General features: G+C 39.3%; 1 protein-coding gene across 1 annotated transcript; it reads right to left on the reverse strand.

Annotated features, from left to right (window-relative positions):
• Positions 1–4,258: 4,258 nt before the first annotated feature.
• IL17REL (interleukin 17 receptor E like) lies at positions 4,259–55,120 on the reverse strand. Its single transcript, XM_074572628.1, has 17 exons — positions 54,903–55,120; positions 32,797–32,824; positions 25,870–26,019; positions 25,024–25,133; positions 23,503–23,617; positions 21,872–21,916; positions 20,877–21,016; positions 20,642–20,713; positions 18,310–18,364; positions 14,922–15,085; positions 12,568–12,615; positions 11,860–11,917; positions 11,375–11,520; positions 8,921–8,980; positions 7,821–7,878; positions 5,316–5,370; positions 4,259–4,304 (listed from the first exon to the last, which is right to left on the reverse strand). Exons 1-17 carry the CDS (start codon positions 55,002–55,004, stop codon positions 4,277–4,279), a joined length of 1,434 nt encoding a protein of 477 aa, XP_074428729.1. The 5' UTR covers positions 55,005–55,120; the 3' UTR covers positions 4,259–4,276.
• Between the last annotated feature and the right edge of the window lie 13,963 nt (positions 55,121–69,083).

Below are 69,083 nucleotides of genomic sequence, written 5' to 3' on the forward strand. Positions count from 1 at the left end.
AGCCCAAAGCTTGGAAACCTCTGCAGTGGCTATTCAGCCACTGAGCATGTACTGGAAGCTGTGAAATATATGAGAAGAGCGGCTATTGGCTCAAAGGCAGTTTTTTTATTATATTGACTACAATATGAAAAGGTCCAAAACCTTACAGAACTCATGTGGAGACAGCAATGTGTAACATGATCCCATCCCAAGCTGATTTTGAAAATCGGACCTTTAGAAGTTAGATAGGAACTTACACAGCTTTAAAAGAAGATGGTTTAGGTTTCATTAGTCAGAATGTAATCAATGGAGGGAAATATATCTTACAAATTCCATCTGTTGAAAAATGCAGTCTAGACAAATTATCATCCGCTTTTCAGTAGATAAGCTGTCCTGTTTTTATTGTATCAGCTATATATTAAGGAGTCATTTAGTCCAATGTAAGACTGGTGAGATCTGTCTGGACACTAATGGTTCCTGGGAAATCTTCTAGAGTTCTTGTGAATCCAATACAGGAACTGACCCTTGCTCATTTAGTTAAAGTTTTTAAATAGTGGCACTCAGTGCCACATAAAAGGGCCTGTTCCTGCAAAATGTGAGCCAGTGATACCGACAACAGCTTGGAGCAGTAGAAAACCAGAAGAAGGATGGGAGTAATAGCTCCCACCACTACTACTGGACTTCTTCCAGTACTGCACTAAGCAGAGCAGCATTACAGGTTTGCACTAAAGGCCTTTCTGGATAACAGAGAGAAATTGTTTTCTTAATCCAAGAAAGATATTTCTGTGTACAATAAAAAGCTTACAGGGGATATGAGATATAAGATGAAGTCACCATTTTTTAAGGCCAGCTGTTACAGGATATGAGCAAGGGGAATTTTCTCACCACAACTTTTCACAGTAAATTGAAGCAAATACATTTTCTTCTGTTTGCTGAGCGCAGGCACGTGATCAGGTTGCAGTGCTACATTACAGTGCAGTCAATCTAAGGAACTAACAGGAGCAGCACTGTTTCCACTCCCCTATACCTGGGTGCTTCCCATCTGCTGGCTCACAAATGCCTGACTCGGTAGTTCAGGGAGTGAAATCAGCAGTAAACTAATACTACAGAAGTAGTTATTTCTCTTGCCACTTATTTCTCTGAAGAAGTTTATCAGAATTCCAGAAAAGAGATGGGTCAGCAACAAAGCCGGCAGAGCACTGGACTAGATCTGCCGTAGCTATTATTATGGCTTAGTGAATACACAGCTACTTGTTAGGATGTGGCAATTCAAGCATGCCACTCAACTATAACTTGTTATCCAGGAGATGTATCCACTACTGCAAATAGAGACATCCAAAATACTGCAGCACCATCAGTCTGGTTTCCCACGCCAGACCCACTGTGGGTACGGCAAGTGAAAATAAGTCCCTGAATAAGTGTAGGAAAACTGCTTTAATTTATTAATTTATTATTAACTTTAAATGTTAGTTTCAGTGTTAGTTTTGTGCAATACACTAGACACAGCTGAAAGTCTTTTGAATAGATTACTGCAAAGCATCTACCTTTTGCTACACCTCAGTGATATTCTGATAAATGCTAGTACCTTGGAAGAACGGGGACATTCGATGCTCTGTGATAACAGTAAGAATGTACGTATGAAATGAAAACCAAGTAACTGCGGGTTGCCTCAAAATAGGGTAGTTGGACTGGGCCCACAATAAGCAAGAAGGGAATTTCCTTCAACAAAAGAATGGAAGCTCTATAGAATTAGCCAAGTCTATAGGCATTCACATTGGGGATTTTTGCATTTGACTGTTATTACAGCACGTTTACTTGTGCATTTGTCAATATTGCAAAACTATTGCATAGTTTGGGTCAGAAAAAGAAAACATTTCAGTGGTCAGCAGAGTGAAATGAATGCTTTTAGAGTTGGGAAAGTCTCTCATACCTCCTTCTTTTGGGATTGACCTACCAATGTTTAAAATACCTTGTGAAAAAGAACAAAAACCCAACACTTTTTTTTGCAACTGTAATGCTGGTAGTGTTTGGTAGCTTAGTAATGCAGAACTTCTCTAGAAAAGACACCACCTGAGTGGAAATCCTTCCAGTGCATTACATGTGTAGGGTGGTCCAGTCACTACTGAGAGAGCGGGAAGAGCTGATCTCAGGTGGAGCAGTGATTTTGTAATCAGAAGAGACAATGAGTACTTGACACAGTGTATTAGAAACAGGACTCAAAGATCAGCTCGGGAGTGAACCAGAAAAGCAATTTACCAGCAATTTTCTCACTACACAAATGCAAACAGCCAGACCTGAGCCAAAGTATGGAAATACTATTAGGGATTATTTGCAAATTGCCATAAGCAGGAATGCCTCAATGGTAAGCATTTAGGCTAAGTTCTCTAGGCTCTCTCTAAAACCAATTTTTTCTATCCAAGCAGAATGGAATATGCTTGGGAAGTACCTGTCTCTCTGCAGTGGCCATCATGGGAGCCTAGACTATTACCTCTGAATGAACACTTCACTTTCAGACAGTTAATTTAAGTGACATCTGCTATGTTCACCCTTCAACCTTTCCTGTAATACAGCACCAAAGTGATCAGGGCCATGGCTGGTCACGTTCTCTTTCAGATTTCCATCGCTGCAGCCAACAAGAGAAGATACACTGCAAAAGATTTAGCATTTGTGCAGCTGAAACGGGATCTTACAATCAAAAGCATCCAGCTTCAGTACAGCTATTTTTGCTTCAGGACCTCATATGAATTTGTCATTGGAGGTGGTGTTTTGTCTTAGCTACACTTAGGTTTTTCAGATCCTGCCACACCTGTAAAATTTGAATTCATTTTCAGTCTGATGACCTATTCAAAAAGTTGATCTTAAGACTTCACTGCACTAAAAAGCACACGGTACAAATTAACCTTTCCTACAGAAAAGACTTTTCCACTCAAGGAAAGTGAAGAGAGTAATGTTATGATGCTTTCTCAGTTGAATGCCTGAATATCTTCTTTCCGGCTGCAGTCTGGAGGGCATTAAAGGAAAAGCAGATGTCTGAATAGATCAGTGCTTCTATTTCACAGCCAAAGCAAGTAACTAAATGCTTTAGGAAAGCTGCCTTGCCGCCTCTGCTTTTGGAGCTGTAGCACTGCTTGGAATAAGAATATATCTAATAGATGTGCAGTCTACACAATGAAGCTTTGATATCAAAGGAGAAACGCAGAATTTTTCCTCTTCAGGGCACCTCAAAAACCTTGTGTTTCAAGACAGCAGGTACGTCTCTTGCACCATATTTATCTCCTGTAAATTGCTCTTTCAAAGTCTTGAAACAAAAAAACACATTCAGATGGAAAATATTTTTTATTGATCAGATTCCTTTTCCAGACCCTCACTCCCCACCCATATTCCTGATCCACATGAGCAATTCCACATGGTTCCGGGATTTGCTATTAATCATCTTTTAGCTGACTTTATTTCCTTGTTACACAACAGGAAGTAAGGATGTTTGACGGGAGTATTCAGTGAAATAAAGGCCAAATGTTTGATAATCAGTACAGTGTGTAATACTATTCTCAACAATTGAGTATAAATACTGTTATAATGGAAAAAAAAACAAAAAAAAAAACAAAAAAACAAAAACAAAACAAAACTTCAGTTCTTTCCACTAAACTGTTTCCTTCTAGGCTGGATTTTCACGTAACAGTTTTAAATAGCTATCAAACCAAAGACATGTAGCTCCTCAGACAAATAGGAAAGTTATCTCCAAGTCAAATACAAATGCAAACACAGAAAGCAGTTGTTAGATATATTTAAGGAATATGGTCTGTCACGGTGAGATCACCAGAATGGCATCAGAAAATGAAGGAAATTACACAGAAGGATAATGCAACAAAGCTGAGAATACTTCTTCCATTCTTCATTTCTCAAAAACTTTTACTTATGGTTTAAAAATGAAGGTTACAAACAAGAAAATCTCAAATACTTGTTCTATAGGTACACAAGGTACTATGAAAGTTCTCATTTATAGTATACTGTATATAAAATATTAATTTAGGAGGAAAATATGAACCTGATTCTCTAAGTGATCTAAGACATTTTTTGTTTTGAAATACTGGGAAACAAGGAATCATAATCCAGTTTCTTTTGGACATGTTAGAATAGGCTTAACTTGCTAAATTCTTCACTCATGAGAATAATCTCACAGCAATTAGCAGAAACTACTAACATGAGAGACGACCAGTTAGACAAGATTTGCAAGTTACACCAAAATACAACTTGATGTTGAGAAGATACTAAGGACCTTGAAAATGTGTTGTTGAATTCAATGCAAGGAATGTGCACTCTTCATTCTGGGGGAAAAACAGAAGAGGAAAGATGATTGACTTTTTTTCTCTGAAGTGTGAGAGAGTCCATTACATTCATATACAGTTGGAGGTAAATAACAAATCTAACCATTTGTCTACAGCTTGTGGACTTGACTGTCACAGTCCAAACAGCACTCATGAAAGCAAATGAACAAAACCAAGATAATTCCTTCTGAACGCTACCTTCTGACAAGGGAAAAGACCATGACTGCCTCAAAGCAAAGATGGTTGCCCTTTCTCAACCAAATGATTTGCGTAAGTTCTGCAAGGCTGCATCATCTTCCCATCTTTGAACAAGGACTTGTGAGAGCATCTCTAGTCTCTCTGGAGTTCTGGGTTGCTCCCACTATTCTAGTTTGCCGCTGAAAGGGTATCCTTAAAGGAAGAGCGTTTTTAAGAGCTCAGGGTCTACCAAATCATACATCCACAGACTGCATTAATTACTCGTTTGTTTACAACCTAGGAATAGGTGTTTTGCAAAGGGCTGTAGGAATGAAAAGAAGCACTGGGACAGCTGAGCAGACACGTCTAATGAACAAGAGCACAGAGGGGACTGATCTGCCTGCAAATGTCAGGGCGAAAGCAGGGGGCAGGTGGTAACAATGTGAATGTCATGCTCAGCAAATCTGAGATTGTTGCAGGGCTCTTGAAGGTTGTCTTGTTACTTTACAAACTTCTCACTTCACAAACTTGTCACTTCCACTGGTCATTTGTCTCCCTTTGCCCTCTCCCTTTGGCAGCAAGGCAGCTACTTCTGATGCCAGACTGCATTGTGGTGCTATAGAGAGAGAGAAAGAGGAAAGGGAGCACAGGAGCAAGAGATGTCTTCAGTAGGGACAAGGAAAGGGGAGAGATAGGAACCTGATATTCCTGCTGGCTAGTACAAAATTCACTCAGACATTGCTTCTCTTCTTTAGAGAGGCCAATGATATGTTTTCAGGATTAAAAACTCTGTCAACTCTCAAAGATGTTTCAAACTATACATTGGATGGATACCTGTGTGTCATGGCCTTTGCTGGGTTTCCATCACCATACGTCTGACCACGAAAACCTGAAGAAATAAGTTCAGATATAGGTTGCCATTTTATTTTCATTATGGTTCACATATTTATTCTCAAATGAACTGAATTGGGTTATTGTTTCATTCAGAATAGATAAGTTTCTTTTCTAATAGGCGAAATAATGTCTCAAAATGTTTGGCTACATTAAATGGAACCCAGAGAAGTGAATTGACCAAAAAGAAAAATAAAATCTAAAAACAACACAAAGTTTTGTCTCTAAGTCAATGCTATTAAATGCAAAAAAAAAAGGACTTTCCCATTTCCATCCTCTGTAGAGCAAATAAGGCTAAGCCATTCTCATCCCAAAGCACAGCTACTGATAGAAAAATGAAATGCATTGCAGTATAATGCACTCTACATGCCAGAAAACTCTTCTTGCATCTGAAAGAGAGTAGCCTTTGTGATGGTTAGCTGCACTGATTTTTTTATAAGAGACACTGTCGTCACTGGAATCTTAGTTCTGAGTAACAAAATACATGTTAATAACATCGTAGCTCTTTTGTTGCTTGGTATCTTTAACAGTGATACTTAACAATGTAAATATCTATTTCAGAAAGATGTATGCACCAAATATTTTCAGTTTTCACTATGCCATTATAAGATAATTTCTCATTCACGTTGACATTTTGTATAATCTAAATTGTCACAAATTATGGAAAAAACTTAGGTTTGATATTCCTTTCACCTTTATGTGGATTGTTTTTCTTAACATCTTAGGTTCAAACACAGTAGCATCCCAGTGTAAGAATTGTCACCCTCAGTGACGTTGTCTTTAAGAAACTTTCATCATCTCATTTTGAAAAGCTAGTGTTTGAGTAAATATCTTTGTTATAGAAAATAAGCATTTAAGAATATGAAAGTCCTTAGTAGTAATGCTGTTACACTAAAGAAGATCTTTCACGTGACAAGCAGTGGATGGCTCCTGATGATTCATTAAGAACACAGGAATTACAGCAATGAGTTGAACCCACCTAGTTCAGTGTCCTGTCTCTGACACTGACCTGTACCATCTGCCTCAGTTGGAGGTTTCGGGAACCCCCTCTTGGGCAGCTGGCAGAGATGGAATTATCCACACATTAATGTGGACTGTATTATCCCAAAAACATAAAGCATGGCAGAATCCATGAAGCGTGAAGTTAATATCCTCTATACAACAAACACAGTGATCATGTGTTACAGTTTTTATATTCTTGATATGTGCAGTTTTGCAGATTTTTTTTCTGAATCTCCACAAATCCTTGATCAGAACAAAAACTTGTGACAAAAAGTTGCGCATTTAAATCAAATGCTGTGCCCAAAAAGTTCTTCGCTCAGTTTTCAGTGTTCCACCATTTTCATTTAATACACAGACCCATTCTCTCCTACTATAAGGCAGAGGGAAATTCCCAGACTGCTATCTCTAGAGCCTTTCATTATTTTACATGTTTTCATCATACCCTTCACATTTGTTACAAGGAAAATACGAATAAGGAAAATGCATCTAGACTACATGAATCACAACACTATGACTATTTAATTGATTCACCTTGAGTGGGCTTGTTACAAGTTTTTAAGTGAAGAAACCTGAACTAGGATTATGCAAGTGCTTGAACGGAGAACTACATTTAGACTACAAATTCAAGACCCCTCCTTTTTAATATCAGGCTTCCAAATCTGAAGCTATCGTTAACCTGCAGGTATTTTTAGACAACAGAGAAAATCTGTCATAGGAATCACTATGTGTACAATGAACTGGGAGGGGAGGTTGTTTGTTTGGGTGGGTTTGGGGAGGTGTTTTTGGCAATGCTCAGATTGAGTTTTCTCTCAGCTTGACTTCTTTCTGACCTTTTAGTTCTAAACTAGTCAATCCGCTCCTGCGCTCGTCACCATAAACCCCACAGCCACAGTTCACTCTGAACTCACTGACTTCTACAATGCCTTACTTTCAGGGCTTGGAGATTTCGGAATATTCTGACTCCACGAGCGTATCTGAGTACAATCATAATAATCAATCATAATAAAATCCTCACGGAACTTCTGCAGTGGAAGGAAGTACTACTGTCCCATTTGCAGCGGTGAATAGGGCTGTGCTGTAATCACTACAACAGCAGCACCATGTGCCTGCTCGCCAAGGATTGTTTTTAACGAGTTGCCTCATGTACTGACAGCAAGGTAAATATAGGTGTGGCATGCAGAACTTGGCACAGGATGGAAAATTCACCCAGGTAACAGAGGAAACAGCCAGCCACACAAGTTGCCCTTGCAGCAGCTAATTAAAAGCTAGTTGAGGTATGCAAGTCCATTGTCTATAAAGGACGCTGAGCATATCTAGCTCACATGCACGCATTTACATTGTCAGGTGAATCCCACCTCAGTTTCCCAATGAAAACACACTTTACCTGAGATGCTTTCTTCTGCACAGTCAAGACCTAATTCTTCTTTTGTTATCATTCATACTTACCACAGTGAATATCACAGATCTGCAACGGAACTGAATAATCTACATCTGTCCTCCAGCCCTTTAAAAAAAAAAAAAAATTGAGGGATTTTGTCCATTCAGCAGAACTGTTACTAAATGCTTGTGTTGACAAAATGGGTTTTTTTAGTCAGTTTACTAAAGGGACTGCATTTTTTAATCTGTTTTTAAATAAATGCATATGGAGACTGCTGGTCTAGTGCATATTAATGAGTTGCAAACACTTTTAGGTTTCTAAATGATAAAAATAACCAGATTTTTTTTTTTTTTGAGAGGGAGAAGTTTATTCTGATGGATAATATCTAATTTACAAAATAAATTATTTATGCAGGAAAACATCCATTTTACCACCAAATCTGATTTTTCACTAGGGAAAGAACAACTCTGATTACTCAGAAGGCTCTTGCCAGTCTCACTTTCATCTTGCTCCTTTCTTCCTAGCAGCAGAAAGTGAAGCTGACAAGAGCCTTCCAGGGCAGCTGCTGGAGCCTCCCAGCTCCCGCTGTCAGTCTCTCTTGTCCCAGTGTCTGCTGAGAACATTAACTCCAGAGAGGAATAAACCTATCAGCCTCATGCTCATTTTCTATTAATGTCTTAATAAAGTTCAGCTACGGAAACAGTGTGCAAAAAATGTCAGAAATAATTTGCTCAGCTCAGCTTTCAGGAGTGCTAATTCTAGCACACTGTGCACTTACTGTGCCGTTTGCCGTATGCCTAACCTTTTCCGGCTAAGGTTAGTTTGTGAAAAATTCATCTACGGTTTACTTGGATCTTTTGATACCTTGGAACTTTTTGTTACAAAGGAACATTTAAAGACAGGATTAACAATTTCCTGGTGATACTCCTTTATCTGCCACTGACAAAGGAGCAAGGTCATAGACGGCAACTTCCCTGTTAATTAATGTCATCTCAACAAGAGGTGGTGGCAGCACATCAAGCTATAAATAATGCTCTTTGCCAACTCTGTTTGCACAGTAATAAGATTTGGCAGGGAGGAGAAAGCGGTAAGAGTGCCTGCTGGTTTTCTTTTCTTTTTTATGATTTGTTTATTTTATACAGAGTACCTGGAAAAGCAAGACACATACCTGAATGCAAATTGTTGATCCACACATTTCCTGCGACATAGTGATTGATACAGAATCTCCCTAATGAAAGAAGTTGAAAACCATTATTTTCCACACCCTGGAACAATGAAAATGTATTGTGTCTCTCCAGCTGTTTCGTTTGTTTGCCAATAGTGTTACATGTTCTACTGTGTCAGAAAATTAATAACGTATATACTCATTATGGAAGGTTATTTATTTTCACAGATATCCCTAGATCTCAGCAACCACAAGCAGCTGGTGCAGTTTTGCCAAGCACAATTCGGGCAGCGCAGGAAGAGGGCTAATTTTCCTGCATTTTATGAAGCATCATAAGGCAGGACACCCTCCACGCCGTGGCTGCTCACACCACGTTAGAGCCAATGAGCATCTTCACTTCTTTTCCCTGGTGTATGTGACTTGAAGGAATGACCCCTTCATTACAGTTCTTCTGGATTTCCCATCACATTGTATGCTAAGAACAAGTGCAGCCTTAGGGTAAAATTGTCCTAAATGACTGTTCTGATACTTAATGTTTGATTGTTTATGGTTTGTCCTCAAAATACTGCTATTTACTCCACTAATAGCTATGAATCCTACACTGCTCTCTTTAGTGTGGCAAACTAAAATAATTTGGGGCAAATTAGGTGAATACATTCTTTTTCAGGCACAACTGAACAGGGGTTACTAGGTAGAGAATGAACATTGGTTTCTGGGAATACAGAGCTAAGTTTTGATGAGAAGTTTGTGTATATTGCTCATGGTGTTGAGACAGGAACTGTATGTAATTTATGTGGGCCCCCATTCTGTCACAGTAGCAGAGGACATAACAGCTTTGTACTGGAGGGAAGAAAATAGCTTTTTTAAATGCATCAGTGCCCTTCATGAAACACACACTTCAATACCTAGCTGTGATTTATTGGTGCTCCACCATTAATTACCCTTCTCACTTGGCAATTCACACAGGCAATTTAAAACCAGAAAGTCTGAACTCCACAGATTTCATGGGAAATAAGCCAGTTGAAGGGAAGCACCACTGTAAGTGTTCACTGAACATAGTGCTTGACAACTCTTCTACTGTACAGACCTCCATCTCTGCCGGTAATACAGCATTTCCCCGGATATCTTGCCCCATTTGACAGACTCTTGATAGTGCTGCCAATGCCCTCTGTGATCTGTGTTGATTAGGAGAGCTGTTTTTGCCCAGGCCTTTGCCCATGATTATTCAACTCTGGGATCTCCTGCAGGAGCAGTTATCATCTTCCACTTAAGCACGTCCTCAGCTTGAGCAGCAAAGCCAAGTTGGAAAACTCTGCTTTTAACAGCTGCTCTGTTACATTCAACACCAGAAATGCAAGAAAGACCTAAAATGATTCATTAGAAAATAAATTCAGCTTTCAATGGCCACCTCTTTGAGTTTAAGAAGTCCTTATTCATAGCTTCTTGCTTCTCAGCTCATGTCTGGTATGTGCACCCTGCACACTGAAAGCATCAGAGGCACTTGAAAAAGCTACAGTTGCAGGAGGTACGTGCACATAGTGGCAAAGAAAGAAGTACAGCTGGAATATATCCTAAGAAGAGGACAGGTGTAGGAGCTACAGCATGCATCTGCAGGATGCCTTTCAGCACCGTGGTCCTAGTAGCTCCTACGACCTATCCCACTAATATTCTCCTATTTGAAAAATAAAGCTATATGGCCACTCCTCTGCTCTTTGGCTCCACTTTCCACATGTATCTCTCAGTAGATCACAGGTCAGGCCAACAAGGTAACTCTGGCAGGCAGGGTAGAAGGGCAAGGGCAAGCTACAGTCCTGCACTGAAAATGTATGAGATACAGACTTAGTTGCAAGAGAGGAATGAGGCTGCCATTTCCTGACTAGCTGCTGCCTGAAACAGAAATCTCACCCTCCCTTAATCTTTTTCCTCTTTCCCATACTTTGCTGGAAGCAGTTGTATAGTCACACAGTCAGCTAGCTCAAAAAGCTAATTTGGCTGAAAACTTACCTTTTTGTGTGTGTTGAGTTTGTTTTGGCAGCTGTGAGATTTAGAGTGGCTCAAGATCATCATGGATTTATGCCGAAAGTCTTGCATTTCGTGATGTGAGATTTGCCAGGTCAGCTGTACCAGTGACCCATATATGAAACGCTAACATTTGCTATATACATAATAGAAATACTACACCACAAACACGATGTTAAAAGAATATTAAGGTTCCACTCAATAGTCACTTCCTTTGATGTGACTCATTTGTCTTCAGGATCCTTATTTATTTCTTTCTTCGGCATGAGATCAGAATTAGAACTACATGCTTTAAAAATGTTCTAGTAATTGTTCCAGTATGTACATGCATGGGTTTATTAATGCTTTCAAGCTGCAGAGCGATAAACGGAATAATAAATGAATGCAGTTAGATATGTTTAAAAGTCTTACAATGCTGAAAAAATAATGTATACAAACCAGAGAGACTGAATGGTGCATCCCAACAGATTCACATGAGGCCAGCTGCGTCCTGTTACACACAAGCACTGAGAACTGTGCCTTGGTTTGGGATGTGAAGAAAACTTGTATTTGTTCTGCAACTGCAGCAGTTCTCATTTTCCAAGCTGATATTAACGGAAAAGACTTACTTTTAGATTTACAAGGACCATATATCATATTCTAAATTTTTTATATTTAAAATAAATGCCCTTTTAATTAGTTAAGTGCCATCAAACGATATGCAAGTAATTATTTCGATTCCCACAAGCTACTTTTTATACTGATAAACACTTGATCTACAGGGGATACACAGAAGTAGCAGGCTGACAAATCTGTTTGCCATAATTTACAAGCTATGGTGATGTGAACACATCTCACTTGCTTACTGGAGAAGACTAATATCTAGTGACTGACTTAAATATTTTTCACAATTTAATACTATGTAATTAAAAAAATATATTTACCTGGAAATTCTCCATGAGCAAATGGACACTTAACCCAAGAGCCTTGCTTGGTTGTAAACTGAAAGTAGAGAAATCTGTTAGGAAAACTGATTTTTCAATTTTAATCTGCGGCTACAGATTCAACTAGAGATGATCAGTGCATTACAGAAAGTTGCAGAAGGTGAATTCATAGCTTTCCTGGTCTATGGTATCTTCCAACCCTTGATTTAAATTAGGTCCCTCAATTCTTCAGATATTTATGCACATGCTTATTTTACAGAAACAGCTAGTTCCACTGACTTAAAAGTAATCTAAAAGAAAACAATAATATGCCTATATTAACCTATGTGGCATTCTTTTCTCAACTAGAATAATAAAAAATACTCTAGTAAATGTAGCATATCGATTATTTTTATTATGAAATATTTAATATGGAAAACAGCATACATTAAGTTTAGTGCATGCTTCGGAGTCTGCATTGACTTAAAACATTTTTTTCCCTGCTTTTCTTACACAGAGAAAGCAGAGGGCACAATCTGACCGGTGTACTATCTATAATTGCTGCGGCACTTCCAAAGAACCTCCTTATAATCTAATCTTCCGTTGATTCTTACTTCCCATTCATCGGAGTTACGAAACAAAACATTGATCCTAAAGAACATTAGCAACAACTTTAGAGCTGACAGAAAGAGGAGAGTTAACAGGTGTTTTACAAAGAAATACCTTTACCTTCATGCAAAGTCTTGGGTGAGTGTCCACACGAGAATATTTAACCTGCTTGAAAAGAGAGCACTCCGCATTAGCTAGTTTCACAAAGTCAATTACCCAAAATTTGCATGGTTTGATTACTGAGAAAGGAACTGGTTTGTTTACTTTATAAACATCTCAGGAAGTTAATAATATAAAATAGTAAGGATAGGACAATTGCTACTTTGGATTACTGAATAATTTGCTTCCTTTTATCTGTAACATGTAGCATTATTTATAGTCAGTCTGACCCATTAGAGCTAAATTAATTGATTCTATGGTGGTTCATGTGCAAAATTCTGATTACACAGTCGTCTTGTTTCAGTCCTTTATTTACTATTCATCAGTGACTCAGCAGAACATTTAAACACACACCCAAAAGCATTGTTCCACCTTCAGTTCAGAAATTTTTCAACTTTCCGTATCCCTATTCCAGAAAAGACTTAAACGTAGACTGAATTTTAGATGTCCACTTAAGTCACCTACAAAATGTTGCTTTCCGGATTAACAACTGTTTACCCGCCAAGGGCTTCGCCATAAAAACAATTACTACTCGTGTAAGTGATCTTACTTAAATGAACACCATTGTTCAAGTGACTGAGCACAATGGACCCTACGCACAGCACACGGCATCGTGACCAAAGTAACACCTCTCTCCTGTAACTTTTTTAAGAATAACATAATGGATGTCCTCAGGTATGTCTACCATAGGGTCACAGAAGATAATTCTGTAAGAATCCACTCATATATGTATACAGCATTGCCATCGACAGAGAAAGCCCCACCCTAATTAGAGAGGAGAGTTATGTAGCTTTCGGGCCCAAGTCCGTACATGTGCATGGTATTAGAGTATGCGGCGTTGTGTGGACCTGGCACTATGTGAGGAGTCTCTGCAGTAGTCTCCTGCACACTATAGAGACGTTCTTCAGGGTTACAGTACCAGAAATGGACCAAATTCTGAATCAACCATTTTAGGATGAATTAGAAAAAAAGGGGAAATTCATTGTGTCCATGAATATTAATAATACAGGAAAACATTCATTGTCTGTAATTAACTAATCTTGGATTGTGTTCTGGGTAACAGATATAACCATTACCAGCCAAAACTCTTTTTACGCTTCTTTTTTTTTTTTCTCGTTTTTTTTCTTTTCTTTTGATTTCCTGCAAGCAATGAGTTGTGCTTGTCAGATAATGAATCCCACAAGGACCATTCACATGTATAGAATAAAATATATTTGGTTTGCCAGATCAAAGCTTTGTTGAAACTCATAAAATGGTGAAACTGAACAATCACTAAACACTTGGACAGGAGTTCCTAGTCAGAAAAGCATTCAACAGTCTTGTGTCAGCCCCCCCAAATCATGCCATCAGAATAATACTCATAAAGTTTCAAAAATTAAGAATTTGTATTTGCTTTTATTTGCCTTTTCAGTTGTTACCTCAAGTTTACTGGCTTCTCTCCATAATCCGAAAAGCCCGAAATCTATTTTTCAAGACAAAAGCCAGAATACTAACCAACGTCATAAATCCAGTGCATTCGGCATTATGAGGCTTCAGATAGAAGTATTAAGCAGCTCAAGATATACACAATGAAAACCCTTTTCAACTTTAGAACATAAGTGCTGGAAGAAATGTGCAACCCAGTATTTCAACACCCACAATTTCAAGACATTGGACCAGGTTGAGGAAGGCACTTCAAAGAGATCTTTAACAGAGTACAAAACAACTGTGCCCTACCAACGTACTCTTATGTCTCCAGTAAGGTTTAGAGAGATTTAGTTTCATCTCACTTACATTTTAGATGTCTAAAGGTTAAATATCCAAATCCGATCTATTCATAATAGACTCTTGTGGTAGTCAGTGAAAAAAGAGTCACTGTCGTGGTTTGGGCTGGACTGGCCTCCAGCCTTTCTTATTTGCCTATCTTCAGATGAGAAGAGTTGTCCTCTCAATATGTCCATTTCACTCACTTAATTTAAAGGGAACCTGACACAAATAGCGTAGACTTGAACACCTACATTTCAGACGGCAAAATCAGGGCCAATGAATCATGCCTTTACTATAAATGAAAAGCAGACCTTATTTACCCCAAAGAATTTAGCAAACATTACTAGCTTCACAGTCATCTCCATTTTTTATTTCTTAATAGTGAGTCAGTGAGGTTGTTGAATAAATCATGTGGTTAGTGTACAAGAACAGACTGTGATTATGAATAGTTTTAAGTAGCAGAGAAGAAGAGAGGAATTTGTAACTTATTCCAAAGTCTAACTCTTCACATTATGCCTTTGGTCACGGCCTTCAATCTCACAGTTTGAATAAATCTGTGTAGCTCTTACTTTCTCAGAAGAATTTTTGGAAGAGTTTTGTATATCTTCACAGTGGTCATTAGACTTCATTAACCTGCACAGGTTAACCGTGACAAGCACAGGACAGGCTGGCTCCCAAGCTAGGGTTTGTGTCGCTGGGTTATAAACAATATTATCCCATAGCGCCTTCGTATCTGTGCACAAAGAGAGGAAGCATCATTCAAGATGTCTAAAAATGAATCAAAGTTGTTCATAAATCTGGTACTGATACATGTGCTTAAAACCAAAAGCATTGCTTTTCCATTTCCTTGTCATTTCCACCAGTCAGAATTGCAGTGTTTCACATTGTAACAGTGCAAAATTTGAATTCATCCCACCAAAGTGGGATGAATTTACCATTTACCAGAGAGCTTAGTTATTCAACCTCAGAGCTTAGTTTTACCAGTCTCCCACTATGGTGATAGATAAGCATCACCTGGAAATGACACCAGGAATGAGATAGGAATCACCAGGCTCTTAAGTAGGCTGCAGAAGCTCCTGGAAGTGCCTTCTTTGCCCATCAGTCTCAGGGGGAGTGTTAACACAAGCAAATTCCTAACCGAGGACCTTCACTTAACCGTGTATGGTAAATTAGAATGAATCCATACATTAGTGACTAGAGGTCATGGTATTGGAGACTCAGACTCTGCGTGTCTTGTGTAGGACTTGCGTGCACACAACTTATGTGTAAGAAGATAAATTCAAGCCTTTAGCTGAATATCAAGAACTCAATAGTAAACAAAGCTGTGCAAGTAATTCACAATAAATATTTTTTCTACAGCATCTATGTAAATCTTCTTTCTATGTATACTGGGCACACCGTGATTTCACAGCTAGTCAACATATATTTGGGGATATCTTAAATAGGTACTATTATAAAATTAAAACTCTCATATTTATTTGATTGGTCAAATTAGTCACTTTGTACTGACTTTCTTTTCCGTTTAGTTGCACATGGATGAGAGAATTTCCAGCATGACATTCAAGTTTCCAGCATGAAATTCAAACTGATATTTCAGTTCATACTTCAAGAAGTAATTTGGAAAGTTTTACATTTGCCTAATAGAAGTAGGAGAAAAATATATTTCTGCAACTATTTGTGAAGCAAAAATATGGCCAGTTGGACATTCAAGAGGAGTGAACAAACAATATCCATGACTAGCAAATGTAGCAAAGTGAAGAAGCACAGTCTATATCAAAGAGTGGAAACACCAGGTGTTCAAATGTCACTCCCATCAAGCATAATAACAACTCCTATTGGTATTGCTTCTCTCAGAAATGTCCTGAAATAAAGCCTTCTGATATTTTCTAACAGAAACCTTCCAGACCATTTAATTGTGCCAAGCCTCCTGCTGTCTCAACTTTGTGTCCCAATGTGTATACATCAAAATACTGAAACTTTCTACAAAGTGGAATTTTTTATTCTGTTTAAAAAAACTGCTGGAAATTTTGATTCTTTTTTAAAAATGCTGTTTTTAATAAATGGACATGTACTATAAAGCTAATGTTTAGAGAATATTTAACCTGAGTGTAAAGTCCTGAGTCCCAACAGTTCTGACAGTTTTCACAGCTACGTTTTGAATGTTATGTAAAGATGTAGGTACACTGTAAATGTAATCCTAACTATTAAGAGAATAGCACTACAATTAAGACTTCTCAGGTTTGTTTCCAGGCCTGCTCATTAACTTATTACCTGAGTTTCCTTCTGTTTTACTCCTTTGTAGCACCTACTTATTTACATCATCATAAGATGGTTATTCATCTTCAGTCTCATGTAATCACATTGTTTAGTAACCGATAGACATTCTTTTTTTTCTTTTTTTCTTCTCTTAGTTACATTTACCCAAAACAGTTACTACATAGGGGAGCTTCTTTCTGATACAAAACTGTTAATTGCCTCCCACCACACAACTAAATCTATAATCCAAACTTTATTACATCAATGATAAATGAGGTAAAAAAAAGAACCAATCTATCTCCTTTAGGTATTTAAGCAAACAGAGCTTTCAGTTGGGAAAAAGAAAGATTTAAAAAGAAAACAGTGTGTCTCAAAAGCTGGAACTTCTTATATACTTAAATAGCTGGGTGCTAAAGCCTGAAAAATTGGTTGAGATTCCTGCAAGGAGGATAGCTGAGTAAATGCAAAGTATGGCTGTAAAACAGTATTTCCCATATTCCCTTCCTTATCAAAGCTGTACGATGAGCTTTCAATTGTAATTGACCATTGGAACTTCCTAAATGGACAAAAATAAGCTTCAAGAGTTCCAGTGTGCCAACGCACGTACTGCCTTTCCTCCGACTACCCAAAGCTTTGCAACCTGTGCTTCAGCTGTCCCCATAGTCCTGATTCAATGGCATTGGAGAGGAGGATGACCGCAGCAGGAGGGGAAGGAGAAGCAGAATACAGAAGGAAGGAAGGAAGGAATCATGGGATTCATGACCCCAGTTTCCTGCACTTGCAAAGCATCACCATTCCAAGCACAGCAAATAGGTAGAGATAGCAGAAAATTTGGAAGAAAACAATCTGTGCCCCATGAGACCCAGCCTCAGGCTGAACAGCTACTAAGAATGGAGGTTAGAACTTCATATTGGCCAACAGGCTTTACTTTGATGACCTTAAAGCCAGATCTGACTACATGAAATAGTCATAGCTACAGACAGAGTTTGGATGCACTGTTATGGGTAGGTGCTTTTATTGTCCCTCATGGTTTTTTTCTTAAATCAAATATGAAAATCCCTTAGTGGGTTTCTTAGCATGGCCTAGGGAAAAAATATCATTGTACTTATGTTGGACTTAACACAATAAAACACTTTTTCAGGCTTTTCTTTTTTTATCTGCCTGGTAAAACTTTCACTGAAGACCTATATAATATGACAATATCTTTTTCACCTGTCATCTCAGACCAAACTCTGACTACAAACACAAACACTTTGTGCGAACAATTTCCCATGGCGTGAATAATTTTCCATTAATTATGGGAATTCCCATATGCAGTTAACTCTTTTTTTTCAACTCCTTGTTGCCTCCTTTAAGTTGGGTGTCAGACACCTTCTTCAAATCTCTTCTTGAAGCCTTCTGCTCATATCAGCATTTGAAAGCTGATCTCAGTGGCTTTTGTTCCCTCTGGCCAGTTTGCGTGTGACTTAAGAAAATGTGGGAAATGAAGAAAGTTACTTAGTGTTTATATTGGCATAAACTTGGTGAATAATTTGGTCTGAAAGTAATTTATTCCATCTACCCACAGTATAACAAACCAATATGACGATCTCCTTGAAGTTTTGCAATATATGGTTTTCACCTTAGATGAATTTCAAATTGTGACATACTACTGGAGATGCTGAAAATCACTCATATAAAGAGTAATCACACAATACTCACCATTTTCAAAGGGGCAAAGTTGTATCCTCCTCGCATCTGGTACTGCCAGCCAACCCTACAACCCAAAAAGTGGCCATTAGCACAAGATTCTCATATACACCAATTTTTAACATTTTAGATAGAATGTGACAGAAAACCTTTCCAACAAAGATAAAGATACTATGTTTATTAGAAAGCTTTGGAAGTAGTCTTTTTAAAGGACATTTTGCACTAGATATCTATTTTATTGTTCCTCATTAGGGGGACTGGAGTTGATGAACTAAAGTGATCCCTTCTAGCACTATATTCCTACTTCTGAGTCATATATTTAGCCAAATTTCATTTAGAAAGTCTTGCACATCAATTTTCATTAAGTTTCTTACAGTGTCATTACTTTCTAGGGGTATCAAAAGACATTCAAGAATCATAATACCAGATCTGCTGGCCTTTGTTATGGTAAAGGATGTATCCTTAAAATCTGAAGACTAACACTTAACCCCATCTCCAAGTATATGCGCATGGCTGTTACTGTACCCTAATTATTTAGATTCATGCTGCTTACAGTTCCCATCTGTTCGCTCAGCAATCGTACTGTGGAATTCTCTGTGTATATGCTGAGGGGAATAATATCTTTCCAGTGACCTCATACCTTTCAGAGTGGAACGAAAAAGAAATCCCTAGGCTTGGAAAAGACCTTGTGGTTCAACTCACATATTAAGATATGTGACTTTAGGTACCTACAATGTACACATCTGAGTGTGACTAAAGTGCCCAAATTACTATTACAGCAGCCGTATGAAGGTCTAGCCAATGCACCCAGTGGAGTCCACAGTGCTATCCAGCACATCCCAAAATGGCCATCTACGTTTGGTCACTTGAGTAACTGACTGCATTAACTAGATCTCCACTGACTATAAGAATCTGAACATCTAATTCAAATGCAGGTATCTACATTTGGACATTTAAATTTAGGTATCTAAATCTGCAAGGTAAATCATACCCAAAAATTCACTGAGAAACTAGGTCATGTAGTATCTATATATCTCACCAAGATAATTTTAAATTGGTTCAGTGACTTTTTATTCCTTTTTATGAAAGATATTCAAAAATTGCACTTCTCAGATTATCAGAAAAAAAATCTGTAGCTATCATGAATATACTCATGCAATTAAGTTTATCCCCCTTCATTCTTGTGGCAAGAATGGCCTTAGCTTAAAAAATCTGTTCTTTTTCCTTATAAGTTACCCTTCTGGTGTGTATTTAGACAGCAAGCATATTTTCTCTTTGCATGTGTTTTACCAGGATAATGAAAACCTGTTCCTTGAATCTCCTACGTAAGACTGTCTTTCCATTTCTCAGCCATTCTAGATTTTATATGTACATCTTCCATTTGAATTCATTGTTCTTGAATATGGATACAAGAATTACCTACAGTATTTCAAAGAAGGCCTTGCCCATACTTTGCTATTAACTTGGAATAACCTAACCCACTAGACCTTTGCTCACGTTTACATCATGTAAGTATGTTAATTTAATCATTCTCCGATGAGCTATTACACCCAGATGTTTTTCCCTCCACCGTTATTTCTGAATTAGGACTCACATCTTAGAGCAAGAATTCTTTTTATTAGAGGAAGTGCACAAACTTGCACTTCATACATTGCACTTCACGCTCCTTTAGTTATTTCACATGTGAAGATTTCTAGTCTCTTCCACCTATGCTGACCCTCTTCCATTTTGATTACACCTCTCAACTGTATTATCAGCAAACCTCATTTGGCTGATGATTTGGCACAAGCCACTCCGCCACCTGTACTGGCACAAACCACGACACACGTTCCCACCTTTTGTCGCCATATCATTTATAAAAGCATTTATATAAGAACTGCTCTAAGTGTGGTCCTTAAATAACCTTCCTACTAGCACAGCCCCATGCAACAGGAGTAGTCAAGTTAGCCCTCCAGCTAGGTATTATCTAGCATACAAATCTTGTTCTCACCCCCAGCTTCCTCAATTCCTCTTTTAGTTTCTCATGCACTACTATATCAAATTTTATGCTGCAATTCAGTCAGATTAAATTTTCTGTCTTTTCATTGCTTACAAAAAAATCAGTCAAATTAATCTTACACAATACTTCCCATAAATTAATGTAAATTGTATCCCATTTTCTTATCTCCATGTTTTAATTAGTGTTTCCTAAAATATCTCTTCTACATTTACAGAATCATAAAGTCAGACAAGACTTAGTCAAAAACTTAGGTCTAGAGATTTTTCCTCCTTTCTTAGCACAAATCCCAGATAAAAATTCTTTAATCGGTAACACAAGTATATATAAAATTACAGACTGTATTACCTCAATGCAAAGACAAGGGAGTAGCTGAGAATATTTCAGAGAAACTGATTTTAAAGATTCCTTCCCTTTGATCTGAAACGAAAAAGATGGTCATGAATCCAAGACAATAAATGACTTTTAATAAAGCTCAATAAAGATATAGAAGGGCTTTTCCTATAACTGAGACCCCAGTGAGCATTTTCACCAACAAGTGACCTCCCACCAGTTTAACAAACTGCTTGGAGCTTTAACTCACCACAGCAAACGCTCCTACATCTTCACAGGTAAACCACTTGTGGCACAGGCGAACATAATAATCTTGATCTCGAAGAAAATTGGATACGTTCACTGATATAATTTTCCTTGCCCTGTCTACATTATAATCAAACTTTCCAGCTGAAAAAGAAAATTCAAACATGGAATTATCACATCTGTTTCTCTATTACTTTATTGTTTCTGATTTTGTTATTTCTTTATAAAAGGTACAGAATTTATTTCATAACTTGATGGAGATTAAATTCAACATCTATAGATTCTTACCTAGACTGTTTGAATTAGTTATTTTTATATCATGATATTCCTAAAGGTATTCTTATTTTATGAGACATAATAATTTTCATGAGAACAAATTTCAATATTACTCCATTTTAAACTGGCAATACTGAGAGGCCAGGACACCTACTGTTTGTACCTCAACCTTAGTACTTGAAATCTTATGTAGTTCATGTACAAATACTTAAAATATACACACTAATACTACTACAAAAAGTTGCAATTTCATTACACAAAGAACACGTGCAACTATGTTAGACAAACACAGTATGTGGGGGGATGTTTTATTTTTTATATTCATTATTTTGTATTCACTTTATTCATTTTTTATAGTCATTATTTTGGTACACCAAAATCAGGACAGCAGTTTGGCAAATTACTTTCAATCCATTTATGAGGTCTGCCTATAGACAAAATATAAAACCAGCAAACCAAAGTGCATGAAAATGACAGAAACCAATTTGCAGAAGTTTAAGTATTAAATAGGTTGTCAATATCTTTATCTGCTATCTAGCATTTCCGAGTCAATACAAAGAAACACATTTTCCAAGACATTATTTGTCAATTACATGGTAATTATAAGTAGTGGTAGTTGTAAATCATCTTTTTGTTCCCTGCTTATTCAGCTATGAAAACATATCATTGTACAGGTCACCAGAAGTATCTCACAGTTTTAAATTACACAGAAGATCATCTCACCCGAACAAGCTGGAATATATTTTCCCACATCACTGTTTCTGCAATCTGCAAAATAGAAGACAGAGTTTTCTTCAATGCTGCTTTATTTATATAACTGTGTAACAAAACTGCCAAATTATCTAACAGCTTCCCAACAGGAAACCTACACCTTATACCCCTTTTTAAAGGTAGATTCACATCTACTTCTACATAAGCAGCAAAAAAGAAAAGTACCCTTACCACACACAGAGATTCTATCACAACTTGCCTTAAAGAGCTATCCCACCAGTACGGGGTTTCTACTGGAAAACCTCATCAGTAGTTTAAGGTGGCAATCTAGGACATAACATTGCCTTTCTTTATCTCATACCTAACAATAATTTAAGTAATAGAAATAATAATAAAAATAATAATAATTTAAGTTATTCTTTCCTTGAAAGCTACTCTTGTTGTTTACCAGGCTTATTCCTCTGTCATAAACAACTGTGTATTTTTGCTATTCTGACTCGACTCTAGTCTTACAAAGAAACATCCTATTTAGCTCCCAGGGAACTTACCAGAACTAGAGGCCAGGCGACGCTTTCAGAACTAATATCTAATATTTGTATCTTCAAAACTTAAATCTTGATTTAAGAACAATAAATCAGCTCATAACGTGCTGCCTACTGTTTTCACCTGTCCTTGCTTAACTCAGAGCAGCACTTTGTTCTCATTTCCCCATACAGTTCTTTTCCCCCGAGAAATATTTCCTATTTTCATGTGTGCACTCACCCTTGTAAAATATCTTAAAACTGGGCTTTATAAAACCTTATTTTCCCCCTTCTTTATTCACAAAGTACATATTTACTTCAATAGTGCATTGGGACTTATCAAGAAAATGAAAGGCTTTTTAAATACAAAAAAGCTTTACTTCTATGGAAGCGTGGAACAGCCACAACATGTCTGATACTGTACGATGGGCAAGAGCCGCCCACCCAGAGGCTCTGGAGATGGGAAGGCAGGGCAAGCCCAGGCACCGGACCGAACCAGGGGTCTCCTTTCATGCTTTGCACCAGCATTTGGTGCATTTGTCTCCACCAGCCACTCTGTATCTTGGCTGATATCTGTTTTCATATGCATGTGGTAGGCACTTTACCCTGAAAACATGGAAAAACACCACCTTATCTTAATCCAGTTACATGAAAACAGGCTATGGAACAGCTAGCTAATTAAAGTAAAAAGAAATTTCTTTACACTTTCTTATTAAGCTTTCCTCAGTCTCTGAAACCACCTATGGCCTAACTATGAAGAGAGGCAGAAGCTCCGTCTTATGCACAGAGAGACACAGGACTGAACCTACAGGCAGAGAAAGAGCACATGCCAATCACAAGTAGGCCAATTAGGACAAATGCACAGTGTAGTTCAGTTTTCCTTTTAGATACAAACTCTGGTCTCTGTTTTTCATAGCAAGTCAGACATTTATATGCACAAAATAAATCATCGAAATGCAGAATGAGCCTGGTCCTGGCATGCATGATCTACCATCAGTTAGATCAGCGTATCCCAGAACATGATCTGGCTTTGCATTTGGGGTTTTGTGGTTTGGTTTGGGTTGGTTTCTTTCTTTGAAAAGATGTTTCTTGAAAAACATCTGGTTTAAGATGTTTTCCTACCTTCAACATAGTATTCCTGACTCAGCTTGACTTCACAGTAATTTGGTACTGTTTTCATGGTCACATAGATGTGTTGTGCTACATTGACTTCAATGCAATTGAATTGTACCTGTACCTGTTCAAAACATTTATAAAATCAAGTTTGTGCATGACTTCCAGAATACATGAAAACCACTGGTTATCAGAGTTAAGCAAGCAATATTCTCCGTTCAGATTTATTTATATTTACAAGGAGCATTAAGCAGTCTCATATATTGTAGCATTAAGAATGTAAAAGAAGCAGATACCACTTAAAGGTATTTCAGAGTATCATTACTTCTAATCCAGGATGTTGCTATCTTCTTCACTTCCAGAAATCCAAATATCTACAAGCTATGAAATAATCCTAAAAGCAAAGAAATACAGGTACCCAATGCTTATTGAACTTCAAAAGCAAAAAGGTCTTTCATACTACCAAAAGTCCCCCTTTGTAGGCATTTTTAAAAGCACAGACGCTTGCACAATAGGAAAAAAATGTCCGTTTAAACATTTAATGGCGACTTCAGCAAATTTATTCATTCCAGTAACAGTTTGTGAGACAGAAAGTAATTTAGGAGACAAAACTTGACATCCAGTTATATCAGGTCATTCCCTCAGTGATAGCAGTAAGTATTCAATTAAACTGAAACAAAGACAATTTCATTAAATATGTTTGTTGAGTCTCGCCTATAAACTTACCTTACTCTAAAAGCTACCAGCTGTTCCTTGCTGGCCCTGCACTGCCTGTAGGGACGTTTGATCGTCAAGTGATACAGAGCGTAAACTGCAATAGCAGTCTGGGAGAAGAACTTTGTTTCACATGTGCAATCAATATAACATTTACAAAGCACATGAAGTAAGACATTTTGTGTGGGATTAATAACAGTTGTCCACCAGTAACTGAAAGCAAAAATTCATCTCTTTTAAACAGTTCGTCAAGGATGGTTCTTTTCTTTTTTTCCCCAGTTGCAAATTTCAATAACAGACTTCTGGGTTTAGTTTAGTAAAAAATTGTACTCTGCTGTTGCAATAATTACCATGAATTTAGGACAGATGTGCACAAGTGCTTAGGCACTCGGCTGTCACCTATATGTGTAAATTCCATTGATGTGGTTGGACTTAAATAAATCATATGTATGCATTTAAAATCCCTGTGGCAGTCTGCTTCCTAGCAATTGGAGTTACGAAAGCTTCCCCACAATTTGGTGCGCGCGAAAAGAAAGCTAGCAAGATTGATATAAAAATTAGGCTTTGCAGAGGCAGCTTCTCTTGCAAAAAGGTAAGTGGAAGAAGTATAAAAATGGTAGAGAATTTAATTTATAGGTTGGGTTACAAAAGGACATTTTGTTATGGGGTTTCATTAGACAATGCTGAAGCATACGTTTCATTGCAGTTTTCCACAAAGTCAGTAGAAGAAGAAAATAAGAGAGACACAAAATATATTTTTTTCCAAAGGCTCATAAACATTTAAATGAAAAACAACCCAAAAAAAAAGGAGTCTACCTTCTTTCCATTAAGCATCTTGCTTTTTTTCCTAGCAAATCTCACATTTGTGCACTGAGATTGCTGTGTGTCCAGTGAAAGAGAACATATTTCCAGCCCACGGATATTTTCTGAAATGAGTTAGGAGAAGATTTCAAAAATATAATTTGAGCATCTTTAAGAAAAACAAAAAAAGAAATTAAAATATACCATATCATAAGCTTTCCTCCTAAGTGAAAGGAACATGTATTTTCCCTCTGCTAAAAAAGGGGCATTATATATAATACACACATGGAGGTAGGAGCAAGGATTTAATACAGATAGCTATAAATTAAAGCTTTAATTATGCAAATTCTTACGCAAATTTTAAAAATAAACTCTGAATGAAGCACAGCAGGAAATACCTAAATGGTAACACACTAAGCACATGAATGGCAAGGTGCTAGTAAAAATAGATTATAGCGCAGAATTGTAACTTCAGACACAGAAACTGTTTCTCCTTCTGTTGGGACAGTCACTCATGTCTGAGTGACCAGTGCAGACAGAATTTGTGTGAGAGTGTGTGTGTGCACCTGTGACAGACCAAGAAAGGCAAGGGCAGCTTGGGGCACGGGTAGAGAACAAGTGTATTACGTTGGAAGTAAAAATTCAGTTGTCTTGAATTCATTATCTTCGTTCTCATTCCCTTGAGAAAGGCCAGGGCTTTATCCTGGCTTGTAGTAAATGATTTCACAAAAAAAAAATCTTTCTGATATAACTGCATGAAAACAGCTTGGACACAAATATTGCAATATGCCACAAAATTTGGCTGGACACCTATAAGCAAAAAGTAGACAGAAATGATACAGTAGCAAATCTGCTTCCTACCATCCAGACTCAGAGTTCCTTTAATGTTTAAATGAAGAGAGCATGGGCTTCCTTGGACACATTTCATCACTGTTGAGATCTTCATGCTTTTCAGTACCATAGAAGACAAAGATGCAGGAGCGTCATGGCAGAAGCTGTTAAAAAGGCCACCTGCAAAGACAAATACAAATATAGAGAAATGTCATTGTGCACATGATATCTGGGGGAGAGAAAGCACCAAAGCTGAAGCTCTAGCTCTACTGAAACCTGTAGGAAAGTCACCAATGACTTCAGCAAAGCCAGTACTTTACCTAAGACTTTTACATGGCCAAGAGATGTAGTTGGCTTCACTAACAACGCAGGGAGGTTGGAAGGAACTGCATTACAGATGGGGTTTGGGAATAAATTTCCTGGCTCAGGGGTTGGTACTGGGACCGGTGCTGTTTAACATCTTTGTCAGCAACGTGGACAGTGGGATCGAGTGCACTCTCAGCAAGCTTGCTGATGACACCAAGCTGTGTGGTGCAGTTGACACGCTGGAGGGAAGGGATACCATCCAGAGGGACCTGGACAGGCTTGAGAGGTGGGCCTGTGAGAACCTCATGAAGTTCAACAAGGCCAAGCGCAAGGTCCTGAACCTGGGTCGAGGCAATCCCAAGCACAAATACAGGTTGGGTGGAGAATGGATTGAGAGCAGCCCTGAGGAGAAGGACTTCAGGGTGTTGGTTGATGAGAAGCTCAACATGAGCAGGCAATGCGCACTTGCAGCCCAGAAAGCCAACCACATCCTGGGCTGCATCAAAAGAAGCGTGGCCAGCAGGTCAAGGGAGGTGACTCTCTCCCTCTACTCTGCTCTGGTGAGACCCCACCTGGAGTACTGTGTCCAGCTCTATAAGAAGAACATCAACCTGTTGGAGCGAGTCCAGAGGAGGGCCACAAAGATGATCAGAGGGCTGGAGCACCTCTCCTGTGAAGACAGGCTGAGAGAGTTGGGGTTGTTCAGCCTGAAGAAGAGAAGGCTCCAGGGAGATCTTAGAGCAGCCTTCCAGTACCTAAAGGGGGCTTACAGGGAAGACGGGGAGGGACTCTTTATCATGGAGTGTAGTGATAGGATGAGGGGTAACACTTTTAAATTGAAAGAGGAGAGATTTAGATTGGATATCAGGAAGAAATTCTTTACGGTGAGGGTAGTAAAGCACTGGAACAGGTTGCCCTGGGAAGTTGTGGATGCCCCATTCCTGGAGGTGTTCAAGGCCAGGCTGGATGGGGCTTTGAGCAGCCTGGTCTAGTGGGAGGTGTCCCTGCCCATGGCAGGGGGGTTGGACTAGACGATCTTTAAGGTCCTTTCCAACCCAAACCACTCTATGATTCTATGATTTTGTGTTAATCCGCAAGAGGAAGGACTCACATGTCTCTAACGGTTAAGGCTAGCAGAGCACTCCTAGACTAACAGTGGTTTTAAATAATCAGATCTTCTAGATCGTGGCTAGACTAATATTTTATTCAAACGTTTTTCCAAAACACTACCTGTATATTGTGACCACTCTCATAGGTAGTAGTTTAATTTTAGGATTGGCTGATGATCTCGACTGCTGTTAAAATATCATTTTTCACACAAGAGGGCACCATTGCATTCCTAGTCATGGAAAAATCCCTCACACCTGTAGGACTTCTCCTTTAGACCAGAACAGCAAGAGCAGAATAGATAATATCCAGGCCTTCTTCAAGGTATAAATCGTAGTAGGCACAGAACACCATTACTATGTCTCATCTTATTTTTCTATGCAAATTTAGTCATCCTAAAGCCTTAGGACATCAGTTTGCAAAGCCATCTTCTGTAGGCTAATGTAAAAGAAAAAAAACCAGTCTTAAGTCCCCAAATCTCATCAGTTGGCCAGATTTCATCTCTTTCCACTTCTCAAAGTGTCCTGCACAGAAATCAGTTATTTATTTATGAATTTATGTTGGTACAGTGGATTTAATCCCCAGTGCATATTCCTTGGGCTTTTCTACCTCACATACATTGCTTGTAGACCCAAAAATTACGAGTTCAAGAAACTATCAGAACAAATAACCAGGAAATAGGGTTTTGCCCCTTGGCTTTGTGGTGTACAACAAAGCACACTTCATTTTAGCTGTACCTACATCACAGTAATTTTTTTTTAAAACATTTCTTACCTTTCTAACTTCGGTACATAGCATGAAAGTTAAAAGACACTGAAGTAAAAAAAAATATTTCACTGCACATTCTCCCCCCACCCACCCACCACCACCCCCAGGGACAGGCTGGAAGAACAAAAAAACATTTGACTCTTACTAGTCATACTGCTGAACATACTCCTAGAAGGAGTTCAAGTAGTACGGTGAAGAGCACAGCGTGAAACAGCAGGGCCACAATACTGTGCTTGCCATAAAATATGGGATAACACTCTTAACTCAAATCATCAGAAAAAGGTGCATCCTTCAATGCCTAGCCAAGAACTGCTGTCAAGTGTGGATGCCCACTGACTCGCATGGAAGACACATCCACAGTTTTCACAGAGTAAAGGTAGGATGTGGGGAAGGAGGAAGGGCAAATGTTACCCTTACTTACCCCTCCAATGAAGGAAAGTCTCTAAATTTAAAGACTGGAAGTGTATTAACCTGTACAGGACCTCTTTTTATATTATGAGATGCTCACTTTCACAGTGTCCAGTTGCAGCTGAAGCCCATTGTCAGGGATCGCATACTGATAAATGCAGGATATGAAGACAGGCTGACACAAATGTGGTACCTTGGCTTGAATCTGCCAGGTCCTAAGTTGCCTTCACACTTCGTATCAGGAGAAATAAGTCCTCTATGATGCATATCAAAAGTCAGAAAAGAAAAATGCTTCACACCTGAATCTCCACTCCACTACCCTGATTTTGTGTCATTAAGCATCTTTTGGAGGCAACAGGACATGCTGATATGAACTAAGTGGAAAAGTATGGAAAAACAAGGACACTTTACCTCAACTGCCAGTAGAGTCAACTCTCAATTATCCAAGGCAATATTGGCTATGAGAGAAGACAATTTGTGCAAACCAAAGAAAAAACACAGATCATACAAACTATAAAAATTAGGCTTTAAGCACAGTGGAGTACATTGACTTTTGAAGAATTTATAAACATCTTTCCACAGAGATGAGGCAGCCTTAAGTAATACAGTGCACAGCAGCCAGATGTGACCACTAAATTCCGTGCTCCAAGAATGGGTGGTGTAATAATCCTGAAGGTATCTCAGGATGGAAAGCTATTGTACAACACACAATCAATACACCCACAGCTAAATGGGAGGTTATTATATTGCAGAACTACCTGATAATTATTACTAATAATGTGATATGTAATGATTAGTTTTAGCTCTGTCTCTTTGCTCAAAAAGCTATTTTTTGGACTGCATCGTATGACATGCAGTTGCAGATACCAAATGGTATCCAGGAGCAACTATTCCTGCTTAATTCATTGGTTATTGGTGCAAATGTCTTGATCCAGGCCTAATCTTGCCTATTCCTCTGCCTGTGTAGAAATGATTCGAAGGAAGAGCAATGTGTCTGTATATATATATCTATATATATACATTGTCAAAGCTGACAGTTCTTCACAAAGTATTCTCTTTGGGTGAATTTGAGCATATTACTTGACCCTACTTATTTTTAGGAGAGATTGTCACGACTTAATTGAATTTGGTCCTTTGTTATTACTGCCAAAGGTATGGTATTATCAGATGTCACAGGCCTGGGACTATCTCAGGAGAATCCTAAGTCATACCTTGGTTCCCTACTGACATTGGATCATTATCAGGCAGATGCACAAACACAGTTTTAGGGACCACTGTCTGTCTGTAAGCAGGGACACTGTCTTCCTTGATCAGAGTTTCTACCTTCAAACTGAGAACAAACAAATAATACATTGGATAAAATGAAATGACTCTTCCACTTTCTACTTTTTTCCATTATTTTTATGATACATTTTGAGAATTGCAAAAGATGCTGTAAAACTTATTAATAATAATTTAAATGGATATCATGCATGAGGATATTAGTTTTGGATCGCAATAAATATACGATACAAGCAAGAGCTGACAGAAAATAATTTTCATTCCGTAAATCATCACAGTATGAGACTCATTTCTGACTAATTATTCAGTAAACTCTTACCTTATCATCTTTTAATCCCCACCTTACATAGTTTCCTCTGGAACACACACACCTCTCTGCTTTTCTCATGAGCAGTTCAATCTACACCCCAGAGGACATAAAGGTACATCTTGCTACACAAAACATTTGCCGAGTAAATCTTGCCTAAATAAATCTTGCCTAAATTTTATGTTTATGAATTATAACTGTAATTAGCCCTACATGAGAGAGGGATTGTTGCTGTAATAAAAGATTCCTTAATTATGGACACATATCAGCCCGGGCATAAAGAAACCAAGGCTTATTATTCAGCATGTAGACATTTTCCTTGTACTTTTGCCATCAGCTCAACCACAGCAGATTTTTTTTATCTGATGATGCAGCAATCAACCCGAACTGTCACGACAGCGAAACACACCTTATGTACACTCAAGAGTACATACACTTATGTATGCCACAGCTGAGCAATGGATACGCAATAGAAATTGTTAGGTGGATAATTTGAAGCCTCAGGCAAGAAGATTAAATTGGAGAACAGCAAAAAGAATTGCAGAGAAAACCCACGAATAACAGGCCCAGGCCAACACCCCATAGAAAATCCTAACTGGTTTTTTTGGCTGATATTTCTTCCCTACAAGAATTGTAAGAATCTGAACTACTTAGGATACTGACAGTGCTAGATCTGCGAGTATATCTAAAGCACACTAAAACTGGTTCACTGGAGCATCATTCCATGAGTATAAATTACAGTAGCATTTCAAACCTATTTGCATATGATTTACCACAGTATCTGCTGCATCTGTGCATTACGATGATTCAATGACATTCATAAACTAGATATCCTCTCCTAAGATAAGCACATGGTGCACTTCAGTTAATAAACACCAAAATTCGCTACTTAAAAGTACTTACCCCAATTATGAAATTGATTAAATTTCAGGATGACAGCCTCTCTTTCACAATAGATTTCAATGCACAGTAAATTAGAAGGGTTTCACAGTTGTATGTTTAGAAAGTATTTCAAACTTTCAAGGAGAATGCACAACACAGTGATACATTGTGCCAAACAAATTTTCTGAGAATGTAAGACTTTTTTAAGTCATTGATATATTAACATCAATGTCTGAATGTATTAGAGTGAATTTCAAATACTACAGTATCCCTTAGGTACTACTAAGAGCAGGAGAGAGAAGGCAGAGTCAAAGCTATGTTGCCAAATACAACTGAGATGATGAATTCCTGCAAATTCTAGGAAATAAAGTCATCTTTTTGTTGCACCTAAAAGCAATGACTACTGCAAAGGTGCTCTATTATACAGTTAAGGTCTTCTAAGGTAATTTTACCTCAAGTAATAAATAATAAAAAGAATGACTATAGAAAAGGAAGTATGGAAATGAGCATACACCCACTGTTGCACAAGTGAACTAGGATGAAGACTAAAAAAATGTTTTTTCATCATCCCTATAAGGCTGAGTCATCCTACACGTTACTTGTATTAAAGATAGCTGATAAGTCATTCTCAGGCAAAAACTGAAAACCTACAACCAGCTCTGCTTTATGTATATCATCTTGCAAGATAAGGATCTTTAGTTTACAAATTCTTCAGTGCCCAAAGTCTATATCCAGCTAAGAGTTAAACATCTAGTTTAAGCTTATGTGCATCATCTAAGTACCTCTGGCCGTCAGCAGAGAGGGAGAACCCCTCTCGCCTCCCTCCCAGCACATAATTCACCTTGTCCTAAGATGGGTGGAATGAATCACCACCTCGTGGTACCTGTAGTGAGTCTCCACTATCTAGATCTGCATTTGTGTAATACCCACCACAGACTTTAACTCGTAATCAACAGCATTGCAGGTGTCCTTCCCTTTGAGGCCAGGGTTGAAGGATTTGGCTTCCCCAGCCTGTGCTGCCCAAGGGCATGAAGGCATGCTTCAGCTAGGCAGAGAAAAGGACAGCACCCCTGTTTCTCTCCTCTTCTACAATTCCTTCCACATAGTTTGTGTAACTAGCAGCTCAGCTGCCTAATCCTAAAAAGATTCATTCACAATCCTTGGACCAGCCACCAATGGTTCACTCTGCTCACCAGTAGAAGTGTAGACACTTTTTCAGGTGGGACTTTTAACTGTATCCCTTCCACAGCCGTGTTCTTTCTCTCCCCCTCAACACGTGTGCCATAAATACCACACTTTCAGAGTTAGACTCATGACAGCTGAAGTTTGGCTTTCGCCCCACGCCATAGCATCAGCATCTCACACGCTTGCGGCTCAGGGCTGCAGCTTCTCCCTCTCTGTGGATGCTCTGCCACACGGACCCAGAAAAGGCACCGTGGAGACAAGCAGCGCTCAGAGCTGGGCCTCCAGCTAGGACTGTCCTCTCCGAGGGGACTGCTGGCAAGGCAGCTGCCTCATACTTCCCTGCCAAGTGACCATGGGCAATGGAGGAGTGATTGATGGAGGCTTCAGAGTTCAGGTAATTCAAGATCCTGTATTATTACTGTAGGCAATAATAATAAGTAGAAGCAATAAAAACACGTGAAATGACTAAGCAAATTCTCCCAATGATCATTTATGGTAAGGAAAATTATAAGGCAATAACGCACAATCATTTCAAATCTATTATTTATCAGAGCCTACCAGTTTCCAATGTTTTGTACAAGGAAACTGGTGGTAAATACCCTGTTAGATGACAGTGATCTGATGTCACCAGGAAAGTGAATTTATTTTCCTCAATAAATTATCTTTATCTTCCAAAAATAAATGGAGTAAAAGCGTGAATGATGTATACTCACTGGAAGGTTTGCTTTTACAATGAATCCCCTGCAAACAGAAAAAAAAATATTATAAAAGCTGAGGTAACAATAAAAATAAATATTGCTTAATCATTGCACACAAATATAAACATACCTTAAACAAGTAAACATATTCACAGTTCACAACAGAAATCATTCTCAAGACAAAAAAAAAAGATTTTCAAATACAATGAAAATGTATTTTCATATGCACCACTGCATATGACAGCCTGATACATACGGGGACACAAGATCAGCCTTACCCTTATTTTCACATATTTCTACTGAGGTGTAATTTTTGTAACAAGTACAACAGTTCCATCACATACGGACATCTTTTTATCACATACTCCCATTCACACTGGCCAATAGCTTATGTATTGTTTTTTCAAACTTTACAATGGACTGCTTCATACCAGGGCAAAGAAACCAAGCAATTTTTTTAATGGGAGATACCTAGAACACTGTTGAATATTATATGATTTTTAGAAGGTCACGCTAGGCCAATGGAAGGAATTATTACAGTAACTGCAAATGAAGTTTAGAAATAAGACTTGCCTTTTTATTACTGAGAACTATCTGGCTCAGAATCCTGAAAATGAAATTACTCAGGCACAGTACTTACCATGTCCAAGTCAGAAAGTGTTTTCGTAAGAGGCAAAGTGAACCTGACACTGAGATTTTAAGAAGTTTCCAGCTATCTTTCAGACAGAGTACATCCATTTTCCCAGTAAAATAAACACTTAACCATACACTAAAATTCTGTAGAGGATTAAAATAACAAATCTTATTTTGAATACTATGCATGACATTCTAAAGAAAGGCTATTACTTAGCCAGCAAATACTGTTTTCTGATGTTCTAGCATTCAAGTTTCTGACATAGCACTTATAGCAGTAGTCCTTTGCATACAGCATATATGTTCCCCTCTGCTTGCCTTTAAAATCAGTGTCTCATTCACAAAGACACTTTTGTCACACCCACAAAAGAAGCAGGCACCATCTGCTGCTCTCAAATGGACTGGCAACTCTCAGTCCTTTTAAAACACTTTAGAATCTTGTCAATAAGCCAACAAGCTGCGAGTTTCAGAGCCAGCAAAAGCTTCTCAGAGGATGTTTGGAAGTTTTCAAGTTGTAGACAAACACAGAGTCTGCAGCCTGGATTAAGCATTAGCACATCATAAAATAACTATTGCTTGGTCTTCCATGAGGCTTTCATCCACAGGTAATTCTGTCCTCCTCATAAACACAGCTGTAGAGCAAAATCGTATTATTGCTGCAGGTGAGAAATGGCAGCTGTGGCAGCTGCCTGAAGTATCTAAGAAGTGTGGTTTTGGCCTGACATTGCTGCTTTTAAGTTTTTAGCTAGATAAGCTTGTTTTTAAAGAAGGCCTTTAGGAAACCAGTCACCAGTACCTAACCTGTATTAGTTCTCATTCCTTTGACCTTTTGGCACATTTTTAATCATCACTTCTGGAGGTAAGTTGTCATCTTTTACAATTGGCAGTTTGTCACTATGACTTATGAAAGTACAGATGAATAAAAGGTGGTATTTTAAACCACTTTTTATAAAAAACATAGAGATGGTCATACTTTCACAGACTGAGGATTATAACAATTGCTTGTGACATTGTTACAGATATTACTTTGGATGCTTCTTCACAATGCTACATTGACACTCAATGAAGGAAATAAAAAAAACCCCAAACTTCTTTACATAACTGTTCTACAACTGGGGTACTTCTATTTCAATGGTTTCATAAATTCCTCAAATCCCCCTGAAAGACTGAAAAATGTAACTGATGTGACCTCATTTCTGTTGCCCTATGTTCACAGAAATATTTCTCATTTATGAATGATTTCTGCCCCCACACACAAAACAGCCTTCACTGGTAGTTAGCTGATTCTCCCAATGCAGATTCATCAATACAAAGAGGACTATAGCTTTCTGAATAATTCAGTGCAACACTAAACCAATAAAAGTGGAACCTGCCAACTCGTATAAAATTCCACTGGAATTTTAACTGCTGTTTCAAAGCCCTAATTTTGAATTATTTCGAATCAAACCCTGCAGGAGTATGCAGAAGGACAATTTGAATTCAGCCTCTGTACTTGAGGTTCTCCATGGCCTTAGGGAGTGGAATAGACAAATATACAAAATGCCTGCAAAAAATTGAGTGAGTGAGTCAGGGAACTAGCTTTCTTGGTGAGAAAACCTAACTGTTGGATCAACTAATTGCTGAGCTACTGCTTACTGGAAGAAATTAATCTCTCATGAGGTTGATAATTTAGCAAATTACTTTCGTATTTTTCATTTCCCATTCTGCAGCCAGACTATTGAAAATATTTTGGTTAGGTGGCTTGAGAGAGTTCTCAATTGCCAGTCAAAATTTCTTAGAACACCATCATCAAACAAAGCGTTCTTTCTGGTTACAATCATGGTGCAAAAATACATTAGAAAAAAAAACAAGGTCCCATTGAAGTAAACAACAAAAATCTCACAAAAGTCAGAGGATTCAGCCTTTTATTTAAAGAAGGCCAGTACTTTGGAGTCCCTGTTATGAAACCTGAAAAATGCAAATCTTATGTAAATAAAGTATCTTAAGTTACAAACGTGAAAAAACCCACACACTTCTGTGGGTCTGGAGGACAATGCAGAAATCCTCATATACCTTCTAGTCTGCCCTAATCAAATCTTGGTTTTCACTATTGCTCAGATGAATCCTACCATTTGAGCACTTTCCACTACCATCTTGTGTTTATTTTCTCATCTTCTCCATGTGAAAAAAAAAGAAACATATCTGTCAGTGATTTTTATTCTGGTAGGGAGATGTTTTGCTGTTCTTGGGCACTTGGTTTTGTTCTGGGTGAGGAGTTGTTGGGAAGGTTTACATAAATAATCAAACATCTGCACAAGCACTTGCCATTTACAGCGAGCATTTGGTCACAGCTCAATTCCTTTTTTGTAATAAGTGGGTTTTTTTATTGTACAATACCAAGGGGGGTGGTGGTGGTATTTTCTTTTATAATCATTTTGCAAAATAGTCAAAAGAGACCATTTGTCTCAAAGAAGAACTCAAATAAATTAACCAAGTTCCTCTCCCACTTTCTATATCTTTTGTTTTCAGGAATTTTCAGTGATGAATGCAATAGAAAAACATAACACACTAAAACCAGAATGGAAATTTTCTTCCCCTTTCACAAATGCTGTGGGTGTCTTATGCAAAAATAAGATCCTGAACATGATAGTACATTTTATTCCTATACAGAGAGCATCTTTGATTCATATCTGCTTTGGCAAAGAGCCTAAGCAAAATATACTTACACAATGCACAAACAGTTAGGGATTTTCCTATTTCTCTAGGGTTTTCCCCATTTGTGGTATTACTCAACCGTAGCTAGAGGTTATCTGAACAGACACCACCAATGTGCAGCATTCTGAATAGAAGGTGTGGTGCCAACTTTTTAGCTAGCACAGCAACTTCTTCTCATTCTAAGCCAACTCTAATATCACATTGTTTTGTTTAAAGACTGTAGAGAAGAAAGTGAGATCAGCAGAGGAAGATTTGCATTTGGGGGCACAGAAAGTATTTTCATGAATTGAAATTGCCAAGGAAAAGAAACAAAGATTAGACCTGCTTCCCATTTCCTCTCATATCTCTAGGCACTGAATCAAGTGCAGAAGTGTGGAAATTCTTCCCTGAATGTTCTGTCATGCAGGGAAGAGCTTGAGGCAAATTTGGATTCATAGTCTACCTGTTAGCTCTGTTGTATCTCGTCCATAAAAGAGTCATTGGCAGCTCTTCCACAATTCCATATGCCTGAAAATGCCTTAAAATGTATTCTTTAATTGGGACTAGGTTGTCAGACACTTAACATTCATTCATTAACATGCCCACAGTAAAATCAGTGAACATACAGTGAACAGTTTTTCCACCTTTTGAAAGATCCTTAGTGGCAAAGCTACTACCTACATTCCTACTTTAGGTTCAATCGTCAGAGAGGGCAGAGAAAAAGGAACATGACTACCTTGTGACGTTTCCCTCTATTCCAGCAATTTCTGTTCGTTGGCCATGCAAGCATGGGACTCTACATAGTCTTGCAACACAGGTTAAGTGTTGTCCTAATGTGGTGTGGTCTTGCAATAACTCATGGGTAAATTGTAGCCAAAAGGCTGATAAAGATGACTAATATAATCATAATCATGTTCTTTTTGATTTCCAGAGAGGGGATGCGCTGCACAAATCTCCTAGATTTGTGGGAGATGCTCCCACAAAGCATCTGCCGGATCACTTGTTCTAGTCCACTGATAACCACAGGTGCCGCATCATCTAATCCCTTTCAAAAACTAATGAAGCTTCATTTTAAAATCAGTCAGGCTTTTATGTGCACTGCTCCAATAGCCAAGGCTATTCCAGAAGGCCTGTTCTATGACAGCACCAATTTTTTTAATTTCTAATGTAAACATAATAATCAAAGAAGCATAGAATCATAGAATGGTTTGGGTTGGAAGGGACCTTAAAGATCACCTAGTTCCAATCCCCCTGCCATGGGCAGGGACACCTCCCACTAGACCAGGCTGCTCAAAGGCCCATCCAGCCTGGCCTTGAACACTTCCAGGGATGGGGCATCCACAATTTCTCTGGACAACCTGTTCCAGGGTCTCGCCACCCTCATAGTGAAAAATTTCTTCTTAATATCTAATCTAAATCTGCCCTCTTCCAGTTGGAAGCCCTTAAGCCTCATCCTATCACTGCATGCCCTTGTAAAAAGTCCATCTCCAACTTTCTTCTAGGCCCCCTTCAGATACTGAAAGGCCTTCTCTTCTCCAGGCTGAACAATCCCAACTCTCTCAGTGTCTTCACAGGAGAGGTCCTCCAGCACTCTGGTCATCTTTGTGGCCCTCCTCTGGACTCACTCCAACAGGTCCATGTGCTTCTGTGCTGAGGACTTCAAAGCTGGATGCAGTACTCCAAGTAGGGTCTCAGGAGACCAGAGTAGAGGGGCAGAATCACCTCCTCAGCCTGCTGGCCATGCTTCTTTTGATGCAGCCCCAGACACGGTTGGCTTTCTAGGCTGCAAGCACACATTGGTGGCTCATGTTGAGCTTCTCATCACCAACACACCCAAGTCCTTCTCCTCAGGGCTGCTCTCAATCCAATGGTTAGCTTGTATTGACTTCTGATTGTGCCCGTTATCTTTTCACTTAAATAGATGCTTTCCACCCTGGAATTTACTTTACATTTATCTACAGCCAATCATATACCTTTTCTCAGCCTTTTTGTGGAACTATAAAAGCCAGGATCTGTTATTCCTCTCTAATAAACCAGGCTTTCCTTCTTACCATCACCCTTCTCAGCAGCTACTTCTATTTTAATGCATTTTTCCAAATGGAGTGACCAGAACCATGCACAGTTCTGAAGAGAACTGTGAATAAACCCACTAGGGTTTATTTGGTGCCTTGTAAAGTGCTAATATTCTTTGTCTCAATGGGGAGCACCACAACCATGTCAAATCAGTAGTTATCCTCCAACACAGAGAGGGAGCTACTTACGCCCTTCTATGCGGGCAATCTACAAGCAGCCTTCTTTTCTCTATCTGCTCAGCCCATTCAATTCATGGAGGTAAGAGCCTACAGATGCTGGCCGTAAGAGTCCTAAATGATTCCTCATGGCCTCTAGTGAAAAACCTGACAATGCTAATGTGATCTCAATCATCTCCATACAGAAAAGGGTCTTTGAGCAGTGGACAGCCATGGTCAAAGTGCTATGGATCTGTACAATTTAAGAATTTTGGATGGAAACAGAGAGGATTCAGAGATGTATTATAAGCTCCTCAGACTACCAACAAATGACAGTAATTTCTTTCTAGAGACATTCAGTGCCAGAAAACATCTAGGGAGAACTTCACAAATGGTAACAACTGAATATGCTTTAGCTTTTTCCAGAGCTATTTTCATAGGCAAGGGAGATAATGGCTTTGCAATTTACATGTCCTTGAGGTTGGTGGGGATTGGAACCTCACAGGACTTTTCTCATTCTAGTCATATAAAGATCACCCCTGTATTTATCTTACCAAATATAAGAAAAGAGAATTCTTCACAATAAGAGAAAGCACAGAGATAATATAATTCTTATCCCACCAAAAAAAAAAGTCATAACTATATCAAGGTCAAGTATTTATACAAAAAAGCATAAAAGTGGGTAAAAAGGAAAAGTAATAGGCCTACAGACCATGCATGGCAATTGAATAAAATTGTGGCTATATTTACTGAGAATCAGAGGAATTATAATCAGTAATACACATAATATGAAAATTTAGAACTTTTAAAAATTCATAGCTAGTTCCGCTGATACAGTGTCCCTAAAAGACCTTTTCTCAAAAGGAGCATCTGTATTTGTTTTGACGTCATGTGTAATTACTTTCATTGCCAAGGTAAAACTATCTTACTGATGATCCTTTTTAATTTTTGGCAAACCACAAGTTGTTCTTCAACTTTTACTGACAATGTGGTAATCAGGTACATGTAAACAGTGTGCAATGGCATCAGCTAAGCAATCACAGAAGGAAACATTTAGACTGTTCTCCGCGCAGAAAAGAAATAGGCACCCGTACTCATGGCAAAGCATTGTTTTGGACTACTTTGAACTACTGCTTCTACAAGACCGCCTGGATGTTGCTGGATTTTTTCACAGAATGCTAAAACCAAAACATCTGAGTCGTGCCTATGCATTATCGAGCTCAGAGTTTCCTGCAGCATTTGCCATTTCACATGTATATGCAAATGTATGGACCATGTCCTCCAGAACCTCCTCTTTGCTGCAAGGCCAACACTTCCATTACAGTCTAGCGGTACTTCAGTAATGCAGGAACACGTGACTAACACAAGACCCTCAGGCCCCTTAGATTTTTGTCTTTCTGTTTACTTGCTACTGTTCAGGTATAACAGAGATTTCTGTCTTCAAGTCAGTATATAGTTCCTCCTGCACTGTATTCAGTCACAGAATCATGGAATACCAGGTTGGAAGAGACCTCAAGGATCATCTAGTCCAACCTGTCTTGGCAAAAGCACACTCTAAATAAGAAGGCCCAGCACCCTGTCCGGCTGAATCTTAAAAGTGTCCAATGTTGGGGAATCCACCACTTCCCTGGGGAGATTATTCCAATGGCTGATTGTTGCCATTGTGAAAAATATTTCTCTTGTGTCCTAATGGAATCTCACCAGGAGTAACTTGTATCCATTACCCTTGGTCTTTTCCATGTGACTCCTTGTAAAAAGGGAGTCTCCACCTTGTTTACAGCCACCCTTTAAATACTGGAACATGGTCATAAGGTCTCCCCTAAGCCTTCTTTTCTCAAGGTTGAACTAACCCAACTCTCTCAGTCTTTCCTCATTTGGCAGGTTTTTCAGTCCTTTGATCATCTTTGTGGCCCTTCTCTGGACCCTCTCCAGCCTGTTCCCATCTTTTTTGTACAGCGGTAACCAAAACTGAACACAGAATTCCAGGTGTGGCCTGACAAGCACTGAGCAGAGTGGGATAATGACTTCTTTATCTCTGATGTAACCCAGCATCCAGTTGGGTTTCTTTGCTGCTGCAACACACTGTTCACTCATACTGAGCTTGTTGTCCACCAGGACCCCCAGGACCCTTTCCACAGAGCTGCTCCCCAGACAGGTAGATCCCAGCCTGTGCTGAACTCCTGGATTATGTTTTCCCAGGTGCAAGACTTGTCCTTGTTGAACTTCATGAGGTTCTTGTTAGCCCACTCTTCCAGCCTATCCAGGTCTTCCTGCAGGGTGGCTCTCCCTTCTGAAGTGTCCACTTCCCCACTCGGGTTGGTGTCATCAGCAAACTTCATCAGGATACACTTGCTCCCATCATCCAGATCACTCAGGAAGATATTAAACGGTGTTGGGCCCAATATCGATACCCGGGGGACCCCGCTTGTGACTGGTTGCCAGTTTGAAAAGGAGATATTTCAAGGTGCAGCCTGTCAGTCAGTTCCCACCCACTGCACAGCCCACTTGTCTAGACTGTAGCGCGTCAGTTTCTCTAGGAGGAGGCTGTGGGAAACCATGTCAAAAGCCTCAGAGAAATCCAAGTAGACAATGTCCCCTGCTTGCCCCATATCAACTGAGCAGGTTACTTTGTCATAGAAGGTGATCAGGTTTATCAAGCATGATTTGCCCTTGATGAATCTGTCCTGGCATTTCCCAATCACATACTTCATTTAACTTGTGATAGCCCCCAGGAGGATTTGTTCCATAACTTTCCCAGGAACTGAAGCAAGACTGATATGCCTAAAATTTCCTGGATCCTCCTTTAAGCCCTTCTTGTAGATGGGGGTGACATTAGTCTTCTTCTGGGACAACCCCCTATCTCCACGACTTCTCAAAGATTATGGAGAGTGGCGTCACAATGACATCAGCCAACTCCCTTAACAGCCTTGGGTGGATAATGTCACGGGCCATCTGTTTGTAGGGGCCAAGCTCCCCTAATAGTTCACATACCAACTCTGCCTTCACTGGTGGTGTCTCAAAATCCATCAACCTGGATTTTTGTTCCCAAGACCTGGGGCCCAACAGTGTTGGTAAAAACAGAGGTGAAGGAAGTGTTGAGAACCTCTGCCTTTTCAGTGTTGTTGGTGACTAACTCACCTCTCCTGTTTAAGTGCAGGCCAGTATTTTCCTTCTGTTTCTGCCTGTTGTTGTTTGCATACCAGAAGAACCTTTGCTTGTCATTTTTGATATCTCTGACCAATTTCAATTTGAGCTGAGCTTTTGCTTTTCTAACTGCATCTCTGCACACCCTGCCAGTACCCTTGTTCTCAATGGGTATTCTTCCACTTTTCCACCTCTGGTACGCTTCTCTCTTGGTTTTGAGCAGACTCAGAAGCTCACAGTTAAGCCAAAGGGGTCTCTTGCTCTGCTTACTTCCTTTACCTTTAAAGGGGATGAACCGTGTTTGGGCTTCCAGGAGAGCGATGTTGAAAAACTCCCACACTCGCTAGCTTCTTTATCCTCCATGAAAGCTTCCCACGGAATCTCTCCCAGCTGAGCCCTGAGCAAGCTGAAGTTTGCTCTTCTAAGAGCAGATGCAGAGGAATCCTGTTGCTGTATTTTAACTGGACTGTCCTGTATTTCACCTGGACTGCACGTGGCATATAACGTCTTCTGACCATTACTGTGGCTGCATGGCTGTACCCCGTTTACAGAGCAGAACAAGTGAAAGAGTGGGCAGCACAGTAATTATATTTCTGGGAACTTGTTGCAGTGACGTGCATTTATCCTATAAGTGAATGTCCAGTCAAAACAATATCACTTTGAGGTCTCACAACTGGGAAGAATATTCCCCTCTTTTTTTTTTTTTTTTTTTTTGAGTGATTTGTATGTAAAAATAATGCTGATACAAAAAGGGCCTACATAGAAACCACTTGCTTTTAAATTTATTGGACCAAAGGGAGCTATGACAGTCTGAAATAAAAGCTGCCTATTCTATTGTATGCTTCAACTCCAGGACTAGAAGCAGAATTTGCTTGAAGCAACAGTATGCTCTAGCTTCTTTTATTTTAGAAATTAAAACAAAAAAAAAATAAAATAAAACAAAAAAATTGTCAATCATTTTGATGTCATGTTTCCTAAAATATTAATACAAGTTGTTAACAAAACAGAATTGCATACAATAGACAAAGTAAAATTAAAAGGCACTTTGAATGCCATACCCTCAGCTGGTATAAATCAGCACCATCACATACATAGAGTGTCAAAAATTTCAGAGCGCTCAGCTACTTGAAAGGACAACTAATCTACCAAATCAGCACTTCTAGTCTAACAATGAGACAGGGACATTCTAATGCAGCATTAACGGTTATTGCAATGAATGACTGGAGATCTTATACGTGGGATGATAAGATGGAATCAAAGACTTTTAGGGTGGAAGGGATCTCTGGAGGTAGCCAAGTCCAGCCTCCTGCAAGAAGCAGTACTGTCATCAACACCAGATCGAGTCATCTATTACTTTGGCCGTTTTTTGCAAACTGGAGGACATAGATTCCACAAGCTCTCCAGACAACCATGGATATCCAATGCTTTGAGGTTAGGATGGTATAATGATCTCAGCAGCACAGAAGAGGCTACAAGAAAAACTTAGTCAAGATCCCTCAGCAGCACTGACAGAACTGAGACTTGCAGCCTCAGAGGTGACTGTAATCAGTGAGCCATGAGAGTACCACAGAAAAGGAAAAAGTAAAAAAAAAAAAAAAAAGCAAGAATTGAAGTGAAGATTATGAGAAGAGACCCTCCAAGACAGAATTTCTCTTCCTGCTGCTCCTGAAGGCAGTGGTTATTTCTTTTGGAAATACTTATTTTTCTTTTGGCTTCAAGACATGTTTCTATTCCAGTTATTATCTTCTCAAACATCCTAACACCATTGCTTAGCAAAAGCGGGAATATATTGCAGGCCTGGCTTCCACTGCTCTGGGATACACAGTGAAGCCCTCACCATTTTGCTCTGGGCAACTACTCATTTTGCTTATGTTTACAATCAGTCCCAGAAGCAGAACAGTGCTCTGCTGTACACTGTGACCTTTATAAATGATAAAATCATAGAATCATTTAGATTCAAAAGGACCTTTAAGATCATTGAGTCCAACTGTTAACCTGACACTGCCAAGTCCACCACTAAACCATGTCCCTAAGTGCCACATCTACCCGTCTTTTAAATACCTCCTGCAATGGTGGAGCAGGGGAAGAGTGTGAGGAATCCTCCTCCTGAGGAGGAAGGAGTGGCAAAGACAACGTGTGACGAACTGACCACAACCCCCATTCCCCGTGCCCTTGTGCCACTGTGGGGGAAGAAGTAGAGAATTCAAGAGTAAAGTTAAGCCCAGGAAGAGGGAGAGGTGGGGGGACAGTGTTTTAAAATTTAGTTTGTATTTCTCATTATCCTACTCTGATTTGATTGCTCATAAATTAAATCAATTTTCCCCAAGTTGAGTCTGTTTTGCCCATGATGGCAACTGCTGAGGGATCTCTCTATCTTGATCCACGAGACTTTTGTTACATTTTCTCTCCCCTGAGCAACTGAGGAGGGGAGTGATAAAGTGGCTTGGTGGGCACCTGGGCCAGGGTCAACACACCAGCCTCCCTCAGGACCTTGGGTGGATCCCATCTGGCCCATAGACTTGTGTGTGTCTAAGTGGCGTAGCAGGTCACTAACCATTTCCTCTTGGATTATGGGGGCTTCATTCTGCTCCCTGTCTTACAGCTCAGGGGGCTGGGGACCCAGAGGACAACTGTTCTCACTATTAAAGACTGAGGCAAAGAAGGCATTAAGTACCTCAGCCTTTTCCTCATTCTTTGTTACTATGTTTTCCCCCCACATCCAATAAAGGATGGAGATTCTTCTTAGCCCTCCTTTTGTTGATAGAAACATTTTTTTATTGTCTTATACAGCAGTAGCCAGATTAAGTTCTAGTTCGGCTTGGTCCTTCTAATTTTCTCCCGTATAACCTCATGACTCCTTGTAGTCCTCCTGAGCTGCCTGCCCTTTCTTCCAAAGGTCATAAATTCTCTTTTTTCCCCTGAGTTCCAGCCAAAGCATTCTGTTTAGCCAGGTCAGTCTTCTCCGCCAGCTTATTTTTTGGCACATGGAGATAGCCTGCTCCTGCACCTTTAAGATTTCCTTCCTAAATGTTCTGCCTTCCTGGATTCCTTTGTCCTTCAGGAACGCCTCCCAACCGACTTGGTCAACCAGGCTCCTAAACAGGACAAAGTCTGCCCTCTGGAAGTCCAAGGTGGCAATTCTGCTGACCCACCTCCTTCCTTCTCCAATAATTGAAAACTATCATTTCTTGATCGCTGTGCCCAAGACAGCCTCCAACCATCACATCACCCACAAGCCCTTCTCTGTTCACAAACAGGTCCAGTGGGGTGCCCTCCCTAGCCGGCTCCCTCACCATCTGTGTTAGGAAGTTCTCTTCCACACATTCCAGGAACCTCCTAGACTGTTTCCTCTCTGCTGTGTTGTATTTCCAGCAGACATCTGGTAAGTTGAAGTCCCCCATGAGAACAAGGGCTAGCAATTGTGAGACTTCTCCCAGCTGCTTATAGAATATTTCGTCTGCCTGGTTGGTTGTTCTGTAACAGACTCCCACCACAATATCTGCCTCGTTGGTCTTCCCCCTGATTCTTACCCTTAAACACTCAACCCTATCATCACCATCATTAAGGTCTAGACAATCAAAACATTCCCTAACATACAGGACTACACCACCACCTCCCCTTCCGGGCCTATCCGTTCTGAAGAGTTTATAGCCATCCATTGCAGCACTCCAGTTGTGTGAGTCATCCCACCATGTTTCTGTGATTGCAACTACATCATAGTTTTCCCACAGCACAACGGCTTTCAGCTCTTCCTGTTTGTTGCCCATGCTGCATGCATTGGTGTAGACGCACTTCAGTTGGGCTATTGATCTTGCCACCTTTTTGGAGGAAGAAGCCTTAATTCCTACATGACAATTCTCAGGTGCTTCTGTGGTTTCTTACACATCAATAACCCTTGCATCTTTACTGCTCCGTGGATCTTCATCCTCTACCTCCATTGAGACGGAAGACCGAAGGACCTTGCTAGCACACCATCCCTCAAACATTAGCATGCTGCCCCCAGGCTTATCTCTAGTGAGCCTAGTTTTATCCCTTTCCTGCTTCAAATCTATTTTAAAGCTCCTTCACATGCCATCCTGTTCACATGCACAAATTGTGGGGGACTATGCTTGAGTGAAACTCTTTCCACTGATTTGAATGAACTTAGAATCAGATCCAAGTGGGGAAAAGCTTTTTGCCTACGCAAACTTCAGCTCTGCCCATGAGAAAACTGACGCATCATTTCCAAGTAAGACAATTTCTCCATGGGGATTTTGCATTACTACTGGTAGTGAAATGAAGCCAAAGTTTGCAGTCATTTGCAAAACAAGACTGTCAGCCAAATCTACAAGAGGATTTAGGTACCTGAAACATGATTTAAGCAAACTGTGGTAATCTCAGCTGAACATCATGATCCCTAATACTCTATTAATTTCCACCTAACAGTAGAGGCACTTACTTAAGCTTATAGGCCTTTCTAATCTAAAAGCTCCCTGGATGCACGTAGTTTGGTGTCTAGTTCCTAATGAGAATGAAGCTGGAATGACATCTAGGTCATGCCAAAGCTCTTTGGGATAGCATACACCCATTTGTGAGACACCCATCTCCCCCACCATAGCAGGTGGCTGGAGGAGATTTAATAATAACAGAGGTCAAACTAACAAAGCTCAAGCCTAGTTTCTTTCAAACTGGAAATTTTAGAAGAGGAAAGTAGAATATGGCCATGTTCCAGCTTTTATACTCTAGCTTTCAAATCCCTACCTCAAGGGACAGCCAGGTTAAACATACTCCTTAACCTGTAGCAGTTCTAACCCGAAGTTGTCTGTTTGCCAGTGCTGCTCAGTAAATAAGAGGGCTACCCACTGTCAAAGCAGTGATACTGTGCAGAGAGGAAATGAAAGAACAGTGGTGTGAGAGAAAGACAGGCAAGATGCAGTGTAATTTTTAAACTTTCAACATTCAAATGGGACATCTGTTTCCTACTGCAAAGGCTATTTACATTTTATTTTAAGCAGTCATCAGAAAAAAAAAACAGAGACTGAAACTTTGGAAAAGTGTCTCTGTGCAGCTACTCTGAAGAGAGAATGTCAAACTCTGGCTCATAACTCAGGTGCCTGGGCTCTAGAGAGTGGAGCTCAAACTAACCCCGTGCTTAACTTTTTCCCTTGCCTAACTTGAGGCAACACCATGCTGAGCATGCAGGTTTCCCATACTGCCCTGACAAGTCATTAACACTTTCTCACAATCTCCATTTAATCTGTACTTAATAACCTGGAACCACAGGAAAGGAGCAGGGTCATAGAATGTTGCGCAGATACTATCCTGAAATGTAGGAGGCGGAGAGTCTTAAACCCAAAAATGAATTTGCTAATCCCAACCCTGCCAGCGTGGATCACAAAGTCATACTAAAATTTAGAACAACAAAGTACACTTGGAAATAATTTCTATAACAGTTTCAAGACTTTGGAGGCCACGTGTCAAGGCTGAGACACCCTTCAAAGTCACGGAGAGAAATGCAGAAGCACGTGTTTCTGGGTTTTGTAGCTCCCATAAAAATGGTGTTTCTCTCTCTTCTCATTAAACAGAGAAAAATCTAAAACCTAAATAAACTTGGAACTACCCCTGATTATAGTTCTTCCTGCTGAGAAATATTTTTAAATGTTGACTTTGGTTTTATTCTAGCCTTAGCTTGTTATATTGTTGTGTAAGGATGTAAGGCCATACAAATGATCCCTCAGGCCATGCGAGAAGCAGTGGTAGTCTCGGATGGCAATCCTGAGAGGCCATTGCATTCCTTCCTGGTGCCACAGTATCAGTTAATGAACTGCTTCCATTAAAGACTTAATGATAAAAGATGCCTGACTAGTTCTAATTGTGTTACAGAAACACTCTAGCCACAGCAAAATGAGGAAAATCTTCTTAGTACATGTAGGTGAAAAACTTTTTTTTGCAGCTGTATACTTGGAAATTTTGGAGAGAGATGATTATTTCCTAACTATTCATATTTGCATTATAATGGCATCTGAAAGTCTAAATCCTACATCAGAAATCTTATACCAGAATCCCTGAATACTTGCCTTTTCCTCTCCTATCAAGACCAACAAAAGCCAAAATCACCTTTCCCTGAAAGAGCTAGCAGTGTGAGTACATGAAAAATTAAAAAACATTCAAAATTTGCCATGTAGAAAAGCCCTACTGAGAATATCTATACTGTACATTCCAGCTGAAACATTTGCAGTTTGAGATAGAAGCTAGTTATGAATAAATTTGTAAATGCTAAGGAAGAATCAATCATATAAAATACAAAAGAACAAATAATTACTCAAAAAGTCATTACATAGTCTATTTCTCTTTTTACTGTTAATTCATAATTTTGTGGGGGTTTTAGGGAGGAAAAAAAAAGGAAAAAAATCCGAACGAACTATGGAATAATCATATAGTTTGGCTTTATCTTGTGTATCTATCTTCCACGTACTGTAGTTGCTAAAGTTAGCACAGTCCAATTAAAGGAGGCAGAGGTCCAAAAGAAAGGCTTCCAAAGACGCAGGATTCTAACAACTTTACAACAGCAGCATTGTTTTACCTCTCTTGATCACGCTGTTGTCCCTAGAGGCAGCAATAACTCCTGGGTATGGCCTCAGCTTAATAAACCCATCAGTGTTCAGTACCTTCATATGTTGCTTCACCCTATGTCTCATATTTAATGATAGCCTTTACTCACTGAAAACCAACTATGCCACACATTCACCTAAAAAGTGCACGTGTTTTTTTTCCTCCCTAAGTGGAAGAGAAAATAAGTTACAAAGGCAGACTGAATGGTAACATAGATATGACCATGCTCTAAAACTTATTCTATTATATCATATATAAATATAATATATTGAAAAAATTAAAATAACACATACTACTGACCAAAACTAAGCATGAAGCACGATATTATAATGAGAATTGCAAAAATAAATTAATTAAAAAAAAAAACACAAATGGAGAAAAATTGTAATACAAAGATATTAAAATTTGAAAGGTAATGGAGGAAACTGTCATTGCAGTCATGGAAAGAAGAACAGTAGGTCAGGAAGATGAGGAAGTGGGAAAAAGATCAAGGAAGTTTGCATATGTAGGAATGAAAGGGAAAAGCAAAACTGGAGACAGTGCAATGTATTAATTGTGATAAATTCTATTTCCTCAAAGATTTTCCAAGAAAAGACAATGGATGCACATCTAGTACTGTACGATGTTGTTTATATGATTCATACTTTCTGAAAATATGTAGGCAAGTAGAGGCAACTCCCAGACAATCAGTTTTCCAGAAATGATTGAAATTTACCACACATATTCAAAGCAACTAAGTTGAAACATCTTCTTGCAAGAGAAAGAGCCACAGATAATTTGCAAACTACAATTAAAACTCTCTTCATTTTTGCATAGATACTTCCTCAATGAGATTGTATGTCTCATATGGTTTTCACAGTGAGTCCCATATTTTGCATGCTGAAAGGGCAGGATATGCAGTACATCAAGACAGGTCTTTGGCCCTGTTGACTGTTCCAAAGGAAAAAGTTAAATATGACTTGAAGACCATGTTTAGATCCCACAAAAGAGAAAATTATGAATGAAAGCAGAGATACTAGGGTTAGAAAAGAAATCAAGATGCCATCTACTCTACATTTCTGCCTTAGGAAGAATGACCTTTATCTGAGAGATATTTGCTTAGCCTGTGCTGAGAGCTCTATAAGCTCCGCAGGCGACCTATTCCAGTGCTCAGCATCATTAGTTACTGAGACTGTCCAGCTTATTCATGACCTCAGAAAATTCTGACCCAGTGAATTCCTACAAATGCGAAGGCAGGGTCAGGGCTGTGACGTGTCCATATCACATCTGAGTGTACATGAATTTACAGTCCTTCCTAGCCAAGTAGTTCAAAGCTGGTCTGGAACTTCCTCAGTAACACGCTGCTGTTCGGGGCATATTTTCTGTTTTGTTTTTTTAAGAGGACAAATAATTTCCTGTGTTTCAAAAAACAGCCAATAAATGTTAACAAAGTCAGACAAAAAATTTAATAAGGAAAAATATTTTCCTGAGAGTATCAAAACTACTATGAAAACATCTGTGCCAGAGTCAATACATAAAAGCTAAGGGTCTCTTGTAGGGATGATAGTAATGCAACACATAGAACTTCAAATGTGGTTTCCTGGTTTTAACAGCCCGGTAGTCACAGCGTGATGTACAGGAATTCATAGCTCCAAGAAATCAAATCATTTTCAGTCAGAGATAGGAGGAAACTCCTTTCCTAGGTATCCTCCCTATCTGGGAGTGAGGCCTAGCTTCTCAATGCTGAGACAGAAAGCCAAGAGAGTATCCAAAGCTAACTTTAGAAAGAAGTCTTTTAAAACCTCTTTTTGGTCTCTCTCATTTTTGATCATCCCTGGTTCTCTCACATGCCCACACATTCTGGCATGAGAGGAAAAACGGGACAGTATAAACAAACATGAGAAAGTAACAGGTACAGCATTTACAGCTCCAGCAAATGTACAAATTAAGCTAACCCTAGACCTTACTGCAAGAATTCCAGCTAGGTCACAACACATGGTATCGTCGTCCTGCCTAGATTTGTTCAAATTACAAGTAGCTTTCCAACTGCAAAGCAGCCAGTCAGACAGCAATATTCTGCAGCTGTGGAAAGCACCTACTCCCAAATCTCAGTATTCACCACTGAGCTTTGGGTCCAAATGGAGCTGAAGGATATCCTCCCTCCCTAAGATCAGGGCTGTGAGAGATTTGTGAGCTAAAAATCACTGCCAATAATAAAGTTCAGCTGCTCCTGCCTCCTGCTGAGCTTGCTTGTATATCCCCCTTCTTTTTTTCTTTTTTTTTTTCTTTTTTTCAGATATGTACCTTCTGCTACAGGTACTGATTGCATAGACTTATGTTGATGTCTCATGGTGGTGAAGCTTCTAGCACTGCCCTGTATTTCAGTTTCAGGACACCTTGTCAGGTACAGTTCCAACATCTGTTAATTTTGTGCCCCCAGCTTTCATGACTGTCTGTAGTGCCTCTGCTCTTGCTACTCCAGTGGCTTACGTCTTTCCAGACCTTGTAACATTTTCTCAGAGCTTGTGAGAAAGGGAAAAGTGAGAAAGAAAAAACCCCAAGAGCTACAGTTGCTTTTTTTTGGAAGTTCTGAATTGCAAAGCTTTTTCCATCTCCACCTCCCCTAAAAGAAGTGGTGTTAGGTGCTCTAATAATGAGGAACACTGGAGAGTTTTCTAAGTCCCTGCTTGCACCTGTCACTGGTTGTTTTCTTCCTAGAGGATGAGGAAATGGGATGGCAACCAACCAGTGGCATAGGACACAGCAGGAAACACGGAAGCTAAGTGTCTCATGTCATTGCCAAGCTATTTTTGACCCTAAGAGCAAATTTAAAAGAGTCCAAGACATAAGTCACCTAAACTTGTTAACCTGTAGCTCTCCTTAGTACCACCAGAGAAGGCAAGAAGAGATATCTAAGCAAATGGGTTAATATCACTCTAATACAGTGACTCATCTCAATCTAGCCCCTTAAGTATGACTGCTTTGACGAATGAGTACTTAACACGTAATTATAGTATTCAAAGCACTTAATTAAAAAACAGAATTAAGACACATCACACAGGAAGGTCAGCACTATTTTGTACTTGTGAAAACCGGAGAAAGGAAATTACTTGAATAGGGCCACACAAGTGAGTCAATGACAGGCAGGGATGCAAAACCCAGGCTTTCTATCCAGGGCATGCTCTCGTGGATTGCACTGCCTCTCAGCAAATATTAGCAGAGGATATGTTTTATACTTTTATGCATCTACTCCAGTCACCAGACATATTGATACATACACAAAAACGCTTGTGGTGAATCATCTTCCTATGCTGGGACTTTACACTGTATATCTCTCTCTCACTCTGAGGAAGCCAGATCTCTGATCAGTCTGTTTAAACATTTTCCATGTCTAAAACTAGTTTTTTCAAACAGATTTTAGAAAACAACTGAACTATGTCACCTAGATTATCATGTCTATTTTCTTAGAGGCTTGGGATCATTTTTAAAACCCAAATTGCCTACCTTAATAATGAACAAAGAATGCCAATTTATGTCAGCTGAGTTAGTGGCCTAAGGGCTGTATTATATCACTGGTTTTGCAGTGTGTAGCATTCAGCAAGAATGCAATGATCCATGGCATAAAGATCCAGCAAAGAAACACCACATGCTTCAACTATGAATAGCACGAACAGGCAGCAGCTATATCAAGAATTTGCTGCCAATAACCTTTATAATTGCAGGGAAATCCCAGATTCAGTTTAGGCTTTCCTTCTTTACCCATGGACTTTGGAAACGTTACTACATTTAATGGCAGACAATACAAATACTATTTCATAGTTTTCTGGAGAGTTTTTTTTAAATGTAGTGCTCTTGATCTTTACCATCTGTTGAGTCAAATTTGGCATAAGCCTGTTTCTTTGTGTACAGCCTGCAGACAATGTGGATTGTAAAATGAGTAGGGCACAAACAGAATTTCAATTGCAGGCTGGGATTCCCCTATGCTTTTACAGCGAAACTTGGTTGATAACTGTGTTTGCTGTTGGGTGAGGCATGGAGACCAAGCCCATTGTATTTAACCTTTGAATACCAGAATATCATGCAAGCTCTAAAGCCAAGCAATCAAAATAAGGAAGGAGACATAATTCATAATATATAATAAAAGCCTGGTCGTTCCTTTGCCATCACTCAGCCGACAATTGTGTATTTTCATGCTGTTCAAATTTTTATGTAATACTTGCCTAAACATCCAATGTTCTTTCAGTTTTTCCTTTCCTGTACTGAACAGAAGTACAGTTTGGAGTATAGTAATGAAACCTGGATATTGCCTTATACAAGGCAATATCAAGGATGTCTTGCTGAATACTCATGGTAAACTAAGAATGATTCATAAAGTTGTAATAAGATCCAAAATCTAAACAGTTCAGTGTGAAGGGTTTTTAAGTCCCATACCTCAAAACAGTTATGGCACTATTTCCCTCTTAAGTTCAACCAATGCTTTACTCTGATAAGGTGTACCCAAGGAGCTGAAATCTGCTTACAAATATAAAAGGGACACAGCCACCATAAAATCTAGTCTGCTGGTGAAACTTAAACCTTATAAAACCCGCTCAAAACCTTCTGACAGTACCCACAGTTTGAAAAATACACAAAAACGCAAATTAATTGCTTTTCTTTCCCCTATTACTTTATGAAGAACCACACAACCTCAGGGTTGACTCTGCAGAAGAGAAATCTGCTATACAAACTTATGGGAAAAACTTCATAAAGAAAAGAACAATTTTCTATAGTACTCACTTGTAGCAATAACAGCTACAGAAAACTTCTAATAGTTTTAAAATTACAATATCTCATTATCACATTAAGCAAATTGGTAGAAAAAATGGCATTGATTCTCTACTTTGTGATCTGATGTACTATAGCAGAAGGCAGCACACATCTGTTGTACATAGACAAAGGCAAATTGTAACCGCTGGTTAGTGCCCCTATAAAGACCATTGAGTTATAAATTATGGAGAAGGTAAACTGCTCCCTTTTAAAGTAACTCAGGTAGGAATGGGATTGAGGCCACAAATGGTGATACATGATGTAGGGAAATTGAAGTTACTTCCAAAGGAAAAGGAAGAAGGAGTTTTCTCTAACAAACTAGTCATAAGACTCTAAAGTTCATGTAGCTAAAATGCTTTGCACTAGATTGAAAATGCGACGCTGGCAGTAATTTGTCCTGTTGAGATCATTATTGTTCCCAGTGAGAAAACATTTTTGTCTTAAAAAGTCATTAATGCATTCAAGATTCTACTGAATACAACTAGCAGAAACATTACATAGTGAACATGAACTGAATCCTATCTCTAACATCACAAATGATTGATTGACTTCATTATAGTGCAAACAATGTATTTCCCCCGTAAATTAAAAAAAATACACCTTTCTCAGTTATCCAGCCTTCAGTACTGGAAAAGTTGTAAGACAAACTCTTGAAGGCAAAGAAAGGGATCCTGTCTACCGAACCTCAGGGTTGTGTCTATATCTTAGGCATCTAGTAAAACAGTCTTCTTACAAACATACCTAAAATACGACAGAGAAAGGTGCCCTTTAAGGTCCCCAGAGGTAAATCCTATCCCCTAGACTGAATCCCACCAAAAAAAGGTTGATATTGCTCTTTACATACTGAGTCATACACTCTTTAGACGGATAAATTAGAATGCTAAATCATTTCTATTTTAAACTCTCATTGCAGCAGACCAAGGACCATAAATTATTTAAAATACATGTATGTTTGCATTCATAAACGTAAGTACATAAAAAATCTTGAAAAGTCCTCAGGTACATCTAGAGATTAATCTCTTATGACTATATTTTATTGTTCTAAAAACATTATCTAAGTGCATAGAGACTCCAGAATTTGAATGCAGGAATATTAAACAACCTTAAATATAAAGGGTGGGGTTTTTTCCGTCAATCTAGTATTTTATAAGCATCTTTATTCCTGATTTTTTCTAGGGTACACACATAAAATATAGAACAAATTGATGCAACGTCTACTAACTTAATATCTGGGCAGTACCACCACATTTAGACAATCTTTAGTACATCTCATTGCCTGCCTAAACACTGGCATCTTCAAGCAGAAGTTTGTACAGACAGCCAAATTCTTTCATGCCATCTACTTCTCTGTAGCAAATACATAGTTATCATCCTCTACTAGTACTGAAAGTCAGATTCCCTAATATTTTATCCTTTTTTTTATTTATCTTTCAATTCACTCTATTCTTACAGTTTCAGAATGTCAACAGAAGCAGCGTATCTCCATACTGCCCCTTTGTGGGGATATTTGGAAACACACAAAATTGAAAGCTATTAAAGAGATGGTATGGTTCACGCTCCACTTTTATGCACATACATAAGTCATTAAATTTAATACTGCAGTTACATTCATCCCACAAAATGAAAACCAGGTTTTACTCTTTCTCAAGCTTAATTCATTTATTCACAGGAAAGTCAGTGTTTTGTATATTCCCAACATAATTAGCAATTTCTGAAAATCTTCCGTACCTCCCTCCCTCATCTCTCTGACACCACTGCAGTTGTAAAAACTGACTCTCCAAAGTAATGAATATGAACTAAATCATTTTTTTCAAATACAAAACACAGACTAAAAAAAATACAAACAACAGCAGTTTGAAGTAGTGTAAGATGCATTTCCTTACTCCCTTCCTAACAGTCATCTTTGTCACTTTGGATACTTAATTCAGAATGACAGGAATATAAAGTGAATGTTCAGGACAGCTGAAATATTTTTACATTTTTGCTTTCTTGCTGTTCTTACAATTATTCTGGCAGCATACAACTACTATATTAATAGATAGCAAATAGGAACAAGCAAGGTATTACCTGAGAACATGAAAGTCCACATTCTTCAATCCTGGGAATAATCTGACAATCAGAATTCCAAAAAAGAATTATTAGAAGAATCTGAACATGAATACTTATCATCCTAAATTGAAAAAAAAAAAGGCAAAACCTCAGAAGAAACCTTCTACTCTGACAATTCTCCCTCTCATGCCAAAACTTTAATATGAATTTTAGTCCCTCCCACAGTACCTCTGAGCTCCTCCCTCTAAAACTTTCCAAAGACAGAAAATTGCTAGCTGTGGGAAATATAAAGCATGTTCCACTCATTTCTTATGTACCATAGTGAAAAAATGGGAAATGTGAATTTTTGACAATCACAGTAAAAGCCTTTTTTTTCTGGATTTTATCATGTCAGTATTAGATCAGTTTTAGCAAACTTCTTTTCTGTAAATTCTATGTATAAATGGGAATTTTGTTTCTAGAGTGATGTACCAGGCAACTTCACTGGAATCCAAATGCATTCTTATGTCTACTTATTTTCCTGGTGTTCTATTGCATTGAATAACAAGAAAAACAGCTTTGCTGAGGTGGTTAGTCTTGGAAGGCTGTTTTTTTTTTTTGTTTTTCATCAGCAGGAAAAACAGATTCCTTTACCCTAGAAATTTGCGGCTTGAACATATTTCACTCGTTATTTAATTATATCAGCGGACATCTCTTGTTCTATAGCCTATCTCCAGTTTTTTGGTCTTCAACACACTCAGGAAGCACGCCTGCTTTGCCAAAGCAGCTCAGCACCAGCAGCTCTGAAAGCAGGGTACGAGTGAGTCACAACACTTCAATTCCTGTTAGCGCAACAAAATGCCCAGGAACGCCTTTCTGGATGCTACCTTGCATAGTCCCACTACCCATCACAAGGAACAAGTATTCCAAAAAATGCACTCTCTGGTTCTTATGCAGGCTATATGTGGTGTGTTATACCCAGAGGTGGAATAGGGAGTTATTTCTCCATAGAGAGGGCTTGCTCACAACTAAGAGAGCTATCTTTCAGTAGGACAGTGCCAGAACCCAAGTCCTCAGTGCTCTTGCAATACCTTTTACATCAGTTGAAGTAGGGAATACACAATTAACACCATCTGCTAGGATCTGGCTTTACCAATATTCTTTTAATAAACAGGTAAAAGACAATGTCTACTCTGTCAATGTATCTACTATAGTTGTATGTTAAATACCTTCATGTGAGTCCAGTTTGTCAATTTTCCAGTAAGGCTTTCTTTTTGGAAAATAAAGAGCAGCATCAGTCCCAGTACTGAACACATTATTATTCAATTATTGTCATTAAAAACTAACAATTAAATTTTGTTATCTATACATAAAAATACACTAGATCAGAGATCTACCCAGTCCACTCTCCTGTGCCTAAAAGGATCGCTAGCAGATGCTTAGGAAAAATAAGAAAGAAGTTAAGTATGCTACTTCTGTGGATTATTTTAACATATATGCTGCCAAGTTCCAGTGACCTGGATCTTATGGATGTCCTAAACCACGTGTACATCACTGTTTTTACTAGCTGTTTCTGGACCTTTCTTACATGAATTTGTACAACTCTTTGCATCTATTTATCCTTTGGGTTTTCAAAACTTCTTGTGGCAATGAGTTACACAATCAAACTGTTTATTTGCTTTGGTTTGATTTTAAATTTGCTTCCAAATAGTTCAGTTGGGTTCCCCACTTGGTCTTGCTTTAGAAAAAATAGAGAATATCCATTCTCATCTCACCTTTGCCAAAACAGTCACAATTTGATTGATTTCTAGCATATCACCCCTTATTTTTCTAAGATTAAGAATATACCTCTTCATTTTCACTATACTCTTTTGTAAGATAGGGAGTCCTGCATACAATATTCAGGAGTGAGCAGAACAAGGATCTTTTACACAATAGCATAGTGATGTTGACTGAATCATCAGAAGCACGATGTCCCTCTACCAAAAAGCCATTTTGACTCTCCTTAGTATATCATTTATCAGTATGTCTACTGCAAGCAAGCCAGTTCAGCACACACCACAGTTTGTAGTTTTGCAACTTCAATTGCAATTTATGGGACCCTGTAGAATACTGTTTGATTACTGTGTCAGATATTAGTCTTATTCTTTTGGATTATTTGCTTTGAACTTAGATCTGAGACAATTCCTCCAACTCATGCCTCAGTAGATTCCCCTGTAATGAACTCCACTGCAAGCAAGCAAGCACTTAATCTTTTTATTGTGTCATTAGATTCCTTGAGCAAAAGGTGTCCTTTCGTATCTCCATTACTAGTCAGCTCCATAGACTTTCTAGGAGACTTCCTTCTCATCTTTGGTTAGAAAAGAATGATATTGACCTTTCTTAAAAATATTGCATTGGGAGATGCAAAAAGATGTTTTCTTACAGGTACCATTTTGGGGGATATCTTATATATGTACTGTTGAGGCTTTTCCCTATATTACTTTTAAAGAAGGTCCTTGTGCATGGAAAGCTCCTACCTTTTCAACTGCTCCTTTTAATTTCCTTTTGGAGACTTATTAATTTTATATAGTTCCTTTTTTACTTATACATTAGCATAATACATTTTTTTGGACATTGAACTTGTGCCACTATTGAAGAGTGACTTTTTGAGTGGCTGCTTGGAAAGGGACCAAGAGTTCTTTCTCTTCCTATGGGGTCTGTGATTACTTGCTCCAAGCAAGTCATCTGTAGTGTTTACAAATTTAGTTTTTGCATCAAGCCTTAAGGTAACACTCCTCCAGTTTCCATAAAAATGACTGATGTCGCTCACTTAGTAAGTTTTCTTCTCTCTTACAGTTTCTGGTGTTTCTTAGCACACCACTGTCATCTTCCAAATAAAGTGGTTAGCAGCACTGCTCTAACAGTATACTCGTTCTATGCAGGAGCAGTGTTTCAGTCCAGGCAGTTTCTGTAATACCTATTATTAAGTTCAGGGGGCAATAACCTTATTCTTACTTACATTACTTGACAGTAAGCTTTTTAAAATCACGTTCTAAACTAGTACAATCTACTTTACCATTCCTACATACTTTGTATCCTGGAATTACAGTGTTCACCCATTGGTTTTATTACATCTGGTTATGGAACCCCCATTAGGCTAATATTCCCACTAAAACCTGGGCAGTATAATAGACACATGCCATGTTTTTTGAAAACTATCATTTATGGAGAAGCATCTGGTCTTGCAGCCCAGAAACCCAAACATATCCTAGGCTGCATCAAAAGAAGCGTGGCCAGCAGGTCAAGGGAGGTGATTCTCCCCCTCTGCTCCACTCTTGTGAGACCCCACCTGGAGTACCAAGTCAAGGTACTGGAGCATAAGGAGGACATGGACCTGTTGGAGCGGGTCCAGAGGAGGCCATAAAGATGATCAGAGGGCTGGAGCACCTCTCCTATAAGGGACGACTGAGAGAGTTGGGGTTGTTCAGCCTGGAGAAGAGAAGGCTCTGGGGAGACCTTATAGCAGCCTTCCAGTACCTAAAGGGGGCCTGCAAGAAAGTTAGAGAGGGACTTTTTACAAGGGCATGTAGTGACAGGACAACGGGCAATGCCTTTAAACAGAAAGAGAGTAGATTTAGATTAGATATTCAAGAAGAAATGTTTCACTATGAGGGTGGCGAGACACTGGAACAGGTTGCCCAGGGATGCTGTGGATGCCTCATCCCTGGAAGTGTTCAAGTCCAGGCTGGATGGGGCTTTGAGCAACCTGGTCTAGTGGGAGATGTCCCTGCCCACAGCAGGGGGATTGGAACTATATGGTCTTGAAGGTCCCTGATTCTGTGATCTATGCATGTGAAATTTATATGTGCACTAGCTCTTAGGCTCCCTGCTCAAACAGGGCTCTAATTCTGGTAATAATTCTTGAAAATAATTTATTGATAATAGATTTCTTTTATTCCTTGTTCCTCACTACACCTTATCTATATTTTAATCAACATTTGTCTTGTGTTTGACATTTTTATTACTTCATCCCTGAAGAACAGATGATAGCAAGTTATATACTATCCTGCTTCTACCAACATTCCCTCCATCTTAAGAATAAAGACTTAAAAAAACTCTTAATAGGAAATGCCTGCTTTTGCACTTTGGTAATATAGACACTTTGCAACCTAAAGCATTATTAGAGCACTGGTTAAGGACATAGAAAAGCCAAAGTCTAAACATTTCTCATTCCAAGAAGGTTTGAGTCCAAATCTTGCACATTTCAGGATCCTTCCTTTTTTTTTAATAAAATGCAGAGGTAGACCCTAGAGTACAGAGCAAAATCCAGTATTTCCCATCCTCCATTTTCTCTTGGGTCAAGTCTGATCTCTGGACCATCAGCCCAGGCCCCCCCTTCTTAATTGCTGTCTGGCTTCACAAATTTTGCATGCTTGGCTACACGCTTGGCCCGTGTGAAGAGAGATCAATAATATAACTCCACCGTTGCTCAAGTGATTTCAAGGAACACTATGTGGAAATAAAACTTAGGACAGGTGTATCACCAGACATACCTAAGCAGCCAGACATGGATTTTGTGACTTGTTGTGTAGGAGTTTAGGCACAGATTTCTACCTTGGCTACATATTTACTGCCTTTGTTAAGATGAATATGTCAATGACTAGGCTGGAAGGCATGTCCCTGTCACATCCATACTAGAGAAGTACCAGCCTTCTTTGGAGTACAATAGCCATATTCACACTACATTTTGCAAGAGTATCCTGTGGTACAGCACTACATACTTTCATGTCTCACCAACACAGGCACACATATCTTATTACTATTATTCCAGCTGTCTCGACATGAAGGGCCATGGCCAGCACAGTCCCATAGCTTCTCTTTTAACTTAGTGTGCAGTCGTGCTGCCTGCACCAGGCAGCAGACATCTTGCCTCAGGGCCACTCACATCAACCACAGGACAGCCGAGTGTTTATAACTTAACAGCTTCTTGTCATGTTGGGCAAGTTCTGGAGTGGAGCCGTGTGGGGTGCTACTGTCATCACAACAAAATATTCACAATTATTCAGAACTACTTGGGAGCTGCACTTTTCCAGGAGTGTGAGTACATCTCCTGTCCAGAGTGAGCCAGCACAGCCAGGGCAGGTACTCAGTGGAGGATACCAGCAGGGCACGTAGGTCCCACAGAGCCACAAGACAGGCTGGTGAAACAGGAGCTGCCCAAGTGCTCCTGTAACCAGCATGTTACTGCTTCATTCTCTATAAACAATTGCTCCTTATTTCATCTGCATGATCCAAGGCGACCCTCACTCTCTTCCCCTGCTCTGTCCCTTTCCTACAAGAGTGACAAGTATTCAGCAACGATGGCAAATGTTACAGTAGGTAGCACCTTAGAAGCATTGCCTACCACCTGTAGAAGCAGTGAAAACACACCCAGAACTGCAGTTAGAGGCTGGAAATGTCATTCATGCACAAGGTATGCACAAGTCTGCAGTACAGGGGGACGAATGAAATGCTCAGTGGGATGTGAGAAGGCTGCTATTTCACCTGGCTCATGCTGTACTATAAGCAGGCTAGACCCAATGGCTAGACTATCAGAGCTAGACCCAACATTGATGAGATTACACAGTTCTTGCAATTATCCTGCAATTGGGCCCTTTAGAAAATGCAACTTTCAAAATATGGCCTTAAGCAGAGGCAGGTCAGGTGCACCAGACAACTAGGGATTAAGTCCTATGTATGTAACTACTATTAAAATAATGTATACTGTATTTAGGCAGCAATGTCTAGTTAAAAAGTGATTCACTTCCAGGCAGAACTACTAGCCATAGTATTGTGTCCAGTGATATTGCTTCCCTGTCAAAGCAAGCCAGTTTCTCCTGTGAGTAACCATCAAGGGTTCCTTCTTGTAGCTACTTCTCCTTTCACCACCCACAGTGCCAGGAAAAAGGCAGGAAAGGATGAAGCACTTCTGGAAGAGTGTCCCTGCCCTCAACCTTCTCCCTCCAATACAAATACCCACATTAACACACTTGTCTGCTGAGTACTCTCCGTGAAGAGCACTGACCTGAACAGACTTGTTGCTGCTCCTCCGGACTGGTGTCAGCAGTCTCCAATGCACTCTGTGAAACTACAGTTTTTTACTTAGTACAATCAGAATCATTCCCAAATGATGACATCTAATCAGCATGGGGGTTTTTTCCTGTGTCAAATTACTTCAGTTTTAGTTTCTTCTGTCCCAGTTACTCTGCTTCTTTTTCACATACTGTTTTAATACCAAAACTGCATTTAGTTTATGCTTTTCCTTTATGTTTTTTCTGAATCTTCCCTTTTTGAGGAAAGGATAATGCAAGGGTATGCTGAAGGTGAGAGCATCTGCTTTATAGGTAGACATAGCTTTGGAAAGGGCAAACCTGGATTTAGCAGCTGGTAAGAAGGGGAAAACAAGAGGAATGTGAGGATTTCAGGCATTTGAGAGGAGTCTGTGTAACTACACAAAACTCAGTAAAGAAAGTGCAGGGGAAGGGGCTGAGAGAGGAACAAAGAGGGAATAGACAGAAAGGAGCCAGCTGCATCTAAACAGCATCCGGTCAGTACACATGTGACCAAGCTCTGAGCATGATGAGCCCAGTCTGTCCTATCTTCTTATTGAATCCTTTCTTAACCATCTCTCCATCACCTCACTCCACCCCACATGTGGGAGCACCATAAGGACAAGATGCCAGCACTTGGAGGGGCAGGCAGGACTGCACTCTGTGCCAGGAACCAGAGTCAGCCCCAGGGTGCAGGCACCCCTAGCTGGTGGCATTAGCAGCTGGAGAGGGTGGAGGTCTTGGCCACAGCCACTGGGGTGGGAATGGTGTGTGTCACAAAAACCAGCTACTGGGGGGGAAGAACATGATTCAGTGGTGACACCTCTGGGAAAATGTATTTTAAAAAGGGCAAAACACTGCATGTCAGTGAGGAGCGAGGACAAAACTGTGAGAAACTGCAGCCTTGTGATCATCAAGGTCAGAGAACGAGGCGGGGAGGTACTCCAGGCACCAGAGCAGAGATTCCCCTGCAACCCATGGAGAGACCACAGCAGAGCAGATATCTACACTACAGCCCATGGAGAGGACCATGGTGGAGCAGCTATCTCCCTGCAGCTCACGGAGAGGGAAGGAGAAAGAGAGGAACCACTGTGTATCAACCATACCCCCATGATCCTCCATGCATCACTTAGGGTTGGATAGAGGAATCGGGACTGAAAGAGTGAAGTTCAGTTTGGGACAGAAGGGGAGAAAACATGTTGTTTTAAGGATTGTTTCTCACTACCCAAATCTATTTTAATTGGCAATAAATTAATTTTCTGCAAGTCAGGTCTGTTTTTCCTGTGACAGTAACTGGTAAGCGACCTCCCTGTCTTTATTGAGACCCAAGAGCTTTCTTGTCCTATTTTATCCCCCTGTCACACTGAGGAGGGAAGTGAGCAGCTGGAGTCTGGCCCTTAGCTATCCCACCTGGCCCTTAGTTAACCCACCACAGGTACCAGACAGGCAGGGGGTATATGCTGGTATTTGAGAGGACCCACAAGCATAGGGTGTCTGTGAGATAAGCGTGTGTGTTTGCTAGCGCACATCAAGCTGGACCAGCTCGCGAGTAGGAGACCTGTGGAGCAGGTAAGAGGGCCTGGGCTCTGGGCAGGGGTCATGGACAAAGAAGCTATGCTGATGCTTGAGGGATCTGCGAACATCCGTGTCAATAGAGTGAGTGGTGAGTGTGTGCTTTCACTAATGAGCTTCAATCCTGATGAGCTGAAGGGGATGAGGGGACTTGACTGTCTGCACTTACATAAGTCCTGGTGGTACTATATGTGGGTGCTGTTGAAGGCAGTGCCTTCTCATGGCAGCATGTGTAACCAGCCGTGTCAGTGTCCTCTGTGTGTGTGCCTCTGACACACGCTCAGCCTTGTTGCTGGTTGAACCTGCAAACAGAAAAGCAGCAGCTCCGTCCATCAGCCTGAGACAGAGACCTCCAGGCCTCAGGACAGCACAGGCTGGGCTCCAGCAGCCAGGCAGGAGGTATCCCCACCCCTGGAGCTGCTGGAGGGGCAGCCCCTTGTAACACATCCCTTAAGAGACATTTAGCACAATCAATAGTTTGAATTGGTATGTATACAATTATCTACATGAAGTTTTTGACTTACTAAGGGATCGCCAGTTGGTGGGTTTTTTTCATCCCCACAGAATCTGTGAACCGTTACCATTCTTTTCCATCCGGATCTGTTTATAGATACAGCCTCAAGTATAAGCTGGGTAAGACAAGCTGAGCAACTCTTGCAGCCGAAGGGGCAGTGCTGCTCTTCCTCTGCACACTCCCGGCGGCACTAGTCTGACGCTTCAGTAAGATGACTGAACTCTTTAAGCCTGCAAAAAAGTGCAACTGCCTGTGACTGTACATCACTACAGTTATACTGTAACTAGTATAAGTAAATGTCTACACGTAACCATTATAAGTAAATGTATAACAAATGTGTACAAATGTGTAAGAAGCTGCCGTGACAATAAATTCAAATTGCAACCATTTTGGTTACATCAGTGGGGAAAAAAAAATCCAACAGCATTTGTCCCTTAAAAAAAACTGTATTCACCACAAGCTAGTCCTTGGCTACTTTTGAAAACAAAACAAAATAGAACATGACTCAAGAAATACCTTTATCTGCGTCTACAACTCTCTTGTTGATTATTTCTTTGGCCTCCTGTGGTATTATGCTGCTGGCATTTAAACAACTCACTTGAAGGAGAATACAGAAGCTGTTGTATTACAGAAGTCCTCTAAAATAAATCACGTTATTGGAAGTTAGTTCTGTTTCACTAAATCTAATGAATCCATTAATAATTGTAAAGGAATTCCACTGCCTCCTTGCCCTCTGGAAATGAAACACTGGTAAATCAATCCTTTGACTAACCCTCAACCTAGTATAGATAAAGATTCTGTTTGGGCAGTGGACTGGCACCAGCCTCCTTACTCTAAGGCATTGCTCTGAACTATATCAAGTTCTAAAATTAAAACTTTGCCAAGTTCCTCTTCCTTCTGTCATCAAACATTCATATATTTGAAATATATTTTAAGATACAGAATGCTATTCACATCCTACTTAAAATAACTTTAACATCCACTTAAAAAGTTCTATACGTGTGGGCTTTCACATTTGGAAGACAGTAAATCTGTGCCCATACTTTCTGAACTGTTGCATAATCTCTTTGGTTTTATACTTAACAACAACCCTCCTAATGAAAAGGAGGAAATTAGACTCTGGGGAAGTCCAGTGAAACAACCCATTATTCTGTGTGGAAGTATAAAAAGGGAGGGAATTTTTTTTCGAGACTGTATACACCTCCTAAGATCATCCTATGCACTGTGGCCATTTTACACTTCAATAACAGTGAAAATTTAGCAGCAATATGTTTCCCCTAAGCTTTTTAGTGGTGCAAAATCAGCACTGGTGACCCTGGCCAGTTTTAAAAAACTTCAGCTGCTTTACCAATCCAGTCAGCTGATCGATGGAGCTATGGAGAATCCTAAGGCAAAAGTATATACTCTGCTCACTCATAGTCAAGTATCATGGACCTTCCTTAGCACATGATATTAGTAAGATAAGACTATTTCAAATCAGCTTCTCAATTATAAAACCAAAATACTTTTTTTCCCTGCAACGCCAATTATTTGCTATACTTGTCATGCAAGCAATACAGTACAATGGCAGGGAATCTCTTATCCTGAAAATTTAAAAAAGGAAGGCATTGTCTTCAGAGGATTAAGCTATTTTCAGCTTTAATATACATGAGCACCATAGCTTTTAGAAAAGTAAGAAAAAAAAATACGCTTGCACTTTTCAAATAAACAATCCATCCACCAGCCGATCCATCTGAAAGGCATTGTAAACATTACAACAGGCATGGAACTTGTGCAACTTTATAAAAGAAGCTCACTTAGAAAACCTAGTACATTTCATTATTTTCTCTCATGCAATAGAACGAAAATGTCGCCTCTTTAAGGCCAAATTCTTTAGTTATGCAAATTACACTGAAGCACTAGTGCATATACAGACACATATATATACACATTTGCCCTGACTTTACCACCATGTCATAGCACCCAGAATGGGTACAATTGAAATGTGTATTTTTATAAAGCAAAGATTGAAATGTGTATTTTTATAATGCATTCAATTCCACAAAAAGGATCCCATTTCATGCTCTGATTACAATCATTAGCCAATTCTAGCTGCTTGCTGATGCAAAAGAAAGGCATAGTCCTGCTACCCCTACTTCCTTCAACCTCAGCCTCATTCATCAGACTACCTGCCAACATGATTGACCTATTAGAAAACTAATCCATCCCCGTAAACTGAACCGCTTCCTCTGGGTCAGCTAGCAAGTTACCTCAGATACACAAGAGCCTACAGAACACGATAGGAATGCATGGCTGGCACCAACTGTGGGAGAGGTAAGGAAGGACATGAAACTGCTTCTTCCATAAGAGAGCCTGATTTGCATACAATTAAAACTGGCAACCACAAGATTCTCTAGTATAATAGGCATTCCTAAGAGACAGCAGTTCGTTAAAAGATACTCCCTACCTTATTCTGCTAATTAATACATTCCTAATTCACATAATCCTTTTCCTTACGCACGGTCAACCAGTTTCAATTCAAAAAAGGATTCAGTTAATTTAGCTAAGTATTTAAGACCTACTACCTTCTAATTGTTAACATGAATGCACTTATTATTCAGTAGTAAATCACTTGTAGTCTGGACTCCTCCCACCTAACCAAGATTATCTAAGTGCTGAGGATTCACATTGTGGGAACCAAAATAACAGCTTATTTCTCCTCTCTCCTCCCTTCCTGGCTCTTTCCCCTTCATACTCAGTTGCACAATTTCACTCTTCCCTCTGCCTTTGCACAGACTCTGGCGCTCATTTAATCAAAAATGAATAAATTAAATTAATCCAAGAAAAGAAAAAATCTATTTGCTGCATTAGTGAGTTAAATAAACATACTCTGAAATTAAATGAGTACCTAAGTTGCTTCAACGTAAACACATGGCTGTGGTGCAGGGCAGGGAATGGAAGCTGTGGAAGGGGAGGACATCAGGTAGAATACAGTTTTAAATTTTAGTTCGGCAGTTAACTCGGTTCAAACCCATCTCATGAAACTACAGCCTCAGGATGTAATCGATCTCCTCTGACTGCCTCCCTAGTGAACAGAAGAAGATAAAATCTGAAGCCTTCTGAAGGTCCTTTTCTCCCTTTTCACCACCTTAATTTCCAAAGCTGGGTACTAAAATGGAAGTAAGACAACAAATTTGACAATATGACCAAAAGCCACAATGCAGCGCTGAGGCAAGTCCCAGAGCTGGGATTCCTCAGCCTCCTGACACCTAACCGCCACTTACACAACACAGGAGAATCAGTTCAAGCACTTTGCACATATAGCAATTTGGCTGAACGTTGGCATGCTTTCTCAAAAAAAAGGTCCTAAGCCAAGGAAAGATTTAAAGCAAAACAAAAGTTAACCACTAGAATTCAATTCTTTATAGCTTCTTTCTTCCTCTTGTCCTTACTCCTTTGCCATTGTTACTTAAACAGTTATTGAGATATTAAAATTGCAAATTATGTCTCGAGCACCTAAATTATTGTCTTCTATCTGAAGCAAACAATAGAGCCAACTGAATTCTGAAGCCAAATCCAAATAAGCTACTTGAAATCTCACCACAGCTATTAACATACTTTGCTTTGTGCAAAAAAACATTTTCATGTAGTAGGGAATCTAATTTAGGAACATTTGGGACATCTCTGCAATATTTCTATTCACGTTCAAATACAAAAAGCTGATATAAATATTTGAAAAAAACCCTTGTGCCTTTGACAGACAATTACAGCTATAAATAAGAATAGGCAGATAACTTTCTTTCAATCTCTCCCCTCTTTCTAAAGATTAATTATGAATATGTCATGAGTTTAGCAAAATGGGAAGTTTCACATGGACCTTATTTATAATTTTATGTGCACGGGCTCCATACTGATGTCAACATCTGACTGCTGACTGGGGCCCTGCATAGTAAAGCTGAATATATTGATATTTCCCTCAGGACTTTTAAGTCCTTATCTCACTTACTGGTGATCAAGTTTACAAAGAAATTGATATGAAACCTAGCAGCACCAGTGATTGCCATCCGCACCCTGGAAACCATGTGATTTCATCAAACTACTTACTTTAGCTGTGAAGGAGCCAGTTTTTTATAATAAATCAATATCTGGTTATAGTGCAAGTATGAAAATTACTAGCATCCTTTCTTACAATTAAGAACAAAGAGACATCTTCATTTCTTACCATCCTAGACTGAAGGGAATTTGTATTATCATCATATAGATTTAAATTCTTGGAAATTACTAATATATCGATATTAGACTGGAAAGTATTTTACACACTATTTTTGTATAAAAAGCCACAGAAACGATGAACTACTACAATCACTTAGTCAGAAGAACATGGTTTTCCATGGAATATTAGGATGTCTTTGTAACATGCTTTAAGAGCTCTGGTATATGGGGCACTCACTCTGGAGGGCAGAGCAGTCAATGCGGGCAGAAGACATGTTCACCCTGGATTATGGATGCCCAGATTATTCAAGTATAGGTCCACACTTACAAAGACAGCCCAAATCTAGGCCACACACAAATCCCACCTGCCTTTGAGCCATACGACATTAGAGTGCTCTCAAAAAAAAGATCCCAGGGCACTCGTCAGCCATCATAACCTTCATAATATTCTCACAAAGTCAGTCATGGAAAGCGGCAAACATCTGGGCTAAGCGTAGGCCCAAACATACCTGAAGGACTCAAACTACCTCTCCTCCCTACTCCTCAAAAGTTCTTAAGCTCACTCAAAACCTGCACCTGAGCAGCAGTTTATGTTTACATATTGTGACTATGAAACAAGCTCAAGCTAATTTTTTCAATACAATGTAGCCCACTGTTCTGTCTGTATGTTGTCTGTACTACCAGAGGAACTCTTAGTAATTCCTGCTCTCCAGGCACAATGAATCTTCACTTCTAGAAAATATGCAAAGAACTTTCATCTCCCATTGTGGACAACAGGGAGACTGATACTGGCTTCTACAAGTATATAATAAGACAAGACATGAGCCACAGATATTGATTTGGGTGGTATGAAACATCAGCTCACTGCTTAACTGCTGCAAATTAAGCACAAATTTGTCCATCATTATTAGATCTGTACTTACCCCTGCAATTCAATCTGATATGTAATGCCTGATTCAACAAGGGCTCCACATCTCTTTTATATTTAGACATGACTGACTTACTACAAAATTACATGTTGAACTTTTACAGTGCCAAGTTCTTTCCAGCATAAACAAATATTTACTGGCATCGCTTTCCTAGCCTTCAGGCAAATACCTGATCTGTGTCATGTGTCTCATTCTCAGCAAAATTTGGCCTGTTGTAACTCTATAGCAAAAAAAAACAAAACAAAAAACAGAAAAACAAAACTTTTACAACAGGGAGAAAATTAAAGAAAGAGTTGTCATGACAGATATTACAGAGATTCTTCAAAATAGAAATATTCTTCAAAACAGAAAACCAATATACAGGTAATCTTACCAATAAAGCAATAAAGCATGAATGTCATTTGGATTGTTGACACAAGTTGCTTCTTACCACAAGGTATTTTTGTTTCCTAAAAAAAAAAAAAAAACAAACCCAAAGCAGTCACATATCAATGTTATGTTATGATTTTAAAGTCTAGTGGGGAAATTTGGGAACGCAATAAGGGCAACCCCAGAGGATTAAGAAATAGGCAAGAGACTGACAGTTCCTAAAATATTGTCTTAGGTGTCTTAGGATAACAGCAGCTCCACCTCCCAGGTTAGTTCAAATTATCTCCGAGTACAAACAAAATTGATTTTGCTGCCCTGAGTATGAGGAACCAGGCTGCTCTTGTCATAGAAACGGAATGGTGATGCCAGAGCCTTGGCCAGACTGGTCTGTCACTCTTCAGGTGCTTGAGGGCAGAGAAAATAATCACTACGGTGGAAGGAACTACCACCACCTGCAAGCAGCATCCCAAATACATCAAATCATTTAGAGAGGGCAAAGATGGTATTCTATGGCTCCGGAAGAAACACAGAGGGCCTTGAGGTCAGTTGCCACTCAGAGGTCTGCTGCCCTATA

This window comes from Larus michahellis, chromosome 1 (assembly GCF_964199755.1).
Source record: "Larus michahellis chromosome 1, bLarMic1.1, whole genome shotgun sequence".
NCBI lineage: Eukaryota > Metazoa > Chordata > Aves > Charadriiformes > Laridae > Larus > Larus michahellis.

Coding starts and splice junctions, on each gene's coding strand:
- IL17REL (XM_074572628.1), bottom strand. CDS start 55,004: ATGATAAGTATTCATGTTCAGATTCTTCTAATAATTCTTTTTTGGAAT. Junction 32,825..54,902: donor GTGGACTTTCATGTTCTCAG/GTAATACCTTGC, acceptor TTCTGTTTGCAG/GGGATTCATTGTAAAAGCAA. Junction 18,365..20,641: donor TCCCTTGTCTTTGCATTGAG/GTAATACAGTCT, acceptor TTTGGGTTGTAG/GGTTGGCTGGCAGTACCAGA.